Source organism: Sinohyriopsis cumingii, chromosome 12 (genome assembly GCF_028554795.1).
Source record: "Sinohyriopsis cumingii isolate HCF-2022 chromosome 12, ASM2855479v2, whole genome shotgun sequence".
NCBI classification, from domain to species: Eukaryota; Metazoa; Mollusca; class Bivalvia; order Unionida; family Unionidae; genus Sinohyriopsis; species Sinohyriopsis cumingii.
The window spans coordinates 91,103,322-91,175,410 of NC_142972.1; the positions used below are offsets into that span (position 1 = coordinate 91,103,322).

Genomic DNA, 72,089 nt, shown 5'->3' on the forward strand with positions numbered 1-72,089 from the left:
GCAAAATAAAAGACAAACTGCTGTATTTGACCATTAGCCATTATCAGTAAAGTATATGATAGATATAGAATTGAATCATTAGTCATTGTCAGTAGATTATTTGATGTATATAGTCTTGATCAATAGCCATTGTCATTCAATTGTATGATGATTATATCAATAGCCATCATCAGTAAATTATATGATGTATATATTGTTGGACAATTAGCCATTGTCGGTAAATTATAGGACGTATATAGTCTTGATCAATAGCAATTGTCAATTATATGATGATTGTATCAATATCCATTATCAGTAAATTATATAATGTATATAGTGTTAAACCATTAGCCATTGTCAGTAAATTATATGATGTATATATTGTTGGACAATTAGCCATTGTCAGTAAATTATATGATGTATATAGTCTTGATCAATAGCCATTGTCAATTATATGATGATTGTATCAATAACCATTATCAGTAAATTATATAATGCATATAGTGTTGGACAATTAACCATTATTAGTAAATTGTATAATGATTGAATTATTAGTCATTGTCAGTAAATTATATGATGTATATAGTTTTGAATCATTAACCATTGTCAGTCAATTATATGATGATTGTATTATTAGTCATTCTCAGTAAATCATATGATGCATATAGTTTTGATCAATAGCCAGTGTCATTAAATTATATGTGAAATGTATCAAGTCTTTGATAATTGGATATGTCTAATTGTATATATATATATATATATATATATATATATATATATATATATATATATATATATATATGAAGTATATTTACCATTGTAAATTAAACATTTATGTTGACAAATTATTTTAAAGCATTGTTTTTCCATTCTTTTTTATTGTGTATGTTTTTAATGAATTTCATCTGTTATTATCTTTTTTGAGGGTTCTGATGATGTTATCACATTAAGAGAGCATGGGCCCAAATACTTTCTGAATAAATATTTTAATCATTTACATAATTGTTTATCCTTTATTTCATTTGCAACCATTCGTGTTATTTTACCCGATAACGTATTATTAGCTGTACTGGTCATAAACCAGAGGTTTCAAACACGTGGGCCACATGTGGCCCGCCAAGCCGTATCCTGTGGCGTGCAAAATGATTAGCGTTACAGGGTGTCATGAAATATAAAGGTGATGTGGCCATTGGGCCATCTAAAATTCCCTCATGCGGCCCTTGGGGTGGTTTGAGTTTGAGAGCGCTGTCATAGACTATATGAGCTTAGTGGTGTCAATTTGTCCATTGTCCACCCATCCGCTGGCACGAGTCTTTGATCGCTCTTCCTCTGAAACCAGAACCACTGCCATGAAATTTGACACACGCATATATTCCTTGATTTTGTGGTTGCTAAATGAAAATCGTGTGCAATGCCCACCCAGGTAAGCACAGGTTGACTGCCATATTGCATCCTCATGAAAAGCAATTATCTCCCATGTCCTCCACATAACATATCCTATACTGTCTTAACAGTAAAATATAAGCAAATAACAAAGCAACAAAAGCAAGTCAAAATAACACTGGTCTCACTTAGACGTGCAGTATGATTGTTACAGTAGTAGTTTGGTATCCTGCTAAGGATAACGTGTTTGTGGTAAAGATAAAGTGTGAAAGCCATTAAGTTACATGAATACCACAGTAATTGTAATTGTTGTTGCATTTGTTCATTATAAGTTAATTCTTCATTTTTACTTGCGTTCTGAAATCAATCCTGGATGTAATACGATTCACGTATGGTAAGAATATCATACAACATTTCATTGACATGAATGATTTCGGATTTACTTCTTTTGTATCTAATATACATCATATAGTGTAAGATTTTCTGAATTTCTACTGACATAAATTGTCAGGAGTAAATAATCTGCCTTGAATGATTTGTATAATAAAGATTCCGTGACTTGTATAAAGTATACTGAAAATTAATTTTTTCCCCTATATCTGTAAATGGATGTATATGTATCAATAATCAGCAAATAAATGTGTTTAGGACAGAAGTAAAATCCATTACTTCGTGTCCAATTAAGTTGCGAAGTCTCTGAAACCAAGAATCAAGAACATGGATTATTACAATACATGATATCTGATGTAAAAATAGTGGGTATATTATTGATCCCAGTGCATTGCAATGCTTCGTATTTAGGTTGGCTATTATCTTTTGTAAAAAACAATAGTTCAACACATTTATTGCATAGTGGAAAGAATACAGTCTGCAACTAACAGGTTGATGACCTGAACATGGTAAAGAGAGACATTGAAAACATATAGAAACACCTTCAGATCAGTAGCAGTGATTTGAGAATGACTGGCAGCATCAGGTGATCCTGTAATGCGACAATTTGAGTTCGATCTGTCACTCGATTATACTATGAAATTTGTTATTTCAGTACAACAGAACAGCTAATTGAATTTTGCTTAATTTTGTAACTCTATTTCTGAAACTTAGTGATTGATTAACATGGCATGTTGGAATTCAATTTCTTAATGTAGTTGATTAAATGAAAATACTTTACATTCGATTCGAGCAATACCACCGTATTTGATCATAACCTACATAGAGATAACCAAAACAATAAAGGAAGGGGGAGATCACTCGTCGTCACCACCTTCTGAGTATATATATATATATATATATATATATATATATATATATATATATATATATATATATATATATAATGATTCTATCTGCATACTGTAAATAATGTTATGATATAAATAGTTCACTGATCCAGAAACCCACTGTTGCCCATGTTTGTCATGTAAACAATGTCAAAAGCAAAATTAAAACATGCAATGATGGAGTTCAGCATTGATCATATATGTCAATACTTAATCATTAACATGATTTTGTGTCTTCTGCTATTTTTTATTTTATTTTAATATAACTGTTGGATTCCACTTATGTTTGTCCACTCATGATCTTGATTTTTACATGACCTAATATTAAGGGTTTAAACATGTATATCTGTCAATCCAACCATCTCTTGCCAACTTTATAACTCAAGTGGATCAACATGTACAGTTACCTTGGATGTGAGAGAAGTCTGTCAATTTTCCATGGTTAAGTTGAATGCCCCTAAATGAAAGAAACTATTGTTCCTGTACAAATGTTTCAACTATCACTCTTGATGACTTTTAAATAAGGTGGTCATATAATGTTATTTTCAGCAAATTATATGATGTATATAGCCTTGGATCATTAATTAGTGTCATCAAATTCCATGATGTATAAAGTACTGGATCATTAATCAATGTCAGCAAATTATATGATGCATAAAGTCTTGGATCATTAATCAATGTCAGAAAATTATATGATGCATAAGGTCTTGGATCATTAATCAATGTCAGAAAATTATACGATGTATACATTCTTGAATCATTAGTCATTCTCAGCATATTAAATGATGTATAAAGTCTTGGATCATTAATGAATGTCATCAAATTGTATGAATCGATATATATTATCGTGGATGTAAGGGTGTGTCTAATTATCTATATGAAATATATTTATTTCACTGCAAATTGACAGTACATGTTGACAATTTATTTACAAACATTGTTTTTCCTTTGGTGTTGTTTTTATTTTAAAAAAAATGAATTTCAGCTACTATATTTGGATATTTCTGTTCTGACTATCTTACTGCACAGAACGTGTTTCTGCCTACATACATTCTAAATAAACATTTTAATTACCTATCTTAGTTGCTTCTACTTCATGTACACACATTGATGGACTTATCACCAGAGTACATCTTAGTTGTGCTGGTTACAGGCTATAAAACCGCCTGAGATGACATCTTGACAGTCATTTTTCCATCCGCTAGCACAAGTTTCTTATCGCTACTCCTCCGAAACTAAAAGGATTCCAATGAAAGTTGACATGCATGTATTTTATTATATTGTGGGTGCTAAATGAAAAGCATGTTCGATACCCACTCAGGCAACCACATGTTGACTTCCTTGGTGTGTCCTTGGGAGATGCACTTGGCTCCCATATCTTCAGCATAATATATAAATAATTGTTTAAGGTGCCATGAATATGACTGTCACATTATTCATGTATGTTGTATGCTGCCGATGATTTGCCGATGATCTGTTTTGTTGAATATTGAATGTGTAGCCATGCCGCTATAAAGCTGGGTACCTCGAAAACCTTTGTACCACGGTATCTTTCAACAAAATATGAAACGAACCATGTTACATAATATTGTTTTATATTAGGCTCCAAACAAACTATGTTCAGGACAGGTATCTGACACTTTTTTGTCTAATTTGCAACAGTGAAATGCTATTGTTGTTGTAGGGTTTAGCCTATCGTGTGCTGAAAAATGGTGGCCAGTGTTAATGGTGGAGGAAGAACCCGGGAAAACCCCGGAAGGAACCACCGACCCACGAGAAGCTACTGGCAAGTTTTCTCACATACCAACATTGACTGAATCCGAGACTCGAACCCACACAGACAGAGGTGAGATGGCACTGATCCGTAACGGAGAGCGCTTTAGACCACTCGGCCACTCGTGGCCCTATGAAAATCTGTAAAACGTATCTTACTCTGAGTTATAGAAAAGCAACACCATATTATATCCACGCTATTTTTAAGAATATATTTTAATTATCTTGTAATAAATGAAAATAAACTATTTTAACTAAAAATAAACCCATAGCCGGCCAAGAACCCCATTCAAATGGTCAGTACATTAGTTTAGCATGCTCTGTGTCTGTTAAGTGTTGAATAAGTTGCAATTTAAAATATGTAAATAAAGGTACACTATAGCTGAAACGGTGAAGGACATATTCCTGTCAGAGCCTATTGATACAAATAGAAGGTGTTGTCTCTGAAGCCCAGAATCCTTTAGCAAACCTAACTTTGTATTGGATGCCATCATCTGGTCAACATATTTGTCAATGATGGTGAGTAAACATTAAATGTACTTGTGCATCAAATGAATTTGTTTTTGCCGACTTGAGAAATTACAAAATGTTCAGAAGGAGAACGTATGCACCCCTACAAAATTTAGGATTATTCTTATTTTTTTAAAGGACAACATAAACTTAACACATTCGCATACACTATTAAATAAATTAATCATTATGCATGGTTTCTTTTAGCACAACGTTTCTTCTGAAATTTGGGTTTTGCCCAAATAAATGTTACATTCCATTTTGCCTTTGTCATGTCATATGTGATATGTGTTAAATAGGTGATTAAAGGGACAAACATAAACACATATTTGCAATATTCACCATTTGTGACAGATATGATAATTTTGTAAAATAAAATAAATGCTGAACTATTTTGCTGAAAACATGTTAATATCATTCAAGTCACAAACAAAAACTTCATCGGAATGTGAATAATTTTATGTTATAACTCGACCGTGCTCACTGAATGAAAAACATGTCTGTTATTACACAATGTCAGAAGGTAAAAGTAAAATGCAAATAGTAACATAAGATCAACAATTACAAAAATGTGAAAACACTTGATCATTAATGTAGCTTTTTAATCTTCTGCCAATTGATTTTGCATTCATCATAGTTCTTTTCTTGTTTGTCCACTATGTTGTTGCTTTTGAACAGTGTACATGACCTGGTAATGAGGGTTTGAACATGTATGTGTCTTGATCCACCATTTCATGACAGTTTGACTATCTGCACATTAACTCGAGGTGATAGTATCTACATTCACTTGGGGGGAGGGGTTCGTTCTGTCAATATTAAGCATAAATATGTAAATTTTTTATCTCAGTACATGACACATATAGTTTTGTTCTTTATAACCATACGCAATTATTGACATGTTGCTGTAAAAGTTTATATTTGCAAGTCTTTTAGTTGTTATTTGCCGTGAATATGTAGTAAGGTTATATAATTACCCTCATATAACTAATACTAATAATGCTATGATCATTGATTATTTTAGGACACATAAGAAAATGACAACTCAGTTTTTGTGCATTTCATTTTAATAATAAAAAACTATCTATTTCATTAAGAATAAACAATATAGATATCATTTTGTCAAGTTATGGAATATATTGTGTCTGTTGTAACTAATCAACAAGTACATTTCTGAACAACCTGAAAATTTATACTTGATTGGAAATTGAATTTCAGCAATCCTTAAATTTGTACCTTTCATAACATTTGGATATGACTGAGACAAACTTGATAATTATTCAGCATTCACAATATAATTGTCATTTCTCTTACATATTAGCAGCATGTAGCATGGACCACACCTCACATCAATCTGCTGACCCAGCAAAATATCCAAGCTAACCATGGTTTAGTTCTGTGTTGATCACTTAATCTTGATAAAGTGCAGTGTTAATCATAGTACAGTGTAGTATTAATCTATTAATCATGATATAGTGAAGTGTTAATCAATTTATTATGGTGAATTATAATGCACTGTATTGGAATGCAGCTCATTCATATGCTATATATGTGGTTACATATACTCATGTCTGAGGAAAACAAACGATGTTATGGATTGTAGGCTACGTAGTTCCTTACGTGTTATGACCATAGGTGACAACGAAGCTTCATCAGGGGCATACACAAATGGTAAATTAAAACTACTTGATATGAAATCTATTTCAGTTGATGTTGAAAGGAAGTATTGTGACCCAGCAAAACAGTCCTAAGCTCAGACCAATTATCTAGCATGAATAATTTGGAACATATACAAGATGAAATATATTTTTCTTGAAGTCTTATTTTGTGGTGAGGGTTTCAAAAATGTTTGTTGTCAGCAATTATGTGAAGATCTTCTAGAACAAAACTCTACATAAATGCTAAGGAAAGGTTGTATTAGCTCTCATGGTCATATACCAGAAACGATTATGGGATACACTTGAACTGTTGTCCAAGTTTGGCACAAGTTTATTACTACTTACTGCATAAGTCCTCCTAAACTACTTTGTGAATTGTATAAAACTTTACAGACACATTTATACCATCATTTGTTGCTTCTTAATTAAAATGGTGCTGCTTGGACATCTAATATGGCAGCTACAGACGTCTTCTTGAAAATGTTGCTATGCCACTCTGTTATGGATGATCATAAATGCAGTTTGTGCCAATATGTTGTCAATATGGTCACCACAGTAATGTCATGAAAATCATTGTATTGTTACCCCTCCCACACGGAAAGTTATGCGACAAACGACACTTTCTGATGCCTGATTATTCCTAAAAGGAAATGATAATAATATCACACCCAACATGACGGCCACAATGGCCAAATTGAAAATAATTTGTATCATTCCTTATCCTGCTTGACGTGTTATATATACTTGGCTTTTTACTTGAAGACTCATTATCATATCTGGTTGCTTCCAACATAAAGTATGGAGACGATCTGACATTAATATGTCCATCATGGAAACCATCTTGAAAATCTTGTTATTTCAACTCCACCAGAAGTGAACGTCATACTGTCATGGGGTTTGTACCAAAATATTTCTTACGATGTCAAGTTGGTTTCAAATGAAAATTGTGTCAATCGAGCATCCAATATGGCCACCACGGAGTGGTCATCTTGCAAATTATCATTGATAAACCTCTTGAATGGAGAATCTTATCAACTTGAGGTTTTAGCAACAAAGAAAACAAGTATTGTATGTTTTATAATTGGTCTTAAATTGAAAATGTAATTCCAATATGGTTGCTGAAATGGCCATCTTGAAAATCGTCTCATTACTATTCCTTAACAACTGTGCATCACGGCAGCTTAATTTGAAAATCTTGTTATCGCCGTAGAATATCATGGATGGTTTCAGTACTCGGCAGTTTAAATTAAGAAATGGACCTATTTTGAAATAATATAAATTCTGTTCATCCATTTGAGCACCAATCTCTTAAATGGGTTTCTTGCTAAATCATTGAAAAAAAATTATTTAAGCTTCTGTTATAATTTTCATTAGAATAATGAATAGAACCATGAGTTTTCTCACTCAGATGATTGATTGTATGTATGTTTATTCATTTGGGTTGTTTCAGCTGCATTATAATATAATGCATAGAATGCATCAACACCGTAACATTATTGTATTGTGTTTTGTGATTTAAGGAGAACAGTCTTAGATACAATGCGCACCCGAGCCAACCTCCTGAAATTACTCGGCATTGCATGAAATCAAGTAATTACTGTATTAATGAAAATGTTGCATGCTGAGCCCGGCTACCACAAAGCAGCAGACGCAGTGGTAGCTCTTGGGACCAATGTGCCTTTCCCCAGGGCCCTACCAGAAAATCTATATATCGGTTGCTATAGGGTTACAAATTTGGGTACACCAGTCCTGAGTTCAGATGCGACCAAAGCGTGATCCGTTTGCGGTTTGTTTCAGGTGGTTGCATGTAATGTCGCGAACGCCTTCAACAGAGACATATTACTGTTATCTTTCTGGCCAATTACACTATTGAAAACAGGAAAAAAGGACGTTTCATGCATGGGTCGAGGACGCCACACTGGCAAATGTTTTTTTTTCTTAATTTATATGGGTGGTTAGATCATCTTGGTTATGCGTTTTTTTTAACAAGAGGACCCTCCTTTATATGTTACTACTCTGCTATTCCGGAGCCCCAAATGGCCGAGTGGTCTAAAGAGCTTTCCGTTACTGATCACTGCCATCTCACCTCTGTCTGCGCCGGTTCGAATCTCGGATTCATCCAATGTGGGTATGTGAGAAAGCTTGCCAGTGGCTTCTCGTGGGTCGGTGGTTCTTCCGGTTTTTTTTCCCGGGTTCTTCCTCCACCATTAATACTGGCCGCCATGTATAGCCGATCGTGTGCTGAAACATGTCGTTAACCCCACAACAAAAACAAGAACAACAACTCTGCCTATTCCACCAGGTGAGCACCAGCATTGCGTGTCACTCACGCAGAGATACATTAATTTGGAGGAAAGCTTCGGTTGACACATGTCTCCCTCATGTCAAAGCTGTTTGATAAACATTGTATTTCCGCGGTGGTTAACTACCTAGCAGGCGCCACCTTTGGCTGTACTTGCATCATGAGGAAATAATGGTTAAAACATCAGAATATAATTGCTAGCATCCACGCCACTTCCTGGAGGATCGAGTTGAGGTAATATAGCCATAAAACTTGGATCTGCTTCAGGATGCATGCGATGCCTCGGTGTCCTTGTCCAAACAGGAAGTCTAGGACCTTAACAGTTAGATAAGTCGCAAGCTCCTTGAAACCGGCACTATTAAGACTTGTGACCCGAATATGTGTTGGTTCCGGATCTTACAATGTTTAGTTCTGTTGATGCCCGTGACAAATGCACCAGAGCCTACGTTGATATAGCGACCAAGTCCTTAATGAATACGTCGTATGATCCCCTAGCCCGACAATCGGTATCATCACGAGTGAGGGGCTGATTTATCGGCCTAGTGTAAGAGTATCCAGGTCACCAAGTATCAATTTAATTCATTGTTACTATATAACCTGGGTAATACATTCATACAGAATATAGGCTGGAAATGAATGTATGAGAAATTAAGAGGAAATGTCCGGATGATAGATGAAAATATGTGTATACGGAAAACCGATGAAAAATTATTTGTATACATAAAATAAATGGCACATACATGTATATTTGTTCTGATTCTTTGACTACTGTTCAACTGTGTGGAACTCACATGATAAATGCCTAATAAATAAGATATATATTGTTCAGAGGAAAGCTGTACGATTCACCACAAATATACAACTATATCGCCAATGGGAATCATTCGAATCCAGCCGAACCAATGCCCAACTGACTAAGCTGTACAATGTAGCAAACAATCTAGCGAACGTATCAGCGGAAAAATATCTGACCCTAACATATAGCCAAACAAGGGCAAACCACAGGAATAAGTTCCAATTAAAGTCAGCATCAACATTGCTCACATTCTTCCCACGTACAATAGGTATTTGGAATATATTAACATCAATAATTGCAGAAGCTTCTGACCTTGTTTCTCACAATCGGGAGCTTTGTAAAATCACATTCTAATGAACAAGACAGCAACAAGCTAGTCCTATGATTATCAGTGCTATGCCACTTGAGGTTCATTACCTCATCGCTGCTAGCCGGATTGGTCTGAATATGATTGGAAGGAAACGGACACTGACAATAGTTTACTTATTTCTGCATTCGCTATCATTACTCATCTGACTGTCCCGTCGCTACCGTCCTTACTTAATCTGTAATAGTCAATTGTGACTGTCAACGTATTTATTTATAGACATACAGACAAACAGACAGACAGACATACAAAGAGACAGACAAACAGACAGAATATAGATATATAGACAGGTAAACTATGTTTCATTATATGTTCTTTTCCTTGACTTGTAATTCATTAAGATATACTAAAAGAACAATACACAAAATAAAATAATCTAGGACAATATTAGATGTGAGCCAGGATCCAGACTGAAAAAAGAAAACGCAGAATTAAGCTATGTATATGGAAATAAATTTACACAAATAAAAAAGTAATAAATACAAATATTACAGATTAAAAATTACAATAAAAAACAAATATCTTACTGCTTGCTTGTTTTGTGAAGGATCCACTGCTTGTTATATTATGACTCTTGAAAAATCCTGAAAAAGTTATAAATTCTTTCAGCAATGAAATTGTAATCGATAATGATTTAGATATATCGTTTACATCGATATTTAGCTCAAGCATTCAAACACATACTGCATTTTGGTGTATATGAAAATTATAATAATCGTGTACCAGTCAAAACTGCTCATGAATATTCATGTTATCCCCATGTCTTTGTTTGTGAAAGCATAACTGCAGTACTTTCTGTCTAGCGTTTAACCGATGCAGATCATAGGAGAACTTGCATTTTTTGCAACCCTATGTGGGTTAGGTTTTATGGTGGATACGGAGAAGGCTAACCTGGAAGCAGTCATGGCCCGTCTGTCGGAGGAAAAGGCCAAGAGACTTCTCTTAGAGAGTGACGTAGAGATGCTGATGCTACAGGACCGGAAAAGGAGATGTGAAACTCGTGATAATCAAGGTACACCTTTTCCACGTCTTATCTTGCATTCAATGATCATTCAGTAATACTTTTTCATCTAGAAGTGGTATGCATACTTCCTCGACCCTGTTTCCTGCAGCGAAATAAAAGAGAGCTTTTACCAGTACATTTATAGCAATAGGATGTGCATTGAGAACTGTAGTGTTGGATGAATTCTAAAGAATATGGAATTTCGCAAAGCAAGTGAGGTTTTAAAATGTTCACAATTCACCCTATTAAATAGAGTTTCTTACTGACACAAACAAATTCCAAACAAATCATCACGTCATCAATAAAATCTAATTTTTGAAAAAAATATTATTGTGTTCTTTACATTTCTATTTATCTTAATGTTTTTATAACATTTAATATTTAACGCACACATTTACATTGATCATCTGTATATCGCTTAAAACTAAAAATTAAAAATGCAATACTGGAAGATGATAACATGACACTAATAGTTATACCTATAAATACAAGATACGAATGCATTTATTTATTGACAAAAAGAGACTGTGGACATAGGCATACATGTATTTACCAAACCATGGTGACTGTCGACAAAGGTACATCCATCATAAAAAAGGAGACTTATATTATCTTGTACAATGAAAATGAAGAAAAACATTACTAGTCCGTGGTTCAGACACTGACAGTTAGAACACTTTCACCTAATTGCAGTTATTTTGTATTCCTGGACAGGTCCTTAAACCTTGCGATAATCATAAGACGACCGCTGTATTATTGTATTTCCCTAGGTGACGTGGATTGTTATACAAGAGAGCGTAAATTGATAATATCAACGAGGTTTCTACGATATCATATTTCAAAACACGTGAAGCCATCTAATTTAAAAAATCACAAATAAATCACAAATAAACCCAACGAAACAATAAATCATGGAGACTCTAGGGATTGTAGTCCAAAGAGGACATGCAATATCCTGAGAAATGAAAATGAAACTAATTTGCAAAAAAGATATGATTGAGGGTATCAATAAAATAATGAATCAGTATTTCTCAAAGATCGTTATGTAATATAACATCTTTTCATGATACGTTTCATCATTTCAAAATTTATTTCCACTAGTTTCAGCAATGTTGTTTTTTAAAACAGACAATTACATTGGGAGCAAACACAATGTTCGTGATAACATGAATAGTATTATTTTCAGCTTTCTCTTTTGCGTGTGAGTGTTCAGGATGTAATTCTCTCCTCAATTATTACCAATATTTCTTGCATCTACTGTATTTGTAATTATGTTTTTTCTTCATTTGTAACGATTACATATTTAACACTCAGTATTACCCTCGCCAGCTCGTCCGTAAATAAGTCCATCCATAAGATTTGTAAGATCCACTGTATTAAAACTAAATAATACCTTCTGGAATTTCTACCTAGTAATGTCCTTTTGTTTGAAGTTTATATAGCTCATCATTGTCGATTTCCATATGCAGGTTATAAAAAGACATTCCAGAGACTTGTGTGCGTTTCATGCGGTAAACTCTTGAATTAATTTGAAAGTTGGTATCAAAGTTTATAGGCCAAAACCTAAACATATTGTTAGAGAAGAAATTTTCTTAGAATTTTTTTCTGTCTTCACATTACTCTTTGTTTCGTAGCAGCTAAGTCCAAAACTGAAACAGCACTAAAGGAAGGCGTCGTGGTGGACCACCATACTAAGTCCCTCAAACATGGAACTACACCAAATATGTATATCGTTATGTCAAATCAAAGGTGTCTGATGGTAATATGGCACGAACAATGAATTTATACCACTGATTTAACACTTCAAACACCATGCAGATGATATTTTTGATAACAATACACTCAAAATTTCCTTGACATTTCGTAAAAAGAAAAACAGAAAAAAATTATAAAATATATAATATACATTCTTTTATAAAATCTCTTTACAACCGTTGACAAACATCAGTCATGTCTTCATTACCTTTTTTAAAATGCAAAACCTTGACATTTAAAGTCGTGAAATGTACACAAAGAGGACTGATTGAGTGACAACTTCCTGATTGGTATATAGCAGTCTAAACTTGCCAGAAACGATTTTATATGCATAAAACTGACATATATTGTATATTTGGAACGGACAACACTTATTTATTTAAAAATATAGCTATGCGGTTAATTTGCAGGAAGGTTGTATGTGTACCAATAGATGTGTTATTTTGTGTTGAGTCAGTTGTAGTGTTGAAAATGTGGAACATATTGTATCTGACATTTTCTTTAAACATTCCTTAGACGATCATTATATAAAACACATACGACACAATCGAAGTTAATGTAATTTGACATTTTAGACTATGGCACCTAGAGGGATGGTTGATGTAAACCATGTAGAATATCGCTCTATGTCGTCATAATCAAAGTGACCATATTGGAAACAAAATGTAACTGCTCACTGCACTTGTAATTATTTGATCTAATCTGATTATTTAAAGTCCATAGCGATTCAGAATTTTCATCAACAACATAGATGCAGATTCGCTCCACAAGCAGAAAGAAATAGACGTTGGTAAAGCTGCTTTAGTATTACATTAAGAACAACAGTTAATACATTACTTACACCTTATTAATGTTATCTCTTTTAACCTCGGGAACATTATCTGATGATTTCATTTCTTTATATCGTTGGATTGACTTTATCAACTATTGTCTAACTTTTATTAAATGAATTGGTTGGGATAATGGATCACATCTAAAAATGCATTATCAAGGTTCCGTTCAGGAGAGAATAAATGTCCAGTGTTATAGGCATGACAGATAGAATCGACAAAAATAATTGTTCAGCAAAGATGTATTACTATGCTTAAGAAGCGGAGAAACAAAAGAAGAGTAATAAAGTAGTTCCATTGTTTCTTGACATTTATTACATGATTTTAGGACCCATTCAGTTAATTTGGCAACATAGAGAACATGCATTTGGTTCATGTTATGTATTATAAACCTTTACAATTTTAACAATACTATGATTTTAATGACTATTAATCAAGGTCTACCTTAGTGACATTATGTTTTGCTCCCAAATATCGAAATATTCACCACTCGTTACATCCTTTCATTTGTACCGCCACATATATATTTCATTTTCATTTTATATTTAAAATTTTCTCAGTCCCGAATATATCGTCTCCTTATCGCATATAAATAAATCCTTGCAAAATGTTTCATTTTTACTGTTTCCTTTTCGGTCTTCTACTGTATATACCAGTGGAACTCCAAGTTAACTTCTCCGATGTTAATACTCTTTTCGTGAAATTAGGATGATAGTCGTATGCAATAACAGACTTCTCTATTAGATACTATGTGTGAAATATAGGGACTTGTTGGCGAAATAATTGTCTTATCGTATTCATCCATGTTTCAAATGTGAAAATAATATTGTTATTTCTTCACATTTGAAGAATATATCCTTACCTTTTCACATGTGAAAATATAAAATGTCTCATCATGTCATTGTGTGTATCTGTAAAGGTTGTATCTGTAAGAACACAAGTGTTTGAGCTGGAACAAATAAATAGAACTACTTTGCATTACGGGCACGGAAGTCAAGCATTAATAAATAAATCTGAACAGACGCTGTGCGCGTCTCTCTGAAGTTATTTCCCTTTACAGCTTGACAACAACGACAATCCTGCATTGCTGACTTTGAATTGCATTGTTTTTAGTTAGATAGGGTCGAATGACACAAATGTAATTTACTTCTGTAGATTATAACAACCCAATCATACAGCTTTCTTCAGTCTCGTATAGTTATATGCCCATCATATGTAAGTGAGGCGAATTAACAAAAAGTAATAGGGGAGAATATGTTGTGTCGTAGGGTGAGTTTAATCTTTTAACCTTCAAAGATGGAGCAAGTGTTTTATATAACAAAAATAAGATTTTATTTTCCCCACATTAACACCTAATATATTTCACCTTGAAGTACAAAAACGCCACTCATTAAACTATCAAGTTTTTAGTACAATGCGATGGAATATATCTAGTATTAACTTTGGAAAATAACGTGTACTCTGTATATTTTATATATTAAAATCCTGACATTTTCAGTTATGTTAATTCTATGCGCTCCATAGACATATGTTGAAAGATCTCCAAATAAATTAATTCATATTTTAGATTTATTTTCTTGCTTGCTTCAATTGTCGACATGTCTTAAGGTCGATAATGTGATTATTGCATCCATCAATAAGGTTTCGTAATGTATTGAGTAAAATGCTTCAAACGTTCTAGTTTAAAAAGTCCGATTAATATTTTTGTAAATAGACGCTTCATTAATGAGTGAATGGAACAATACTCAGTACGTTCTCCCTCAAGTGATGCATTGGCTTAGCTTCATCAAACTTTGTTTTCTCTCTCTCTCTCTCTCTCTCTCTCTCTCTCTCTCTCTCTCTCTCTCTCTCTCTCCAATATTTTGGTACAGCAATGGTGTATTTCATCCCATATTGTTGCTTTTACACTGTTGAAAAGACATATATAATTGTTGAAATTTATTAACGTTTTATAATGTTTAGTAAGCTACAATATGAGCTATAACTAAATCCGCTTGATTAAGGTAAACCGTTCTATATGGAAATTTATATTTGATATATTTGTCTAATGTGTAAGTAGAGTTTAAGATTAGATAGTCTTTAGGTTCAGAATAAGTATAGGACTTAAACTTTGCCATGCTGCCTAAATGTTCCACAATATATAAATAATATTTTTTATTCAACCGAACTGTAAGGGTCGTCTAAACATATGTGTATGTCCATATATATATATATATATATATATATATATATATATATATATATATATATATATATATATATATATATATATATATATATATATATATATATAGTTCCTATAAATGATAATGAATGGCTCAAGCGTAGGTGTGTAATCAAATAACATCTCAATTTACAACAATGATTATTCTTTTCAAACTGTAAATTTTGCCACTTTATTCTCTGTAAAACATATATTGTTTTCTCATATTCCATGATGTCAGCATACATGATGTAAGTGTCTAAGGCATTTATGTATCTTGTTATAAGGAAAACTCAGCATTAGATTAACAATATCAATTATCTTTTCATTAATTTTGTCAGTATAGCTTGATATGATAATATTCAAACTGTTAATATAAAATATTTCCTATGACAACTTTAAGCTTTCAGAAAAGTAATATTAGTTTTTCATTCGTTAAACGTTATAAACATTGATTTTACGCATTGTAGTTGAACAGTTGAAATTGTACTTGATTGATTTCATGCACAACATTTGAGAATTATATATAATTGGAAATTTATTTCTCTATTAAATGTCAATCATATTTTAGCTGCTGTTTGATTAATTGTTCACTGGAATATTTGAAATCCAGAAATTCTAGGAATATTTAACACTTGTAAAACTTGGTACAAATGTTAGCATAAAGAGGAATAATTTTGCCTGTTTTTATCTTCAAGTAATAATATTGCTTCTGCATATCTTAAGGAACACATCTCCACTATGTACGCAATAGTATCGACACATGTCACCTCTCGCACGTCAGCAAAATGTAATACATATTTCGGATCAGTCGACGGAGTGACAACTGATGGAGAAGATAAAATGCTCTCACTAGTTCTAACGTTTCGGCTTGGACAGTTTTCCTTTAAAAAAATAATAAGAAACAAAAATGTTTTCCCTGAGATATTGTGAAGACGAAAAGTTCATGACAGCTCGAACCTTTTCATAATAAATGAGCAGAAAACCAAATCATTTAACGACAATTAGAACAAGCTCATACATTTTTAACGTTTTGAAGATGTCTGAAATTTAACAAATGGTCAATACAAACAAGACCGAACTCTAATATGCTGTCAGAGATTTACACAGGAGTAGCATTGGATTCTTGCATTATTTCTCTCTAGATATATCATCACTTGATTATGGGAAATATGATTACTTTCTTCCTCTTAAAATGAGACAGGAAACATCTATAAAAGTATAGTGTTTTACAAAAGTCTTAGACATCTATATTTATTTTCGCGATTTTATGATACAAATAATATTTGGGAAGAAATATTTCTCTTTCAGGCTATTTATGATACAAAACTATGACTGGTGCTATTATGAAGTCATTATAGAAAGGTTTATATCAATTTTGGGAGTTACAAAACTTTCGTTATATGTAGTTTCATTTTCTCTCACTTCTCAATGTTGCTCCATAAAACACTTCGTTGTAAAGTTAACGGCTTTGCTTTGAATGAACATGTTGATAATAACTGAAATCTGGTCAAGATATGTGTTATTCTTCTCAATTATCTCCGTGTGCATAAAATGTATAATATCATTTCGAGAGTGTGAATAAAATGATTTATACCTTCTGAGTCTTCAGTTCATTAAATTTCTTTGTTGGACTTGTAAATGTATTTTTTTTATCAATGAATTTAATTATTTCTTTAATTCATTCAATGTTCAACTGATTAAATTTGTGTTTATTGATATATTTATGTGGTGTCACAACCTACTATGTGGCATGTTATTAAGAATATAAAATAATTATTGTACCGAACGAAAGCAAAATTAAGAAAATTATTAGCTATGGTGGTTGACATAAATAATGAAAACTTTTATCTTGACGCATTTATTAAATTAGGAAAGGAATTTAAAATTTTTAAACCACTACATAAGCGGATTCGGAAACGAAAATTCATACATGTATCGCTTCCTCATGCTAAAATAATGGAATTAATTCAGGCCGAATTACATGTAAATGCAAGAATTACAATATTGAAACTTCAGAGTAACTAATCTCCATAATGTTGCTTCCTAGAACGCACGGATATATTCAATAAAAGTGCAAACAAATGGCATATACAGCAATGTATACAAATACAATTTATTTGGCCCTATACACCATGAGACCAATCGGAACATCCTAGACTGTCGAATACCTTTTACTCTCTACCATAAACTCTGTGTTAACTGTAGTGATACTTCCCAAACTGGTAAGTTTTGGTGAGTGAACTTACATTCAACTGGAACTGCGAAAAAGATCACAACAAAATTATTAATATTGAAAATAACACTTGACAATATTTCAACCAGCAACCTGCGTTTTTAATTTTTATTTTTATTTCTGCACCTGTTAATGCAAAAAAATGAAGACATTAATAATTGTCTGCTCCATAACAACAACGGATTTTTAGCTTTTGCTGTAATTATAAAAACGATCGTATTAATATTTTCAGATCTCTGTCAGGCTCATTGTTTGAACAAGACTGGCGTCGCTTTTACAGCCCAAATGTCAGCAGATCACACGCACGCCGCAAGAGAGGTAGTACGTTTTGATAAAGTCCTGGTCAACGAAGGTAACTCCTATGACCCACTGACAGGCAAATTCACAGCACCCTATCGAGGTCTTTACCTCTTCTCCGTCACTGTTATTAGTCTACCGGGGAAAACCGTACACTGTCAAGTGATGAAAGGCGATATTGAAATTGGTAGAGTGTATCAAGGTGAGATCCAGGCCAACCGGCACAAGTCAGGGTCAGTAACTGTGGTCACAGTATTAGACAAAAGCCAAGTCGTCTATGTTATGGCCTACTCTGAAATTGTCGGTGTGGAAACCATTCATGGAAACAGCTTTACAACATTCACTGGTATGCTACAAATGAAATATGACTAAGATGTGGCAATGTTAACTGACCAGAAGATCACGTTCTTGTCGTGACAGGTTTTCAATAAATCGTAATATCTTCCAGCATGTTTGTTGTATATTATTCATAAGAATTATCGGATGTATAGTCTCGTGTTGATACAAAATACTAAAACACCAAGTGCATAATTATATCAATCCCAAAATCAATCCTTTCCACACCAGGCTCAGTGAATCATACCCAGTCATTCCAAACAACGATCAGTCATGGTAACAATACAAAGCGGTCATTTGGAACAGGTGGTTTATATATATATATATATATATATATATATATATATATATATATATATATATATATATATATATATATATATATATATATATATATATATATGTGTGTGTGTGTGTGTGTGTGTGTGTGTGTGTGTGTGTGTGTGTGTGTGTGTGTGTGTGTGTGTGTGTTACAATGTTATATGTTTGACGGCATTAAGAGTTCATAAGCAGTTACGATGTTATATATGTTTGATGACATAAAGAGTTCATAAGCATAAAACATGCCCGAACAATCGTGTTGACCTAAACATATAAAAACAATGCAAATCTGTATTGTAAATGCCACAGAAGTCTAGCTACGAACGGTGGACTAAGTAACTGAAACACTATATTCAATATTAAAAGCTACATGCGAACAGTGGATTGAACTCGATATACATTAATCATTATGATTTGTACACCTGTATACGCATTTAAAACTGTAGTAGTGTCCTTTTATAATTAGGACTATCATTTTAAAGTAAATTCAAGAGCAATATCATGCAGGTTTACTGACCTTTGCTAGGAAAATACAATTATTAGCATCCCGATCGAGTAGATATTGTTTCCTGAATTTGCATCCTTTAAGTAGAATCAGAATAAAAAGTTGGCAAGCTCAATACAACGTTAGAACTAAATAAACTGATTTAAAACATTTACAAATTTATTATGATTGCAGATAAATGAAGTTATTACATTTGGATATTATTTTATAACGCATATTTCATCTCTTAAACTTTGTCGCGTTATTATTTGCTTAGTGAATGAAATAAATTGCAATATTTATTCCAATGCAGGTATGGGACAGATGTTGATTTTTAAAGCCACGCGCTATGATATAAGTTGTCGAATAAACCAGTTTACGGGCTGAATCTGTCCTTAGGATCGTATTTTGCCCACCTATGTTCAAATGATTGATAGCCAGTGTTATGATAGTCAAGTATTTATCGTGATATGCAAAGTGTCATGATATTGATATCTTATCGCGGCAAAACTGTCAGCGGCAGAGAAGGCCAACAGCCTCTAATTGGTTCACTCTCCGTTTCGCAAAATAAGCCTTCCTAGAAATCGCAAAGAAACAAAATCAAAAATAAATCGCGATTGTCTCAGTACCTGGTATGAGAGGAAACTCTAATTGACTTACCCAGCCTAAGTTTTTCTGTTCGCGAAAAAACGCAAGGAAAATACGCGATCGCGTCGGTGTCAAGTTGAGACAGTGCTCTCTCTGCTGCTATTAATTAAAAATTGTTATATTTATGATTCATCCGCAATCTTATACTGCCCGGTTAGCTCGAGAGCGACTAGAAGCAATTAAGAAATTTCTCCTTGTGAGAGATTCTGTTAGAGAAAACCTACAAGCGAGACAGCACGCACCAGTTGAATAAGCAAAAGGTACAAAACAGTTATTTAAACCTGTTACTAAAGTTACTGAACGAGTTGCAACAGCTACTGAAAGTCTTCTTTCACTTTCCAAACAAACAGATGAGCAAATTGCAAAGATACCTGCCGCTCAACCCCAACCCCAACCACAAGATGTTGACGTTGACGACCCTGCCTCGGATAAAGATGTTGGTAAAAAAGAACTTAAAAAGGAAACTAATTTTTCGGGAAAATGTACTGATGGTGGCGCACAAGAAATAAAACAATTCCAGTTAAGAAGTAAAAAGGATATAGAGGAGTTTGGTTCGTTTGCTGCTGCAAGTTATCCATTAAGACATAATTTTTTAAAACCTGAATATGTTAAAAATATAAGTCGTGATACATGGATTGATTGGGTGTATAAAATAAACAGGGGTATTAGTCGGATATCCAGACAAGACAATATTTAGGTCACTTTGTAGGTGGAGTAATATTGCATGATGGAATGCAACAGAAACAAACAGAACAAAAACAAAAGGAAAAGAAAAAGGAATAAATACAAAAGAAAAAGGAACAAAAACGACAACAACAAACTTCCTCATAACTTCCTCCTCCATTGCAACAAACGGAAACAGATGAATAATTTCGTAAACTACATGGAGAACCTACAGAACAATAATTTTACGATGAGCCTGGTGCTACTGGTAGTGGTTTGGGAAGGGGTTTTGGTTGTCCTAACAATATTCTTTCCGATATATCACGATTAGAAGTTCTCGTGGGGTAAGCGCGTGCTGGTAATAATTATCCGGAAATAATTAATTAAGCAGCTGATATTTGTCAATGAATATTTCAAGGTGGTATCGTGTATATTGGCGTCTAATGGTAAGTAAAATAAGATGATCATACACAATGGACAACATAAACCTGTAATGGGCAGAGTAGTAAACTCGCGATTACCTATTTATATAATGTATTACGGAGATGGACTTGGTGATGTTGTTCAGGGAGTGTTCAGAAGATTAGCTCAAAACGTAGCTCATGTTGCAAAACAATTATCTATGAAAGCTATTGATGTTATTCGTGATAAAGCCCCTGGTGCAATCGTCATTGTTTTTGCTGGTAAGGCATTCTCGGCAATCAAAGAAAGACTAGCACGATTAATACGACGAAAATCACAGCCAGTGAAATTACCAAGCAATGAAGTTATGCCTGCACATGTCAGTAAAATAATAAATCAAGCTGCAAATCAGCAACTGGCAGCGCTATCCGATCAAGAACTCGGTGAAGCAGGACATAATATTTCAAGTTTAATACCAGGAAGCGGAATTTCCCGAAGAAGGTGTTCACGTGTTAGACGAAAATAATTATAATAAAACATGTTTAAGCGCATGCCAGAAGCAGCATTTGACATGGACGCACCTGTCCTTAAGGACGAAAGTGTACGTAATTATCACTTTTATTCGTATAACGCACCAGTACCCAACGAACGAGGAGGAATTGAGTTATATGTCCATGATACAAGCATATACTTTATGCCCGCCGAGGCTATTATTGAGGTAGAAGGTCAAATTATAAAAACAGATGGTAATGCATATGCATCAGGGTTTGAAATTGGCTTTGTCAACAACGGCATTATGGCATTGTTTGAGAGCGCTAGTCATTCGATTGATGGAGACATCATCGAGACGATTCAGCAAAATGATGACGTTGCTACAGCAATAATAGAACTTGCAATATACTCTGACGATTATATAAGATCAGTAGGTCCTACAATGATGTTTTCGAAGGATAATTTTAATTCCCCCGTTGCCAAACAGTATACTGAAAGACGGCCAAGAAAACATACTAATGTTGCCTAAATTGCAGATGCAGAGACTGTGGTCATAAGCTCTAATCCAGATTTTAACCTAGGATTTGAAACACGCCGAACAATGTTGGAGGGGGAATAAAGAAAGTTTTCATCGCAATTGCACTGTCGCATATCTTTGGATTTCGCAGAAATGTTAGAAAAGGTATCTTTGGAGCTAGACACACAGTTGCTCTTGTGAAAAGGGATACCGACAACGACGCGCTCTGGAGACCTGCTGGTGATGCTGGTAAAGTAGTACTGTCAAAACCTTCGTTGCGGATACCGGTAATGACTCCATCGCTTGCTGAAGAACAGCGACTATTATCTTTTATGAGCACAGGTGGTAAGTCTCTGTTGTCCTGGTTGACAGCAACCACGGATAGTATACAATCTACCGTCAACGGGGATTTTACATGGCATATAGCATCACAGAAAAATGTTTCTGCACCGCGACATATATTTGTTGCTTTTCAGAATTATGATCGATTGAACTCACAAGAAGTAGTCATATGATATTTGACCGACTTGGTGTTACTGAGTATTGTTTGCGGATAAACGGACAACAAGAACCAACAGTAAGCATAAAACTGGATTTTGCTAAAAAAATCATATAGCACGTGCATAACATCGGTTAATGATGTATATGGGACGTGATCAAAACGTAGATACTGGATTACAGATCTCAGAGCATGATTTTAGAACTAAGTATCAAATTTATTACGTTTCACCGGAGCATCTTGATTTATCCAAACAGTGTGTCGTTGATATACACTTCAACACCATAACAAATAAAGGGGGTGCCGTCTACAGAGCAATCGCGGTTATACTTAGTGACAAATCAATGTTCATTGAGGGTGGAAGTGGTCAAATGAGAGTCGTTAAGGCACCAGTGGAAAATCTTTAATCTTTTAGACACACGAGTATTTTATAAAAATGTCATATCATCATGTTAGTGTCAGTCTGACTCCTGATCAGATCAAGAAGCTACAATCCGCATCAACAACAATATCGGGGACCACAATAACGCTAAAGCACAATCAAATCACAGGCGGTGAAAATAAACTATCGCTGACAGAACGACAGCTTAAACATCTTAATAAAGCCAAACAATCCAAAACTGGAGTACGACTTGAACTTTCCGATGGTGCCATCACATATACTGCTAAGACAGGCGGGATATTCCCATTTCTCGCGGCAATACCACCGCTGCTGCTCCAGCTGTTTCAAAAGCTGCTGGGTAGGTGCTGATGGAACCGCTGCTGAAATGGCATTAAAGAAAGCAACTGGGAAAGGATATAAAAAAGGAGCAGGTCTGAGACTTCCAGAAACTTATCTAGGAATAGGTCTACGACTTCCGGGAACTTATCTACGTTGAACTCACAATGGGGTTTACACCAATGTCAAATTTTGATTTAGTCTATGCGGCTAAACAATTCCAAATAAAAAATTTCAGAGTTTTTTTATGCGCGATCAATTACCACAACATCCAAATTACACTGAAACCGGTATTATTAATCTCGATGACAGCGTTGGTCCAGGAACTCAGTGGGTATCATACGTGATTGACCCTCGTGGAATTGTTTATTTTGACTCATACGGGTTAGCTCCACCACAGGAATTTATCAAATATGTGTCACCGCTTCACGCAATTGTTTGGTACTCAACGCTTCCAACACAAAAACTAACAGATCCGGCAATATGCGGTAGTGAAGAAATTGCTCTACTTGACGCTATATCAAAATCGTCATTTCCACCTCACAAGACAGTGCACGATTATACAAGTCAGCGATGGAAATCTCTGATTTATTAAAAAAACACGAAATGAACAACGGTAGATATTTACGGAAGATCTAGCAGTGATATTAGTAAAAACAAATCTGACATAGATTGATCAAAGTACGTGACCAAAGATGATCTTAATGATCTAATGAACCTGACTGGAGTTGAACGGGATGAGGTTGTTGTTTTTCAGGACCGAAATGGCAGGCTAAAAGCCAGCAACATCAAATGGAATGATATAGTTCGACGAGTAATCGGTGCGGTCACGGATAACATCCCTGTGTTTACTGACGGCGGTAGAATCAGATACTCAAGTATATCGTTTACAACTGTTAGAGATGAAATTGCAAAAAGTGCTGCTAATCGTTCAAAGAATACCAGCGGCACAATGCAGGTGAACAAAGCATGAAAGGAAATAAAATAGTAGCCGTAACAGGTCCAAAATCTGATGAAGACGTGGCGACGAAAAAATATGTGGACGTTAACTACAGCGCCGTAGATGGTACATTATCCTCGTTACGGGCCGAGTATGATGTTCACGTAAAAGAGTTTACAAATCTCCGTAGAAACGTTAGAAAAATTAATGAAATCGCAGAGGAATTCTTTGGTACTCCGCTCACCGCTAACATGAAACTTTCTGATTAAAATTCCTACAATCAGATCATCAATAACGTATATACGGAATCATCTGGGTTAGTAACATGGTCACAGCAAAATAACACTATCAAACATACTGCGGAAGTCACTGGCATATACAGACTGACTGTGTTGAGTGCTGCAAAATTTAGTATATTTACTATATATCCCTGGCGACATAACAACGACAAATTTTCCGGTGTTGTGACTGTTGGGTTAAAAAGCGGGAGCGAAGAAATGTTTTTTCAGGAAGCAGCTGATAACAAATTAACCGCAACATCTTACTGGTGGTGTCTGGAATTTGTTGCTGAAACACCTCAATTGGTTACTGCGTACAATAATATGGCACTGACAAGTCAAATGTTCAACAATATAGATACGATCAAATACGCGAATGGCAATCAGAGTTAAAAACCATCATTGACCAGTACACGCTGAAAGTAAAAAAAAAATACAAGAGGCTTGTAATCGCGCTGGATGTTGTGGTTTATTCAGTATATGCGTTAGCTGCGTCCACCGGGGTAGTATTATCAGCAATAACACCGGTAACAACTGCAGTAGTAGTAACAATATGCTTTTCATTATCAACGTCTGTTGCAGGTATTTTTAATATTATCGTGAAAAAAGATAGCCACGTGCACAAGCACAAAACGCAACGAGTACGTTGCAAAATTAAACACGGCAACAGAAGCATATTCTAAATTATTGTCGCTGATATCATCAAGCCTCGACGGCACAACACTATCAGATTTCGAATTTACCAACATCGTGAAGATATACAATGAAGTCCTTGGTAAACGCGGCGACGCAAAAAACCGACATTTGAAAGAAAATAAAAAGAATAATGACAGAACTACTTCAGCAGAAAGGCGCAAATACAACTCGGGCAAGAACAACGATGATAACGATAAGCTAAACAAACCCTGGATTTGGTAATAATTTTCCAACTGCAATTTCAGTAAAAGAAATCGCTCTTGCACAGTTGCGAATATACCACAGTTGGTCAAATATCAGATCAACATCAATCGGTATATTACAATCAAATAATTCACTGGTGTTTGCAAATAAAAATAAACCAGATGGAACCCCCGACTGGACTGTTGTTGGAATACCAACTAGTATTTATCAAATGGAACAGATCAATGAGGAATTTGAACGCAGAAATATAAAATATCATCGGAAGGGAATCAGAAATAAAAATAACAGTTCATAAACCAACGCTATCATCTGCAATCGAGATAACCTATCCCGATTACGCCGTTGATATATATCCATCATCAATCAGATCAGTGTCATGATGGCCTGAAATTCCACCTGAAGTACCACCACGTTCACCTGACCTCGTTCGGGATAAATTTAGCACGGATGTGAAACAAATATATAATGGTACCAGAGTACAGAAAGAAGCTTTCTGATGATTATTTTTTGACTGAAGATTAAGATTTGTTTATAAATTATTTGAGTTCGCGACACTGGCGACTCGTCTGGTTATCGAGAAGAATATTTTAATTTTCTTTCAAAAACAAATACAATTTCTCCTGAACTTATACGCGTATTTGGTAAATTAAAGAATTTATTTGCAAGTATTACGCAGTATTATTCTGATGACCTAAAACAACAAATTATCGAAACAATTCAGCATTTAAATAAAATTGTGGACGATATCGAGCATTTTAATCGAGAAATTCGTGACACGGTAATTAATGAAGAATATTATAAACTTTATGGAACCAGAGAGCCATCATATAATGTGATTCTTGATTATTTTAAAATAACCGAACAACAATTACCAACATTTGTATTACCAGCACTTGCAACCGATGAAATAAAGAAAACTCTCAACGATCAAATCAATGAAAACTTCCATAAAATACTCGCTGCATGGAGAAAGATAACATCACCCCAGGATAATATTCTCCTACACAACAATGACCCATCAGGGACAGGCCGTCATGTATCTCCGGAAATCGTAAATATATCCTCGGTGATCGCTATCAACCTCGTCTGTGATGCAATTGATGGAAGCTATCAGAATAACACAGAAATATCCACACAAGCACAACATCTTGTATAATTTTAAAGTACAAATCCCACCTGGGTCTCTTAGTGTGCAAGAGCCGGCCAATCCCGTCTATGTGCGATGTCTTAATCCACTGTTATCAAGAATAAATATCAGATTACCTGACCAATCCGGGAACTTGATTGGCCTAATAAATGAATCACTGAGTATCGAATTTGCATGTAAGATCTTAAAATCTCATCGTAAAAATCTACGATTATCAAGGGAACAGCACACATCACAGAGCAGGTCTTTCTGCAACTGTCGCTCAGATTCATAATAATTTTGTAATTCTGATAGAGTAAAGGGTTGTCAAAATCATGTAAATTGACTCCTTAGTTAATTCTGATAGGGTAAATGGTAGTCATAATCGTGTAAATCTAACAAACTTCAGTGAAAAACAAAAATTATAATATTTTACTGAAATCTGTAAGTGTACAAAAATATTATAGGACATTTATTTTCTGACTGATTTTGTTAATTCTGAAGGGGTAAAGAGTAGTCAAACTCATGTAAATAGACTGATTTGTTAATTCTAAAGGGGTAAAGGTAGTCAAAATCATGTAAATCGAGTGATTTGTCAATTCTGAAGGGGTAATAGGTAGTCGAAATCGTGCAAATCGTCGGATTTCACACACAAAAATACAATTACATTTTTACTGATAATAGCACCAAAATAAAATAATTATCCGTCCTTGTCCTTGGATCAACGAGGTGGACAAACATACTACTTTCACTTTCACTTTCCACGATCTACGAGTCTAACTATCATTTTCATTACTTGAAACATTTGTATCTTAGTTGCCTAACACGAGTATTAATTGTCTTCTTAGCCTCTTATTCATGAGATAATTCTGATCTAATTATTTCGATTGCACGAGAGAGAGAGAGAGAGACAAACTATTTTACTCTTTCTTCTTCTATTGTAGCCAGCGATTGACACATATCCGTCTGAATTTTCGTTACAAAAATTTACTCAGACAGTAGAGTATATGCTCCATATTCTTGTTTTCTTACAGTGTCTCAAAATCAGAAATAATTTTTTCAGGATTTAGTTCATCAGATATATTTATGCCGTCGCGCTCTAATTTTTTAATAGCAGAAGTTACATCGTTGATATTTTCATACTTCATTATTTAGTATATTATTATACCCAATATTATATATTTAAGAAAAGATATTTTACCCTTCATGTGAACACCAAGGGTTCCATCGCATCCTAGCAAGTCCAGAAGGGTGTACACTGACAACACAACCCCATATGAGCTTCTAGGTGTTCATATAACATCATACCAGGCTCAGGGGCATTAAGAAACACAACCCCCGTTGTGGGCCTCTAACAGCATCTAGCGGCTCAAGAGGGCGTGTTTTCGGAAGACGTGACAACTCATATAATTTACATCTGCAAACTCCTAAGGTGCCACCGCATCTTAGCGAGTTTACAAGAATATAATAAACCTTAATTAAGGGACGGCAAAACACATAGTATTTAGATCAGTAAACCCCTAAGGTGCCATCGCATCTTAGCGAGTTTACAAGAATACAGTAAACCTTAATCAAGGGACGGCACAAAACATCTTTTGTCTGGTGTGGAATTACCGTCTGCTTGTCATGCTGAACAACACACTGAGCTCCAGACACCCACTGGAGCAGGCAGACGATGGCGGGTCAACGCCTTATTGACCGGGGGCTGCCCGGCTTGAGGCGGGCGATAGTTGACCAGTGGGACACGATGATCCCTCCCACCGTCAAAGCTGACCCGTGACGCCCCTTCCCTACGCCAATCGGGTGGGACTTATAACCCGTAAACTGTCAGCTTCCGTGTTGTTTCCTCACTCAGTAGCGAGACTGGAGTGTCCTCTCCAGGGCGCAAGCCTGGGCGTGAAGTATGGAGATCCTGGGCTGCCCAGACGTCGGGATCCCCCTCTCGTCCTTGCTGGTGGGGTCCAAAGGAATGCTGAGCATGACATTTGGCACCAGTCTGGATGCAGGAGCTGCCGGAAGGAGGCCGTAGTCGACCCCCAGCCGCCTTAGGGGCTCCACTCCTGATTTTCTGTCTGGGTTTACTCCCGTAGCCTTTCCTTCTCCCGAAGATATCCACAAGGCAGTGGAGCCATAATCCAATGGATGGGACTTGGTTGGTTTTGAATCAGAGTTTCCTTCTCCTAGATGAACTGCCTGACAAGGCTAACGAGCTTCATCTGCCCGGGTTTGGGGTCAGAGTTTCCCTTCTCTTAGAATGGTTGCCTGCCAAGGTTAATGAGCCCAGTCTGCCCACCCAGTTATACCGCCGGGTACTCGGTCGCGCCACACAGCAGGCTCTGTTAAAACAGGGGGCACCTCGTGAAAGTGCTGCTATGGACACAATAGTGTAGGAGAGGCCATATGCAAGTAACCTCCTGCCCCGCAGAGCGAGACAGTGTTCCTGCGGCGATCACTACACCTGGAAAGGAGAGGCTATGAGAGACACTTCACTTTCCTTTGGCAAGCGGGACGTCAGGCCCAGGCCACGCACCCCCCACAAAACATACTATTTACATTATTTACACTATTTATAGTAAGGACAGCACGGTACGTGTATTTACACGATTTATGGCAAGGACGAAACAAATATATGTATTTACACTATTTACAGTAGGACGGCACATACATATACAGGGTTATTTTCTACGCTCAACAGATTTTGCACACCCTCCCTCCAAATCTATCCCGGGAGGTGCAAAATAGCACCGCCACGTGGTGACATTGCGGAAAGGTGTTTTTTCTGTTGAGTTTCGAAAACCCCATAAACAATACGGACCCTATAGTATATAAGCTGACTGTTACTTGGAAACTCACGCGATGGGTGTGGTTTATTTGCTGTATTTTTTCTTAAATATAATCGCAGAAGAAATACGGATGAACCAGAAAACCAGACTGATTCAGAAAAACATATATATCGTCATGAAAAATAATACTATTTATCCTAATAATTAATTACATATGTCCGTGTAGACAGTCCTTGATAAAATCTACGGGAAGTAATTGGAGGTAGACCGTAGTATTTTACTTCCGTGTTAACCATGTTCTATCCTAATGATCATAATGGGTCCATCTGGATCTGGTAAAACACAACTGCTACATAATTTGATAATGACATGGTTAAAATGGGATAAGTTTTATTTGGTAGCTTCGTCTATTTATGACCAGTGGTGCTATGACGTAATTGAGGATTTTAATGAAAATGCAAAGTTGTTGGATGAGCGGGATGATGATGTTGTTGAGTGTATTACTGATATCGTTGAAGCGCCATCGGTAGACGATCTTGATGGATTTATTAATAATTTAGTGGTGTACGATGATGTAGTGTTGGATAGACAGACAAACCCTACTAGAATATTTTCCAGAGGTAGGCGTAAAAACACAGACGTGATTTATGTTACTAAGCGGTATACACAAATACCAAAAGTAATCAGGGATGACTGTAATATTCTTGTTGTGTTTAACGGAGTTGATACTCACACGTTGCAAGATATTCATCGGACCTGATGCGACGCTGACATAGATATAACTAAATATAGAAATTTATTTAGTCAGGCTCAGTTATCCCCGCATTGTTTCCAAACAATAAATTTACATGATCCTAGAACACGTTGTCGAATTGGTCTGGATAAAATTGTTGGATAATAGCAGCAGAAAGGACGCTGTCTCAACTTGACACCGACGCGATCGTGTATTTTCCTTGCGATTTTTCGCGATCAGAAAAACTTAGGCTGGGTAAGTCAATTAGACCTTCGTCTCATGCCAGGTACTGAGACAATCGCGATTTTTTGTCTTGTTTTTTGTTGCGATTTCCAGGAACGCTTATTTTGCGAAACGTAGAGGGAACCAATTACAGGCTGTTCGCCCTCTCGGCTGCTCTGTCGATACATAGCTTTTCGTCGGTCATCGGCTCAGCCATATTGTTAAAACCAGGAGTAAGTGTTCAAAAACCCTATGTTCACACAATGATGGCGAAGACTCATTTCCAACCGTTTGACATTCATTTAGTATTACTATGCTTTGTTTTTCTTGTTTTGGCTTTTTCCTGAAGTAGTCGTGATTATGTATGTATCGCTACATGTTTCACTACAGTAGCAACTGAACTGTTGTGTTATAATTACCTTTAAACGATATGTTTCTTTATCTTCACAATCTTCTCTTAATTAATTACCACATACACAGATGCAGGCACACATACAAATACATTCACAAATATTGTACAAAAATACAAATTGGCATAAAAATCCTAAGGTGTTATCAAATTTTCATATTGTTTTTTTTTTAAATATAATTTCTTTCATCTTCGCTACAAAATTGAAAGGCACGAAAATTAGTCACATCTTAATAACAAAACACGTACCAAACTTGACAATAGGTGAACACTTTCTTTCATTTATCAATTATCTTGTTCACTTTGGAAATGTATATTTCCAACCTCTCGTATGATGAAAATATAATTTATAAGGATTGATTTATGTAAAACATATTTTACAAGCGAAATTAAAAAGTTATTAAAATCATCAAGGTTTATATTTCCTTAAGAAAGATATTTTCTAAGCTTTCAATCATAACCTTGGTTTCCAAACGTGTTTAGTAACTGAACAGTCATATGATACGTGCTCGCGTCATTATATTCCATCCCTGCAAAAAGATGTATTTATCATTATCACTTAAATTAATCTTTTTTTTTCAAACACTGGTTTTGTAGCATAGGCTATATGAATATATATGAAATGAAAGCTTATCAGTTTTGTAAATTTTGTACACAGCTTAGCCAAGTTGTCTAAACCAAGTTTCAGATTTACCTTTTAAATTTTGTATCTGAGTTATTTTGAGGTCTTTAAAAAAAATGCAGGGTTTCCACTTACGCTAAGGAATGACCTTTTGTTAAAAACTACAAAAAATATGTCCACGTTCAAAACAATAATCTACTTTTGCTGTTTCATCATCATTAACGTCGTCGTCATCATCATTGTTACTATCGTGATGTGCTTAAAGATGTGTGTTTAGAACAGCAAACATTTTATTTGGTTTACTAAACACTTGTTCGTCTGTACTGACAATAAAAACAGTTTGCCCAAGCCTGTGTGACAGCATCAATATGTATGTTGCAAGGTGTTACTTTTTCAATTAATTTAAGCCATTAAAAAACCTCCTGAATATAGTTCATCAAAAACGCTGTTTCTAGCTTAGGAAAGTCACTATCGTACAGAATTTAGTAGAGCTAAGAATTCCTAGACGGATAATGTCTATTAGTTCAAGTTATAAAAATTATTCGCAGTTTATGTAATTATACATTAATAATAATGTGGGGAAGGAGTCAACAAGTTGTTCTGCAAAATAGAGGAACGCAAAAAAAAATGTGCAGGTTCAACGTATACAAAATAATACATTAAAGATCTCGCAAATTAATGAATACAAATGTTTGAACGTTTGAAATATTGTCTGGAAATGTCTTCTTAACATCATTACACAAACTTTTTACTGTGAGAATACTATTTATTCAGTTTACAATAATACAAAATAATTTACAAATTTCCTGGTCATCTACATTATATTTTCCTTTCCCAGTTACAACATACTATTATGATTCGGATTCGTATTTCCCCCTTATCGCGAATCATTTGCACAAAGAGCACGAGTATATGGCTTGAATTACAATACTATCATTCTAGATTATATGATGATGTGTTTGGTAGTGTCTTGAAACATTTAGTAAAGTATTTAACATATGAATATGATATCGTAAATTATTTCATGGAATAGAATAAATGCGGTATATGTTCAGTTCAATAATGCAGATTGAATTATGTGTGTACAATATTGGGTTCATTTTCTTCACATTAACAGTACTGGATTCCCATTAGAATATATACTTCATTTGTTGTTGTTGTGGGGTTTAACATCAGTGTTCAACGCAGGATAGGCAATACATAGCGGCCAGTATAAATGGCAGAGAAAGAACCATAGAAAATCCCGGGAAGAACCACAGACCCACGAGAAGCTACTAACATTCTCACGTAGCCACGTTAGCCCAGCCCGAGACTCTAACACACACAGACAGATGTGCGATGGCAGTGATCCGGAATGATGCTAGATTTATTTTGAACGTTATTTCTCTATATTTAGTGCAAAAAAACATAGAAATTTGGTTTATGAATTATTAAATCTATCAGGTTCCTTGTATCCAAAATTTAGTGTCTTTACGAATTTTTAAAAACAAATAATGATGTCTAGTTTGTAATTTTAAAAACATTTGTTTGATGAGCATCTTGACTTGATTCAGTATTTTCCTTCAGATTGTAACAAATTACTTCTTATTTCACGTCCGTTAGGGGCGCTGAAGGACCTTATTCGACAGTTTTGCAATTCATCGTTCATGCGTCCACTAAGAAATATTAGGCAGGATATGAGCAAAGGACTAGCTTACATGTAGTACGTACAACACCTCCTGGAGCAGGTGAAATAACTGGAGCTATATTCAGGCAGGATATATATGCATAGAGAGTCACTCATTTGAAAATGGACAAAAAGCTGGTGGTATCAATGTAACAGAAGCAGCAAAGGAGGTGAATGAGGAGGAAAGAGGATGGACTGAGTAATGAAGACCTACGATAAGCAGTGACAAGAACAGTAACAGCAGCAGCGGCAATGACACGAAGAGCCGGAGCCCCTCATCAACAGTAAATGACGACTTGGAAAGTGAGGATAAACAGTTTAACCCCTGGAGCGAGGCAATATTGGATCATAGGTTTCACGCTTGCGGCGCCTGATCTAGGAGAATCACTTCTTCGGGATATCAAACTAAAACTTACATCCCGCTCTATCCTTATGAATTGCGTGATGATATATTATTAGTATATCTGTGCGTATGCGTGATTTTTGTTTATTCTTCTTACACCCCACGACAAGACATATGTGTTGGTCAGTATGGGTGAATGCTGACCAGTCGAATGAGGCAATGGTTTGTACTTATGGGAGCCGGTCAGTAGATATCGTTGTTGTTCAGTCAGACACGCCGTTCATCAATATAGATGGTTGCTGTCAGATGCTATTGGTGCTGATCGGCTGATGTATGGATACTGGTCAGTAGTTATCATGCTGGTCAGTTTGTGACGATGTTGATGAGTAATGCCCCAATGTGCCACTTATTGCTAATTTCCATAATGCCACATATGCTTCCAAAAAGATTTCTATGGAGTAATGCTGCTATTTTTTCATTTTGCCCACATTGCACATGTTGCATTAGGTATTTACTTCTAAGCACCTGATTATGAATCAATCCCATATTGAGTAAAAGTCAAATTTCTCATCAATTGGTAGCAAAAAAATTAAAATCGATTAGCTGATAAGAACAATGTCCTCATCTCGTTGGAATTAAATCAAATGTCTTTAATTTTTAATTTTGTTTTATTTTTTGTTTTAAAAAATGTGAAATATATCTATTTAAAAGCGCGCTTGGAGCCGAACATATCGGCTGCGTAGCATTATTTAAACTCATTTGCTGTAACACCGTTGTAGTGGTCTCGCCCTATAGCGTCGATGTCACGGTTGTCCAATCTGGAAAACAGCACAAAATATCCCGTGTTGCACCTGATGCATTTAGGTCGTAGTAGTACTATTCCGTCAGGTATATACTGTTGCAGTACTTGTTTTGCAACAACAATAAATACTTGCAAAATCAGTTCATGACATAGTGGTCGATTTTAAGGTCTTCAAAGACGATACTTTTGTGCAGATCCGAATCAGGTTTCTCCACTGGTTCGATCTTTTCCAGCTCGACGATAGTATATTTATAGTCGTCGCCAGTGTTGCATGCAATACAGGAACGTGTTTTTCCAAGAACTTGTTAAACTCGGAAAGAGTTTTGTATTTTCCTTGACACTGTTTCAGCCTAAATAACCACGCGATCGTAAATGAGGATGTTGTTCATCCGCAGATTCATCAGCAAGTAAGTTTTGCCACACATATAATGGCAATCCGGCAGCAAAGATGATGGTGGTGTTTTTTCGTCCTCGTCTTGGTATCAATATTAATTATGGTCATTTGTTATATTAATCATGTGCTACACTTCATTTTCCACGCTCATCCGGTCAGGCGGCTCTGATACCTCCCAGGTGGAACTGGATAATCGTGCCGGTACGTCCACGCAGGGTGATATCAACATGAGTGGACACAAAATCATGAATCTCGAGGACGTGAGTTATCCTCCGCCGGATGCCAACGTAAAATGGTCGTCGCTCGTGACTCGACTGGTACAGACTAACTTATCGCTCACAAGAGGAGATTTGACCGGCAACCTTTACATAGGAGGTAAACTATTATACGTTCTACCAGCTCCTACAACACAGGCTTTGGTATATACTCAGGCCGTCTATTCAGCGGATCTTGAGGTGGTACTCGCAACAAAATACTAGAAAACAGAAGGATCGGTATCAGGGAACGTGCACATCACGGTCACTTTTGGCGTGGGCACAGAAGTCAATTCTAATTTAACGACGGTACCACGGAGCTCTAGCACGGGCACGTAAAATATGAAACGTGTGGGAGTATACTCAGGGCTCAATCATGTAGTGACTATGGTGAATTATTTTGCTACCTTTTGGAAGTTCTTCGGAGCCGAACGGTACCAAAAACCAACATTGAAGAGTTGAGTCAATAATAGCACTTGTCAGGCACTGATGACAGTCACCAACTCTAGAAGCACATTGTTGAGACCACTGACTGGACTTCCTAACACGTGTTCTGTCACGGATAAAACCCAGGAGATCTCGTATTCGCAGCTAAACTCTGTCGGAGGCACTAAGTTGTCGAGCATCGGCGGAACCCTAACTGGAACTCTCACCGCAGTGGCGGGAGCTAAACACGTTGTGACGGATTATCTGCCTGTTGCCTGTGACAAACAAATAGGAAACCACGAAAATGTAAGTGGACAATCGCCCCGTCAGCAACAATACAGGGCATATTCCATCACTCACAGGAAATAACGGAAACCGACGTCATGTTGTCATCTCGGTATCGTCGGAATTTTCATCTTCTTTCAGGGCTTCATTAGCCCATGCCCATCACATGGAACACAAATCTAAACGAATGGGTGACTGCTTAAGTCACGTGGTGGTTGCGATATAGAAATTCCAGATACACCGACGCACTTCTGGATCAGAAATTAAACGGCATCAAGTCCGACACAACGGTGGACTTTCCTGCCAGGGTACTGCAACCATTTCCGCAAACACGGCAGGTACACCAAGTATTCCATGTTTAAATTTATGGCCTCAGGCCAGAACCTCCAAGACCCGGTCTCAGTTTTTTCCCCATTATAACCTTGGACGAGTTGATTCTAACATTATATGCATTTGTCACCTTTCTTGTTCCATGAAACGTACAGGCAGGTCGTTTCGAACGTCGAAGACCACCTGAACATGCTTATGCAGATCACGGGACATTATGCAGAGATTAAATGAGTGCAGAATATGTGTAAATCCTCGATCAGAGAAGCGAACGAGGAATGAAAGCACGACGCGGTCAAACAGTCTCGCCTTTTCTGCTGATTTCAAAATTAGCTAATCAGCATAGCATCAATGTACGTTACTATCAGTCACATTTCATCTAGATTAACGAGTTTCGTCGCCTGTGTATATCATAGAACACTAAGCAAGATAAAAGGACGCAATTTTGCAACAAGTGTTCGCAATGTTTCCCACATCCAGAAAAGCTGGAGGAGCACTTGGCTTCGGGTTGCTAATAAGAAGTACAAGCTGTTCAGATGCCCTAGAAGGAGTTGAGTAGTTTCCAGCTGGAAAAAATTAAACATTATATTTGCTCAGACTTTTCATGTCGCACTGGATACTGGAAAACGTGGAAGCGCCTCGTGCTGATCCCGGTCGATCTTTCAAAAAGGTGGAGCATCAGCACATGCCATGCGAGACCAGTTACAAAAGCTGTTCTGCCTCCGATGATAGTTTGTCGTCACCGTTTCGCAAATGTCGTGGTTAAGATTCCGGGCAGCTCCTGTCCGAGTATAAGAATTTCACCGACATCAGGAAAAAAATCATCGCCGCAGTGACAGGAGAAGTCGGCGGGTCGTTGTCACATTAGCGAAGATTATTTCCAACCGCAAGATAAGAAAATAAGGGAGGATTGTTGCATCACTGTGGAATATCGTGGCGCCGCTCACATCAAGCACGTCCACAGTCTCAAGACTTCAGCCTATGTCCTGCCTGTCATCACCTAGATTAATTGTTTAATCCGAATTGTTGAAAAGTTTCATCAACAGTGATAAGAAGAAACATTTACCTCGCTAGCGATATTTCGGTAAAAGTACAGATATGTTTAGGCAAAAGATAACAAACAAAAAAACTCGAAAATATATTAGAAATATTACAAATGTTATATCATAAATCAGAACTACAACATACCAGGATCAAAACAAACAACAAAAGTAGTTTAACTATATGCCACCATACTAAACTAATGCAGTTTGATTTGGCAGACTCTTAGTCAAAAACTTGAATAGTGATATTGTCTAGGGGATTAGTACATCGCCACCTTAGTGCAACTCTCATCATTGTCGCAATATATACTTTTTCTTTTTCAGGTGTTAAAATACGCTCAATATTTCTATTAAATTTTAAAATTTGTGAAATAGGTTTCTGCAATGTTTGCTATTGTATATATAAATTATTAGCAGGACTATCTGTGATAAACATGCATATTTTTCAATGATGTTTGTCTCAGAATTTGTGCTGACTGATGTTATATATAGAAAATGCTCAAATAAGGTGATGCTCAGTTATGTGTACTAACGTTATTACTTAAACAACAGGTCCATGAAACAGGTCTATGATCAGGTAACAACCCAGCAGCTACACTTAAAGTCTGGACAATAGCTATGCCCTTAAAGTTATAAAAGAAATGACAATGAAACCGACAGTCATTCTGAGACAGAAATACCTGATGAAGATTATTATCTAGTACAAACATGAAGAGATACTTATTAAAGCTTCACAATATCTTGAATGTACAAGTCATCTGTTACTCAGCAGGATATATTATCACACATGAAGAACAATGTGAAGCAGACATATGCTAAGTTCAAACCTGATCGTGCCCGGGACTTGTAAACGAATGACCTTCTCTATACAGACGATGAGGACTTTGACCTGGATATGTTGATTGTTCTTCCAAAAAACAGTTTCTACCGGACAAGATTAGGTTATTGTTCCTGGCGGACAAAAAACAAACTGGACAATGGAGAATACCATCTAGGAAATCAGTTTCCCAAATATATGGTATAGAGCACTAGGCATCTAAAGGAGGAACTGAGTAATGATCATGATACCGCACAACGGAAAAACAAGGAGTGACTCAGAGGTTTGTGATTTTTACCAGACTGATAAATATTACCGCATGTACCTTTGCAATAAGTTGTGTGGAACAATAAGGGTAAATTATTCTATAGAGTAAAAAAGAAAGTGTCTGCTACTAACCAGTACGCCAAGAAAATCCTACAAGATAAGATTTGAGTCTCACATTGACAATGTTTTATAATGTCAGTTTTTGGCTCCCAGTCAGATTTAGATGACATACATACAGATAAAATATGTCCCTCTCTCTTCCGTAATTCTTATACAAAATCGCTGTTAAGAACGAAAAACTTCCTTAAAAACAGCCGTTTAAGCGCCTTTTGTTCCTTGAATAATAATCTCTGTTTTAACAAAAAAACTGGATAAAGTGATACATCAACAAGTATGCAACTGCATCATTGTGGCAAAACTTACAAACTGAACATTAGAACGAATCTCCACAGATCGGACTGGCAAACCAAAAAATTGGAAAGGAGACCATTAACAGAACTGGTCACTCCTCCCGGCCATACCTTCAACGACTTAAACCTGTCTGGGATCCTCTATGGGATCACCAATAGCTCAAAACGAATAAACGCAATGGGAAATAATAATAATAATAATAATAATAATAATAATAATAATAATAATAATAATAATAATAACAATAATAATGAGGACTTTGTATAGCGCCTAATCGTTAGAAGCTATATGCGCTTTACAACATTAGACAACACCTATAAGATTAAAGACATATACTAATATTATTACAAAAGCAAATACCATGAAATTAGAAAAACATTTAAAAATATTTTTACAAAACTTTGCTGAGAATATTACAGGTAGAAAACATTATTAGGTCTTTATGTTTGTTCCTGCAGTTGAAGTAATTGAGTTTTGAGAGCCCTATTGAATGTGATCACTGTGTCTTTGTGTCTAACTTCAGTGAACAATCCATTCCACGTTGCTGGGCCCTAGTATGCAAAAGAGCATTGTCCATATGACTTTGTTTTGATAGTGGGAATAATGAGCATACGATTCTAAGAAGAGGAGCGTAATCATCTTGTTAGTGTGTACACATGCGTGAGATAGGATAGGTATGTTGGACTAGAGTCGGACAGTGAAACGTAGCACAGAGAACAAATTTTGTGTTTGATTCTGGATCGAATGGATAGCCAGTGTAGGGTACAGAGCAGCGGGGAGGTTTGCTCTGATCGTGGTACTCTAAGTATGATCCAAGCAGCTGTGTTTTGAACTTTTCGAAGTTTCTCGAGTAGATATTGAGATGAACCAGACATAATTGGGTTACAATAGTCCAATCTTGAAAGTACTAATGAACACACAAGTGTTTTAGTGGCATCAACTGAAAGATATTTGCGAACTGAGCTGATGCGTTCCAGCTCAAGATATGTAGCGTTCCATATGTTCATGACATGTTTGTGCAATGTGAGAATACTGTCCAGAGTAACACCTATGTGTCGTACTGATTGTGTGAATTTAATGTTGGCGTTCCTGATATCTATTGTTTGAGGTAAAGGATGTGAATTCGAAAGTCTTTGTGTTGTGATCAGAATGGCCTCAGTTTTATCATCATTCATCTGCAGCTTGTTACATGTCATCCATGATTTCACATTAGAAATGCACCTCTCTACACCTTGGATGGTAGCATCAACTTCAGTTGGGTGGCTATATTTTGTATATTTGGGTGTCATCAGCGTACAAATGGTGAGACACTGGATGATGATCTATGACACTTGAAAGCGACTGAGTGTTCAGAATGAAGAGAACAGGTCCAAAAACAGAGCCCTGTGGAACATCACAACATAGATCAACTGAGCTGGAGTGTATTCCATTGGCAGATAGAATTTGTGTCCTGTTGACCATGTAGGACTTGAACCACAATACGGCTGCATCATGAATGCCAAATACATGCTGGAAACGGTGAAGAAATATATCGTGGTCTTTTGTGTCAAATGCTGTAGACAAATCAAGGAGGATGAAGACTGTAATCTTTCCGCTATCCAACGCATAGAGAATGTCATTAACTACTTTTAGCAGAGTAGTTTCAGTCATGTGGCAAAGGTTGTACATTGCTAAAAAGACTGTTTGAATTTAGATGAGATACAATGTGGGATAGAACAATCTTTTCTAAGATTTTTTATATGAATGGGATATTAGAAACTGGGCGGTAGTTCTTTAAATCGTTATAGTCTAGTGTTGATTTCTTGAACAGAGGCTTTAGAATGGCAGTTTTGAAAAATGATGGGAATTCCCCGAATGAGAGAGAGGTATTAATAACATTAGTTAGTGAAGGCAATACTGGATCTAAGCACTCAGGCAGCAGTGATGTTGGAATTGGATCAAGTTCAAATGACTTTGGTGCACTCTTCATCAAGATTGTACGTACGAAATCCATAGAGACAGGTTCAAATTTTGCTAATGGCTTCCGCTCAAATTCTATATACCAACTGTATGGTGACGACGAGTCAATTGAAATTGTGGTGTCAAGCTTATCTCTAATGGTTTGCACTTTGTCACGGAAGAAATTTGCAAACATGTCCGGAAGGTCGACGGGAGAGAAGGTAGTTGGAAGTGGTGTTGATTTGTTCCTTGATATTAACTTGTTAGTAATCTCGAAGAGCTCTTTGCAGCTGGAACTTTCCATGATCTTAGTAGTGTAGTGGGCTGATTTCGCTGCATGGACTATACTTGTGACATTCTTCTTAGCGACTTCATAGATTTGCTTATGAATGGTGAGTCTGGTGGAATGCCAGAGCCTCTCCGCTTTGCGTCGGTCTCTTTTAGCAGTGCGAAGCTGGTCCCTAACACTGCTATACCATGGAGAACACTTTTGAATTGATAATCTGCACGTCGTAGCTGGGCCTTGTTTGTCAAGCAATGAACGCAGACAGTTATCGAGTTGTTCTGAGGTAGGAGGTACGCACGTTGTTGGGTTGGCGTGGATGTCGTGCATTAGTTTGGTTCTATTTATCATACGGAGGTTTCTCTTTGTAGCAGATAAAGGTGGAGGGTGAGAGACTGATACGTCAAGATGGTGATCTGATGCAAAATAATTCACCATAGTCAATTGAATGTTGTGGTGTAGTTAAGACGTTTAAATACTAAACGAGTGCTGGATTCACCGACTGCATACGATCAAACCTACCTAGTTAAATCAGGAAGAATTGAAACGGGCATTTGTTAATACACAGGTAACAAAGGACTTACAGGTTACCACGATCGCATTTTCTTACCATGTATTTGCTTTCTGAACCAAACACTCTTCAATGATCAACCTGTGTCTTTTATTTAATTGTATTTATGTATATCTAACAGAATGCAAACTTTGTAGAGCGCTCACATTTTGTGTTTTTCCATGTTGTGGTTTGTGTAATTATCTGTTGTCATTTTGTGCCCCTGAAAAAAGAATTGGTAGATTTCGAAAGCGCTAGGGCTGGTTTGTATTGTGTCATCTTTCTCACTCCGTCATATGATGGACAACATAGATATTGCCCAGACCGAGTAAGTATTAACATTAACTGAAAAATTAATGGATTGAATAACAGAACTCTGAGCAGAGATGTAAAATAGAATAACACGAGTCACGTAAGTAAAATCTGATAATTCAAACGAAATGTAATCTAACATGACATGTGAATGATTCGCTTTCTCTCAAAAAAAGAGTTACACAATTATGCGAATATCAATTGCCGTACAATTACTGATGAAACAAATTTCACCATATGATCGAATGACTGATCGACTCAGATTGCCGCCATGATAGTATCAAATGGTACTTTAAGTTATCTCCCAATCGCTTCTCCCCCTTTATCATTTATGGCCATCAACATTCAGGCATTCATATCATTCCTCTATGTAGTCATCATGGAACTATCATGTTTGCCCTTCAAATAAAATATAACCTAAATACTGTCAGGAATTTCGTTCCTCTTCTCCTGAGATGAACAAATATCTACACTGTTTTGTTCAGATATCGTCTTTCAAGCTTTTACAAAACTAGCCGAGATTTTAAGACTAAAACACGAAACACAACTATATTATCATACATGGATATACTGTTATCTGCTACCATATTCCTCACTGAGAACCATGACATAAAATACAATTTTGTTAACCTGGAAAAATAATTATGGAAATTGGAGATGGTCAGCGATGGAGCTCTGGGTGGTTTGGCATGGAATTCTCATGTATAGTATATACACGGCTGATTTCGCATTGAGTTACTTTATTGCTTTCTACTTTTTTCCTTCTATCTTCTGTTTTCCTTATTGCATGTTATATATATGATTGCCATTTATGTTCCGTACTTTCAGCCGCGTCGGGGAGGGGATATGAGGTTGCAGGACAGCAGACAACAAGTTTAATTATCTGAAGTATTCTCTTCCTTATACCAGACCCTGCATGCTTTCAACAAAGTTATATGGGGGGGGGGGGGGATTGTAAATCTACGAGTAACGACAGCCTTGCACGTACTTTTAATGTGCATACGGTCTTTGGTTTGATAAATGCGTCGTTATAACTTGAGCTGCTGCACTACAATCAGTACTCTTTTCATGGGGCTTTGTATGATTAGAATCATTAGATTGTCGTCTTTGAAGTATTAGTGAAAATATTGTTTTATGGGTCACGCGCAACCCATAGGTAATTTCAAACGTTACTATAGCAATGCTAAGCAGGTTAGTTTCCTTTAAGGTTTATATTTTTATCATCTCGATCATTTGTTCAAAACAATATAAAACACTACGAATTTCCCAAAGGTTAAATTACAAATAAATACAATAAATGTATGGATATAAAAATCACTAAAAGGTCCAGTCTGAAGGATAACAAATCCGAGGTAAGACATCGCTAAAAATAAATCATCGGATTATAAGGGCGTCATTTTTGACGTATCCTAATAAGCAACAATCTGGTAAATATGACGATGATTATTATCATCCTAATAATCATCATTGTGGTTGTTGTCACCAACGTCATCGCTAGCTTCTAGATCTTTCTTTTAAAGCTTTCCTTCTGTCGGAGTTCAATTTATTACTCTACCCCTTGTCGTTATTATTAGGTGAGAACAAGCTCACACATCTACCATTTTCAGTTTTAATTGATAAACTAAGACCCATATTTTTAATGCATCTGTCCATATATCAAATCATAAATGAATTCGACACGCATTCACTAATTCAGCTTGTGTTCCTTCCTTCATTGCTTCTCTAATTATTCATCAGTCTTTCTTTTCTTCTAACGTTTGCTAGTATTATTAAAAGGCCAATGCATATTTTTTAAGGAATTTAACGGTTTGTCACACGACTTTAGTCTTGTTGATTAGTTGAATATATCAGTTACTTATACAAAATGCATAATGTAATGGTCAAATTAGTTAGTAACTACGTGATTAAATGAATTATTCATGGACTTGAAAATTCAAATAATTATGTTGGATTATGTGAAACGTTCAGGCACTTCAGTGATATTCTGCCTTCACGGGGCTAACTTGAGATGGAACCTTTTGGATTTGGAACTGTGATTCTTTAGAGCGGCTAAACAAAAACACACATAATATATTTGGAAAGTGAAATTGATAGAACAATTTAGGATATTCTAGGAATTCGTATCATCATTGATTTGATTTTATATTTTACTTTTATTTTATATTTTAGGGAAATAAAGTTTTAGTTGTGGAAAATTCATCGATTGTTGGGTTTTACCTTCTCCTTTTATTTAAATTCAAGCCCATGTACGTAACATTACATACTGTAATAAACTGCACATAGGGAGTGATGTGTGCATGCTTGTATACGGTAAACACCATCATACAAACCGCCCAATTCGGTCTCGATTTTCATTAAATCAGTGCATTACCAGTGAACTGAACAAATGAGTTAACATTACTATTTTAAATGATCTTCTGCTTTGTTTACTTCGTCGATTAATATTTAGCTGGTATTGTCAAATGTTTAGAGTTAGTGAAAATCGGGAGCATCATGCCGGCGGATGGCATCCTTGATAATTTGAGCAATGACTATTTCTATTTAACAGGTTGAGGTTGTACGATACATACTCAATGTGTTTATAGCCGATGATGTTTCATTTGTATACATCATCGCATTTATGAGGTTTTTTTTTCTTCTTTATTTCATTGGTACATACACATGTTGACTGCCCTGTCATGCGGTCTACCTCGGTAATATTGTACGAGTGCATAACACAGTTTTCGAGCCATTGCTATGAGCGATAGCATAACACCGTATGTGACGCGAAATACAAAACTGATTTTTGTTTTCTTTTCTTGCAATACAGTCGCAGTGTATCCATGTGTAAAATATCAAGCTGGTAATTTCTATAAATAATCATTGTATAAATTGGCTAAATATACACATGCAATACTAGCCCATGCTTGTTTGATTATTCCAAAAACGTGTGGGTGTTCTGGGTTTTGATAGAACTATGAGTTTTTGAGGCTCTGTTGATTGTGGGTTTTGTAGGCGTTGTGGGTTTTGTAGATTTTGTTGGATTTGTTGGTTTTGTTGGCTCTATTGGTTGTGAGTTTTGTGGATTTTGTTGGCGTTTTGGGTTTTGGGTTTCTTTTAGAACTGTGGGTTTTGTGGGCGTTGTGGGTTGTGTAGGTTTTGTTGGATTTTTGGGTTTTGTCATGAGTATGTAAGGCTTTGTGGGCTGCTTGTAAGGATTGAGTCAGCTAGCAACCATCAAACTAGGTACATCACAGTTATTGTGAGTTTTTTTAGTTTGTTTTATTTTCTCTTGTTTAGTTTGTTACAGAGTTATGTAACTTTAGGCAATATTTTGGACAGTAACTTTTTTTGTTAAACTTTATTTAAGTACAAATCAAAATTATGTAAGGAAATTTTTAAAAAAATAATTTTAATCCCTTTCTATCTTTCAAATTATATGCATTCTAGTCATTTTTAATTTATATTTACAAACAAACTAGATAGTTTTGTATCATTTGTTATTTGAAACTCAGTTAGATGGTCAAGTGAATGTTGTCCTCACAGACCAATACTTTTATTTATTTATTTATTTATTTATTTTCTTTATTTAATTATTTTTATTCAGCTAACGATATGCAGATCACTTTCTCTACATTACAAATATATAATTCCTTTTCTTCAATTATAGGTCCAACAAAGGTCTTAGGGAAATATAATGTCTAAGTCATTTTGAGTGTATTCCTCACCGACTTGACATTCTAAATTCAATTCAACAATAATTGATTAATCAAGCTACCTATGAAAACATAATTTATTTATGTTTCTATTTTACAATTTACTAGCTGTCTAAGTCTTTGTGAGTGTTTTCATCACCGATTTGACAGCCAATTTACTTTCATATGTAAGTCTATCAATTCACATTAAAAGATGTATTATGCTATAGATGAAGTGTAAAGTCAAGCAAGTGTTTTCCTTGCAGTATTTTACATTTCACAATATAATCAAGTCATATTGTCTCTTCTGTAGTAAACTTTATTGCAACTAAATCCACATATGGTAACTCTTATTAAGTTTCAATCATCAAAATAAGTAATAATATAATTTACTAATAGTACAGTGATAATGTGTACCCTGACCTTGTGTGAAAATATCATATATCATAGTGTACCGCAAGACAATCATAGTATAGTGTTAACGCGTACCCGGACCATGTGTGAAATTAGTGTATATCTTACTGTACCTCAAGTCAATCATAGCATTTTGGCTTAGTACAAAATCAGGAAGACTGTCATGGTTATGAACTGAATTTATTCAATGTTTCTCAATAAATGAATCATCTTGTGTTATGGTTGAACATAAATCAAGAGTTCGAGTTTACTCCATTCCCCCCCCCCCCCTTAGTCAGCTGATAAGAAACATACTCATCCCTGGTGCCGTACTCCAAGGTAGTATTATCGGGACCTAGCTCGGCCGTTACAATACATTGCATACATACATAAATACACACATACATACATACATACATACATACATGCATACATACATACTTATATACATACGTACTGTCACATCGCTATGGTCACGAACATTAATAACAGAAATGAAGCAAAATGAAAAAGTTCTGTAAATCTTTACAAACACTTAATTTTCAAAAGAATAAATGAAAACGTGAGAGGAACTTACAGTATTATGAAATGAATCCACGCTAGTCCTGATAAAGATCGATTAAAGTCCTAAGTACATGAAAAGTTCCTCATTAATTTCAAAGATTGGAATATATGGATCACCCATGAACCGTTACGTTGTTAAGAGTTCCTATGAATAATTTATAATATTCCAGAATAATATTATGGTCTGTTTTCACTGAATAGTACAAACAAATGTGTCTTCCTCTCACATAATATCTAAGCACAACAAATACGTATGCAGACATGCAAAAGGAACATAATGAGTGCGAATTACTCCAAAAATCGAAATGAAACAATGCTTAGTTTTTTCCTTATATGCAGCGTATATTGCTGATCCCAGATAACGTCATAGTCTATTGAATTTACGTCCATGTAAGCATATTCACGTGACCTAACTCAACCAATGAGAAGCAACGAAATTATACTCAAAACGTCGTTATCCCATCAGGCCATATAGCACAATTAATTGTACTATATGTTCTCTACATTTGTTTCTCAGTACTGACCTTTCCATTGTGTGGCAATCAACACAAATCATATGTTAATCTAAAATACCTTCAAAGATGACTTTACGGTGAAGTTCTTGTGAAAGGTTGACCTGTTCTTTTTTGAGATCCTGGACTGTCAACAGAGCAGCATGTAAACATAACACAGATTTCACTTCCGGATCATCACCAAGGCCATATTACTCACTGTGCACTGTCGCAGAAATATACACGGACAATCACACCCTGAGCTCATAGTCTCAAGAATAAACAATTACCTTTAAATCCCTACCAAACATGCATAAACTCTTCTATCACCACCAAAATGAGAGAGGAAAAAATGTTCTAAAAATAGACTAGAATTACATTCGTGGGTACTGAACAGGAATACTAATTGTGACCTGATTCCATCAGCCACTGAGAAACTTCGCTATAGGCGCCATTTTAAGTCTTATTAGTAAGATTATTATTACTAAGCGTCAATACACACGTAAACATCTATTTGTAGATCCTGTGCAATGGTATACTCAAGTCACGTAGCTTAACTAAAGGTATTGTGTACATATTACAACTATGAATCAGAACTATAAAAGTTAGATAAAATCATATAACATGATTTACAAAAATACATACATACATACATACAAATTAAAACGCAATTGTTTAAGCAAAACACGACGCCGTCATATAATTACAACAACTTATTATATATTTCATAATATACACTAGGCTCTCTCTGTCTCTCTGTCTCACTCTCTTTCCTCTCTGCATCTCTGACTTCCTCTCCCTCTTTGAAGCCTCTCTGCTTTTATGCATGTTATTTAGACGCATATTTCCATTTTTGCTCTTTTCTTTTTCTTCTTCAACTTCTTCTGGGTTTTCTTTTGCTTCTTCTTCTTCTTCTTCTTTGCCAGGCTCAGCAGATGTTAAAATGTGCCAAGACTGTTGGCCCTCTAGCATAAATCTATGTAATCGAGGATAAGGGGGCCATACAAATGCCTATACAAATGACGGCAAACATTTATTTTGATCAGACTATATACATACATATATATATATATATATATATATATATATATATATATATATATATATATATATATATATATATATATATATATATATATATATATGTAGCCATCAAGCTGACACGGAAGGGACATTTTATAAATTTGTTTAGTGAAATGCCAGATAACAAAAGGTTGTAAGTGGGGATGGTCCGTGGTGCGACTACACCCTTATGGATGATCCACCAAGATTTCCCACTGGTGTTTTCGGGTTAGAAAATACACTGCACAACCCTAATTCTCGTAGACAGATTCACACTACTAAGGCCCTTCTTCTATGCTGGTATTACAAGAAATTCGGTATGTTAACATTGAATAATTTTTGTATTCTGTTATATATTTTTTCTTTTACTCAGTAAATGTTAATTTGTAGACTTTCACTAATTACATGTAAAGTTGTTATTTGCTAATTGTATTAACTGGATACATAAAGGTATTATACTTATGTCTATTTGTATAGTTAAAAGTTGTCTTGTGAACCATTTTACATTTCTTCTCATGACGATTTACATCTATAGATTTTGCGAGTCAGTTTTAATTTTTTTAAACCATAAAATTATTAATACACAATACTGATAACAGTATTGTATTTAATACTCAGGCGGCACTATGCAGGTGACTGTTTCCCTGTAACATAAGGTATACATCGCTGCCAGTATAACTGGTAGGGAAAAGGACGGGCAACTCCCCGGGAAAAACCACCAGCAACTGGCACATTTTTATCTCATACCACTTTGACCGAGTAGATACTCTGACCCACAGCAACATACTGAGATAAATGTGATCAGTAAAGGCAAAGAATTTAGACCAGTCCGCCTCTTTATTTATTAACATTACTGTCAGTGCTAATTGAATTATGTGTTCATATCCATATGGAGAGAGAGAGAGATGGGGGAAGCAACAGCTGTTAATTCGTGTGCCATTGTAAAGCCACTTTGTTCCTATTCAACATGTCCAAATTAAACGCTCGTCGTAGCCTTGACCTTAACGCAAAACAAATTAAGTAACACGAAATATCAATTCATTTTTCATTATATCTACGTTACTGACCTTAATGAGAAACAAAATTAGTATGAAATTATGTAAATTCAATTTCATTAAATACAAGTTATCGAACTTAATGATTAATACATTATATCAATCCCTGTTCATTAATCTAAGTCCATACAGACCATATAAGAACGAAGTTGTATCACTCCAGGTTCATTATATAGAAGTCATTGACCTTAATGGAAAGCCACGTCTCTTTTTATTAATGCGTACAAATATCAATTGGACTGATGCAAGGCAAATCGCAAAGAAACGCATAGCTGTATGAAATTACTCCTTGCAGAATTTGATTGAGTATATATAGGTGTATGAAATTATGCCCGGGAGAGTTTGATTTATGTTGTAAAATTATGTCAGACAGTGTTTGATTGATTATAACTAGGTTTATAAAATTATGCCCGGTAAAGTTTTGTTGATTATATCTAGGAGTATGAAATTATGCCGGGCAAAGCTTGGTTGATAATTCTTCATTCGCATTGTTTTGTTTCTTTTTTTTTATTCACTCTATTTTTGTTAATTCATCTTGTCACGGAATGGTGTGGGAGGGCACCATGTGATATCTTTCTTCTTCAACTTCTGTTTTTTTTTTTTCTTTCTTCTTCTTATTGCGTACGTCAGGCAACGTACTTCCTTGATGTTTATGATATTGGGCATCACACCCACGTCATGTTGAGGAAGTCGAGCAATCCATTTAATTGATGTTGCGTTTGTCCTGCAACGCATATGCTAGCTATTGAGGATGTCACGCGACGCATTCACTTCATGTTGAGGATCTCGAACAACATATTCGCTTCACATCGAGCAAGTCGGGAAATATCTTCATGTGATCTTGAAATGTCAGGGTATGCATTAGCTTGACTTTGAAGATGTCGTACAGCGCACGCACTTGATTTTAGGGAAAACGGGCAAAACAGTCACTTGATCATGGGAATGTAGGGCAATGCACTAATATGATGTTGGCGATGTCGGTCAACGCATTCACTGGATGTTAAGGAACTCTGGCGACACACACACACGCACACACACACACACACACACACACACACTGTATATTGAGGATGTCAGACAAAGCACTTATTTGATGTTGAGAATGTCGGACAAATCAAAACATTAAATTAATGTAGAGAATAACTCACTCATTTGACCTTAGTGTGAAGTAAGATAAAATTGTACTGCAAGCATATTTGCTCCCTGCATCATGATGAAATCTCAATACAGACAGCAGTTATTAATTTGTTTTGCCTTTAAAACCACTTCGTTCCTATTCCACATGACCAATTTTATCGTCCGTCGGAGCCTTGAGGTAAATGAAAAGCGAACTAAGTAAAAAATATACATCAATTCCTATTCATTAAATAAAAGTTACTGACTTTAATGAAAACCAAAATTAGTACTAAACAGAGTCAATCCAGTTTCATTCAATGCACAATACCGTTCAGACTTATGCAAGGTAAATTGCAGTAATGCTTATATATGTTACGTTACGCCCGGCAAAGTTTGACTGATCATATCTAGGTGTATGAAATTCAGCCCCGCAGAGTTTCATTTATTATATCTAGGTGTCTTAAATTATGCCGGACAAAGTTTTGATGCATTATATTCGGGGTATGAAATTACGCCCGGCTAAGATTGATTGATTATACTTAGGTGTGTTATATTATGCCAGGCAGAGTATAATTGATTATCTCCAAATTTATGAAATTATGCCCGCCATAGTTTGATTGATTATATCCAAGTGTGTAAAATTATGCCCGACAGAGCTGGCTTAATTAAACTTAGGTGCATGAAAGTATGCCCGCCTGAGTTTCTTTGATTATACCTAGGAGTACCAAATTAAGCCCGGAAACGTTTGATTGACTATACCTATTTTATGAAAGTATTCCCGGCATTGTTTGATTGACTATACATATTTATATGAAAGTATGCCCGGCATTGTTTGATTGACTATACATATTTCTATAAAAGTATGCCCGGCATTGTTTGATTGACTATACCTATTTATATGAAAGTATGCCCGGCAGATTCTGATTCATTATGCCTAATTGTATGCAATTATGCCCGGCAAAATTTGTTTGATAATACTTCGTATTTTTATCCTTTTTTATATTAGTTTTCTTAGATTCTCTGTCTTTCGTTCTTTCTTTTTTCGTTACGTTATCCCGTCACTGAATGATGACATGACCTTACCTTCAATCAAGAGAACCGGGAAGATAAATCATAAACCTTTGGAAGACTCAACGTGTTTGTGCAAAAGAAAGAAATAAAGGAATAATTAACTATACCTTCATTCGTTTGTATTTCTACATTTAAGAATGTTACAAAACGATACACAAAGAAAACTAAACTTCTGAGGTATCGCCGGCATGTGTTGTAAACTTATTTTTATGACCCAAAAACGTTTTTCTAAAACCACTGGCGTCCTCTTTCTAATTGACAAAGATATATTTAAATTGTTTTTTTCTGATATTAATTTTATGTTTGTCAGAGTTCGTGTTAGTTTCCTTTTTATCTAGAATAAACAAACCACCTGCTATTATCACATTAAGGGTTTCTATTATTTTAATCGGTAGGGGGTACAAACAAACGGGACTGTATTATCAGACTATACTTAATTCGTAATGCACCCCTTTAGGGATATGCAACTAAGGAATGCTATGTCCTTTGGGGACAACTGTTGAGATAATATTTATATGATCACAAAGTTTAGTTACTTGGGAGAACAATGAATAATTGAACATTCTATTGTAAGGAAGTTCAACATAACTCCGGCTGTATTGTACCTTGAGAAGAACTCATCGTATTAGTTTACGGAGTTTACGATCTAAACAGGAGACAACCTATTTCCTGCTTGATATTATCTAAAACGACATTATCTTGAGTGTATGGATCGTTATTCAAAAACACCCGCATTGTTTTCTGCACCACCACTTTCTCTCTCTCTCTCTCTCTCTCTCTCTCTCTCATTATTTTTTTCGAAATCATCGACAAATACCACTAATAAATAATTAAACATAAAATAAAGGTGACTGTTCTGATTATGTTGTATTACATGTTTGACTGATTGGTTAACAGATAGATATATAACAAAGAGCCATTGTAGCAGTAGCAGTAGTAGTAGTAGTAGTACAAATCCGATTTAAACATTCAGGTTTAGTTAATAGGAACGATGGTTAAAAATGGATGTTAGAAAGAGAACAATTAATAATTACCCTATGGTAATACAATACTAGCTGCTAGCTTTAAATCTGGACATTTACTTATACTTCTGTATATTTCTTGGTGTAGTTATAAGTAGACTTGTAGAACATTAAACATTCCTTCTCCTGACGATATACCTCTATACATTACGCCAGTCATTTTTTTTATAAAGAAATACTTTTTATCCATAAAAAAGTTACTAAACAATATGAATATCATTACTTTGGCTTTTCTGTAATTAGCCTTCCTCGCGACGATCTACGCAGGTGATTGTTGCCATATGACAAAAGTTCAGCGGACACAGCTTGTAACTGTCTGTTTTGTTGTTCTTGTTGTGGGTTTAACGATAATGTGGCCTGTGTAAATAGAGGAGAAATGAACCGGGAACTCTCCGCGAAGATTCCGCCGACACAAGGAAAGCTATTGACAAGCTGTCTGACATACCAGCTTGGCCGGATCCGCGACACGAAGAGACATCAATAGACTGATTGATATGGCTGTGATCGTTAAAGGCGAACGTATTACACCACTCAGCCACCCTTGGTCCTCTCTTCAATTTATAACAAATGTATTAACGCGGCTTCATTTAAAATGCAAGGTATTTCACCAGATAGTGTTAGTGACTTATACCATTCTAGAATATATTTATTAAAATCACTAAACCAAATGCAGATAATAAATAATAAAACCCACAGGAGACACGTAAGGGGACAACTTTTAAAACTGCGAATTACACATTAATCCGAATTGATATTCAAACTCCGTTGGTACCGCTATTTTATACATTTAGCAAAAGTGAATATTATGTGCCTTAAGAACTCTGGCACACGCTCAATGATCTGATTTGAATTTATATGTTTGTGCTCTCCATCAATTTTTTAGTTGTTTTTATACACCCTGATACGTTCAAGCTAATGCCGGTCTCATGCCAGCAATATAGGTTATGATTAAAATGATCGAACCTGAATCCAGACAAATCACAATTAAAAATTAGACTTTTATTTAATTAATTACGATATTTACTTGCATAGTTAAATATTAGGAAAAGAAAGCTTAAATTGCCATATATGACGTGCATCTGAAGCCATTGAAATTTCTATCCCAACGATGTATTATATAATAATGGAATATTATAAGCTCTGTATAGAACATTGGTTTTTACTGCCGCAATAACAACTTTATAGTGATTACAGAGTGCACATCCGCATGTAGCTGAATTGTTATTCATTTTCACTTATACAGCAAGTATTAGGAGTTAGCTTGTTTGAGTCTTCCAAAGATGATTAAAATTTGGCAAGATGAGCTTCACCAACGAAAGATAAGTATGAGCTTATTGATTGACATGTTAGATGCAAGTCAATCTGATTAAGGTAAGGCGTGTTAGATACAAGTCAATCTGATCAATGTCAGAGATGTTAGGTACAAGTCAATCCGACCAAGGTAAGGCATGTTAGGTACAAGTCAATCTGATAAATGTCAGAGATGTTAGGTACAATTCAATCTGATAAATGTCAGAGATGTTAGGTACAAGTCAATCGGATCAATGTAAGGCATGTTAGGTACAAGTCAATCTGATCAATGTCAGACATGTTAGGTACAAGTCAATCGGATCAAGGTAAGGCATGTTAGGTACAAGTCAATCGGATCAATGTCAGACATGTTAGGTACAAGTCAATCGGATCAATGTCAGACATGTTAGGTACAAGTCAATCGGATCAATGTCAGACTCGATTTACTTAACCAACAGATCTTTAGTCTGGGAATAGTCATCGACATGTTAGGAGGTGTCAGTCTCATTAAAATTGGGCCTGATGGGTGTCACTAACAGAACCTTAGAGTGGGCTTCGTGGCTGTCATGTTAGTGAAATGTCGCTTTGATTAAAACTAGGGACGACGGGTGTCACTAACGATTAACAAATGGCGATATGGCTCAACGATTTATAAGTCAATACAAATATTTTTCAGCATCAGGATCAAGTTGACATAAAATATTTCAAGCTTTTATTTCATGTAGAGTTAATAAGTTTTATAACCTTAACGATCGTTTTTGTATGTTGTTTTCTTTTAGTTTGCTTGTCTCTTTGTTTTAGTTCCTCTGAAAAAGGTTAATGTAGAGTGGAAAGCACTCAGGCTAATTAGAAACAAGTTTTGCGCTGCTCGTTGTATATATATATATATATATATATATATATATATATATTACGAAGTGTTTTGCTTCGTAAACTCTAAGTCAATCCGTTTCAATTCCGAGAGAGAGAGAGAGAGAGAGAGAGAGAGAGAGAGAGAAGAAAGGAAGGAAGTTCAAGTCATTTGATGTAGTGTCACTCGATGACGAAGACGTGACTACATTCTTGGGGAATTGAAGGTACTCGGGATCGAGCTGCAAAGATAAAGCCTGTTTGAGCTTCTGGCCAGCAAAACGTTATTGAAATACTCAACATATAAACTTACATTTCAATATCAAACTACAACAAGCTCAATTTTCGGATATAAGAAATACATATAAAACTACGATATTCTTTCACTTACTAACATCATACTTGTATAATATCTGCCGTTTAGAATGTAATACAGATGATTACTGAATTTATTCTAAAATGTCAGCATATTAAGCTCTATTATTTAAAGAGTATTTTATTTCTAAATTAACTTTTACTGAGTATGAAGTTGGTAGCGAACGTTGTTTTTACTATAATCAATAATATAATTATAAGTAAATATGAGTTCTTCAAACAGTTAAACTTTCTAATGCATTATGTTAAATAATAGTAAAGAAATATTAAAATGATCTAATGTTTAAAGATACTGATGTTAGGTTAACATCTTAACACTAAAAATTCTTATAACACTAAAAGTCTTATGCTATGAAAAATTGTACATAGATGGTTATCTTACCTGCAAAGATAAAGCCTGTTTGAGCTTCTGGCCAGCAAAACTGGTGTCGGCCCGTGGCTGGGGCTTTTATACCAGTTTCTTAAGACAACGCCAAATATGGCGCGCTCCTAGCTCCTTGCGAAGGCCAGAATCTCAAAGTGTGGCTTCGTAGTCTCTTACAGATTATTGTCTAGGTCTATGTACATTATTACGTAGGTACTTCTGCAAGATCAGCACATGTGCCCTCTATAGGAATCTTTGGAATCTGTCTAGTTCACTATTTACGTAACCTAATGAATGTACTCTTTTTGTGCTGAGTATGAGATACAAGTAATGTGCGTATAAGACGGTTCGTACTTGACCATAATAGCGTAATCATTGTTGAATAGTAGTATATAATTGTAACACGAATAAATGGATTCAATCTCAATATATTTTAGTAGAAACTTGCTTCCAATATGATTTATCAATTTACTTCTGATACAATTTAATCAAAACTTACTCTTAATACAATTTAGAGGAATTTTCAATCGTGTTACTTGTACTGAAAAAATTCTGTCCTTATATATATATATATATATATATATATATATATATATATATATATATATATATATATATATATATATGTATGTATATATATATATATATATATATATATATATATATATATATATATATATATATATATATATATATATATATATATAGATTTATATATTTATATATATCAGGGGGATTTGGAATAGAGAGGGTAGGGAGAGAAAGTGTTAGACAAATTTAGGGCGGAGAGAGAGTTTGGATAGTGAACGTCTGGATAGTGAGTGGGAATGTGAGAGTGATTTGTGTGATTTGGATTGTAACGTAGCGAGTAAGAGAGTGATATATGTATATATGGAGAGAGCGAGATTAGGTAGAGAGAGTAAGAATGGAAAGAGCTGGGGTATGGAGATTGAGTAATATATGTATATAGAGAGATTGCAGAAAGAGGGAGAGCAGAAACAGCTATAGTTGTGAGAGAGGAAGGGAAAGTTGAGAGGGAGAGTAGGGATACAAAGAGAGAGACGGTTAGGAGGGAGAATAAGTAAATAAAGAGAGAGAGAGAAAGAGAAAAGGAACGAAAGCGAGAGAAGGAGAGTTGAGGTATGGAAAAAGTAAGAGTCTGGAGAGTGAGGGAGTAGGACGGAGATGTATATTCATGGAGAGAGAGAGAGAGATTGGGGATATAGAGCGGGGAGAGAGAACGAGAGTAGGGAGAAAGAGAGAGTTTGGGAAGAGTTAGTATGGTTATCGAGAGAGAGAGGGAGAGAGAGAGAGAGAGAGGCGAGGGAGAGTTGGGATCATGAGCAAGTAAGATAAGTTCATAGCGAGACACAAAGGTAGAGTAGGGATAGATAGATTGTAAGAGAGAAGAAAGACATAGTTCGGATGGAGTAAGGGTGAGCTGGAGCGAAGAGGGAGAGCGAGAGATAGAGAGAGTAGGATAACAGGGAGAGATTAAATGAGTAGGGATAGAGAGGGTGAGAATAGGAGAGTGGAGAGAGCAAGCAAGAGAGAGATAATAAGGAGAGGTAGAGAATCGTATTAAGAGACAAAGATGTAGATTATTATTATTAGCATTATTATTAGTATTGGCAGTAGATGTAATATCGTAATTGGTAAAGCACTAGCTGAGGTACAGCACAGATATTAATGAAAAGCCCTAAGAAGAAAAAAAAAAGAAAACATAATTGACGAAAAGAAGAAAACAAGAAAAAGTTATTATTTGGATGAATGGCTATATCAAACAGGATGTTGTTTACCGTACTATGTTACATCAAATACATGAATCCTGGCCAAAGTATCTAACTGCTCAACACGTTGTCCCTAGCGACACATGACAAACAAGCAACTGTTCAACATATTTTACCAATCGACGCATAAAAGGTATCCAACGCGTTGTACCTAGAGGCGCGTCACAACGTGTAAAGCAAGCTACTGAAAATAGTGGCAATTATTACAGCGACAAAGTGATATGACAACTAGTCTAGTGTTGCTAAAGTGCACATTGGTTTATGTACCTTTTCTTTATAACACGTGCAAAGTTTGATATTAATACAAGGTGATTAGTGTATATTATTTCATAATTTTAATTGCTACGTTATGTTTTTTTTCCTTTAACAGTTTTGATTGCATGGAATGCTTCTATGTAATTATCTGCAGTAATTGCAATCTTATCCAAATATCCGCTAATCAATATAAATTACTTTATCTGAACTATCAACTTAAAACATTTATTTAATTACAAAACCAGTTAACATGATGCCCCAGTGCTAGACATCACTATAAACGGCCACACTGGAGACATCGTAGCGATATGACTGATTATTTTTTTAAAGCTAAGTTAAAACTTCTAATCACACACAAACACACACACCTGCATTTCCAGTCAATGGATGAATCAATGGATGTATAAACTAAACTGCTGCAATATTATTATACCATTAACGCCAGTCGCGCACCATAGTTAGTTTACAGTCACCTTTTTTCAAACGGAACCATGCATTCTGCTGAATTTACAGTCACGTTCACTCAGACGATGATTGTGCAACTTAAAACCTCCCAGGAACGTCTTTCAGACTCTGATCATGCACCATACTGAGAACTATTTATAAACAAGTTTAATTACTCGTCCTAGGACGGGAGTCGTTAAACAAAGTTTCAACATAAAAATAAAAATTTTAAAATAAACATTTGGAACTCTAGTTTAAAGAAAATTTCAGCAAACACATAAAAAAGTATTTATTTTGTTTAAACTGCGAAGCCGCGAGTTTCGAACTCACGACCTCCTAATTGGCAGCCGAGATGTAGACACAGAAAAAAGGCAAACGCCAAAGTCGCTGTTTACATATAAGACAAATGAATTGAAAAGTTAGAAATTTGAATACAGCTAAAACATTGCACATAATATAGTTCTTGGTTGATGTTTGAAAATACATAGTTCTATTTATGTATTAAATGTTTTTGAAGCTGACCCGAATAGTATAAATTTCCTTTGACTACATATTATTAAATTTCTAATTCGTGTATATCGAGTCACATGCGTAGCCATGCTTCAGGGCAGTTAACAAGAAACTAAACTATAATGCACAATATCTTGTGCCTAGTCAACATCTTAAAATATATGCATTGAAGATCAGCCAGCACACTATAATTCCGCGTATTACCAGCTGCTTGTCTGAAGTGGGGTATTCGTTCCATGATATCGGTCAACCTGCGAACTGTATGACAGTATGCGGCATTCAGTGGTTATCATGTCAGATTCGTGAGCAGAAGAGTGTTGATCATATCAGTGGCGTGTCCTGAAGCAAACCCCTGTATTATGCTTTCTTATGGTCGATGAAAATTTAAAAGGTTGCTGCACCTTACAACACTAAAACTAAAACCAAGTTAAACATTGTAAACGTCAGACCGGAGCAATGTATTGCAAGTGTCTAACAACTATGTTAGTGTCCGATCGGAACAATTTGCTGGTAGTGCCTTGCTAATGTGTTGCATTTGTTTGTGTTGACGTGTTATGTTAATGTTTTGATAGTATCAGATATGGGCAATATATTATGTTATGTAAATATATAATTTTTGACTACCCTTGGTACATTGTTTTTTGATATGAAATATTCTAATTTGTATTCATGGCTCTAAATTATGCGAAATATATTTAGTTAATTTTGCCTACATGGCATGAGTCTGTTAAGAGTGTTCTATAAATAGATGATTACGTGTGTTTTACATTACTAACAATAATCTTAATAATAAGATTTAAATAGCGTCTTTGGCTTATGTTCTCGTTCGCTGAAACGATTTCGAAGTTTCCAGAAGGATTTAGTAACTTCCCATTAACATATCAAATCAGTAGTGTTGTTTGTCACGTGGTGTCTCTTACAAAATACAACGCAATATATGCTGTTTACGAGAAAAGAACTCAGTCAGTTGTATTCCGTTTTTGGAGTCATTCTCACTTATTGTTTTTCTGTAATAAGTCTGCAGACGTGATTTACAGTATACGTATATATTTTTTTAGAGGAGAAACATTCGTTATGACTCTTCAGCTAAATTTGAAAATGCTTATTATATAGACAGTTTGAAGTTATTCTAGGAATTCTGGACAACTCCATCTCGACAACGTTACAGTTCCTGAAGGGGTGGAACATTTCTTTTTTTTTCTTAACTTTTTTGGAAATTTTTACTAATTTAGGACTTAGTTTGCATTCACTCCTTAATATTGTAAGATCCTTTCACATTTTTCTTTATAACCTTAATAGTTAAATTGTTTGGTAAGTTTTGCAAAAATGTGTTGGTTTTGCTTTTTACTGTTACTTGGTTGTTTGAACACAGAGTCGTTATGGGAAATTAAGGGCCCGTCCGGAAAAGGAATTTCAGAGAAATTTCAATTGTTTTGAAATTTAAATGGATTTTATTTCAAACGTTTCTTACCCCCATATATTTTGATTTTATATAGTGAAACCAACAAGCCTTCATAATGTCAAGTAAAGTGAAAAAAAGTATGCTAAATCCCAGCCAGGAGAGTTATGAGACCTTGAAAAGGACGAATTGCTTAAATTTGCCAGACAATATGATCTTTCAGATGCAAAATCATCTTTGTTAAAACAAGAAATAAAAAATATCTTGTTTCAATATTTTGTGAAAAAGTAATTTGGACAACAGTTATTTGGGTGTGATTAGTAAGTCTGAATCTGGCTCTAACCTTATGGAACAGAAATGAAAATATAAGCATGAAATACAGTTAAGAAAGCATGAGCTTGAAAAAGGGGAATAAAAGAGATAGACACAAACAAAACAAAAAGAAATGGAAATGGAAAAAATGTTGCAAAAAAAAGATCTGCATATGCAGCAAAAAAAAGAAGAAAAAAGAGACAACAGCCGGAAAAATGAAACGAGAGACAGCCGCTAAAAAGAATAAACAGATAGTCAGCTCAGATTGCAAAAATAAGCTATATATATATATATATATATATATATATATATATATATATATATATATATATATATATATATTTGTGTGTGTGTGTGTGTGTGTGAGAGAGAGTACATCACGCAAACAAGACATTGCAAAATTAGAGACGCTTTCTTGGCCGAGACGGGTGAAGTGGAAGATTCCATAATATGGTGGCCATCTTCATATTGAATATATATGAATTTACGGTTTTGCATACGTTAAATTTAAGATTAGTATGAAGTACAGACAGATTTAGAATGTGTGTGTAGATATATATATATATATATATATATATATAGAGAGAGAGAGAGAGAGAGAGAGAGAGAGAGAGAGAGAGAGTGGTGTGAGGCAGATATATAGATATTTAGATAATAGATGGATGGATGGATGGACGGACGGACGGACGGACGGACGGATAGATAGATAGATAGATAGATCCACTGAATAAAGACTGATGCGTTTAAGACAAAAAATATCAGTGTACACGACTCTTGACTCTTGTGTCCATCGACGGGAATGACCACTGGATACTGCAACGCTACTGACACAACAACATATGAAGACAGATCGTAAAAGCATACCGAACGTTATGATTTTAAGCACAGTTATCCACCACTGACCCAGCAAGATTTTGAGAAATGACTAAGCACAAAGAATTACATTATATTTAGTTACCATCATATGATCTTATAAAATATTAAAAATGAATGTATCTAATTTGAATCTGTTTAGAGAATTGAATATTAGCCGCTTTGAGAGGAGTATAATGCGTACGTTTACACATGTTACTTTACAATTTATAACAGCTTTTGACCATGTTTCGTCCGAGAAGTGCATGTTAATGAACTGATCGAGATTATGCATAATACACATCGGAATGTGAAATGCAAGGAGGGTATCTTATGTATCGATCAATATATAGTTATGATGATCAAGATAAATAATCGATACATATTTCGATTGTGTAATGAGAAATCTATAATACTATCATCAAGTTAGAGGGTTTTTAATTCGTACTCTACAGAGATTAAAACCTAGGTCTGGGGGTTAACGGCACTCATCGCCATGGCCTTGCCTAGATTCGAATCTCCGTAAGTACAAATTAAAAATTTCTCTAACCTGTATGACTGTATTATTTGGATTAAATATTAATTCTGCGCACTATTATCAAACATTCTTCTAAATAATCCAATCATAGCACTTTCCGTTCTGTCTGGTATATATTTATAATTCTCTTTAATTAATTATACATACCTGAATTTCTTTCATAGGAGTCAAGAATAACAGTGTATGTAGATAATAATTAATTACTATGTCGGCATGCGAGTGTGTCTGCTATACAAGAGTGCATATAACACCGATTGAGTAGCATCATTTTTTGATGATGTGTGCTTAGTGGCGAGGGAATATGGGCTCGTGTGTAAAGGCAAGGCGATTGATGCCATTTACTCGTGGACCTGGGTTCGAATATTAGTAGAGTAAGACTAAACGTTATTTAGCCCCTATGATAGCATTATTTATGTTGTGTGTGTGTGTGTGTGTGTGTGTGTGTTCCGATAATCTGCATGGGATCAATTTTAAAAGTCTTCTTTGATCTAGAATATAAACAATTCCATCCCGTTTTCACCGTTCAAAAGTTCTTAGACAACGTTTGTAAGATAGACAAACAAGATTATTATTGCAGAATCGTAACGATTTGATTATTAAACGCATGAATTGTGTATTACGATGATATTTTACCTCGGTCTTTCCAACCTCTCATATTACCTGACCCACCCTATGTAAATAAAATGTTCCAATGTACAATCAGGATGTTTATGTCTCTTCATTCAGCCAGCCAATTTAGTTTTGCAGCCACCACTTTCATCCACTCAAGTTTATAAATTCTTCTATGTTTGCTTAAGAAAGGTTGCACTTTAGTTTTAAATTTAAATTTTCCTCACACTTTTGTACACTTGGATTTATTTTACTACCTATTTGGTCGTAAGTTTTGACGACACGTCTATGTTTTGTATAAAGTATTTTGTATTTCTGGCTTCATCTCGCGAGATTTATGGCAGCAAGAAAGTCCTCTTATGGCTTATGGCAGGACCAAACGTAGACCTGGTAACACTATTAATAGCACATCAAGCTTCAGTCTGTCATTTTGGACAATGTCAAGGAAGATCTTCTCGATCAGCTAAGCAAAGCAGGTTGAGAAAAATGGGAATGGTGTGTTATGACTGTTGCTCTTGTGAGAAAAGCATAAACTAATTGTTTTAATATTATGAGAATCAAACGTTAAACAAAACACGCTTTTGCTACATTTTATTTTTAATTATTGATACATTATGGAGTCAGAATCGTTCAGTATTACCCGATACTTAACTCGCGCGACAATACACATATAGCATGCACGTGCATAAAGGAACTGCTTTATATTGTAAATAAACAACGGACGCAGACGCCAGCATTATCAATTAGTACACAAATCATGTACACTCGCCTCAGAGGCTCTTTATGCTGTGGTTGTTTAAAAAAAAATTTCTGAATGAACTAAAACAGATGTTTCGTGGACTGCCACATACCAGTTGCTTTGGCACATTCCGCGTTGATACAATGTCAAGGATTTAAGCTAGCTACATTATATAACAGACGCAAGATAAGGTCCTTACAAATATATGCAAGCAACAAATCATATGCTCTCTTCTTTAGCTATTGATAAGAATGGCAAACTAAAACATACTTACAGTTTTGCATCCTGAATTTCCTCAAAATGTGTTTTCTTAATTCTGCAAATCCGAATTACATAAGTCATGGCATAGGTTTTCAATCTGGATTACACATTTCGAAATTGTGCTATAATTTCGATAAGTGCAATTGCATCCTCCTTACTGCACTCGGAATGAAATAAGCATTAAATTTCATGGCGTCTTTTTGATCATTGCAATGGAAAGACTTCATACTGTTCCCACATTATGATTCTAAGCATTCAATGACAGAAACATAAACACATCTGCAGATTCCAACACGCTTCTCCCTAGCTTATTATATCTCATGTATTTCATGTGGAATCTCACATACAAATCCAGTCCATAATCACGAAATTTCCTAGAATCGAGAAAGGTACCAAAATCTATTCATTCCAGATCAAATGGAAAAGTTGTTGCAATGCACATTCATTTACAATATGACTCCAAATTTCAATTTTAACTAGACACGCCATTTTATTTCAAAAGTTATGTCGAGCGCGCAAGTAAGTTCAAATTTATCTGGGCGCAGTTATATGCTCAGTAATAATGCTGATTTGTAATGATGAATATGCGCTTGTGTACTTAGTTTGGAATGCGGCATACATTCATGTACGTTGTTTCTTGTAGTGTATTGTGTTTTATAATTAAGCCTCAGGTAGGATTTTAAAAAATGAGTATATAATAAAAACGTTACTGCATTTGTATGGGAAAATATGGACTCGTTTTGTCGGAAGGATATGCTTAACTCCCAAGGTCGTGCAGTATTCCATCCCAAAACTCGTTTATATTTTCCCATACAAATGCAGTAACCTATAAAATACTAAATACATGCAGTCTCTCATTAAAGATCATGTCATACTATTTTCAATAAATGCATCTATCATAGAGGCCATATATCATACTTTATTCAAGACATGCAGTATATTATCAGTGATCATACATAGTCTGTAATAAAGATCATATTACCTATCATTGAAAGGACCAAACTAAGTAACAAAGAATATTTTTAAGACACAGTGTATGTCAGTGACTATTCTGATACGCTACCAGCCATACAATTTGTATAAGACATATTGATTGATTGATTATTTGATTGATTTTTTAACGGCGCATCAGCACTCTTAGGCTATTTAGCGCCAAACAAAGTGTTATTTGTATAATCTTTTAAAACTTATAAAAGGTCCTATATCGACCAGCGATATAAAATAACAAATGGTTGAAATTAAAAACGGTAAGATGGTAACGGTGCAAAATAAAGCTTCCCGATCAACGGGAGATGTACATGTTCTATGTTAATGAAAAAGGATGAAAATATATTAAAATGGGACGGCACATATATTGCATAAAACTGCACAAGGTGATAGCATAAAAGTCAGAGTTTTGAGTAAATATTTACGGCTTTCAGGAACTCTATAATACGAGTGATGTTTATAGTATCAAAAAGTTCTTTCATGTCATGCACAATGTAATAATTATCCCGCGTAGGTTGCAGGTCAAAGCACTCTATCAAGAATTGCTTGATAGTGAATGGTTCATTGCAAGAAACGCACTCTGGTGGGTCTTCACCTTTTAGTATGTGGGTGTGGGTGATATAAGTATGACCAATTCGGATTCTTGCAATGACTACCTCCTCCCTACGCATGGTTCTGTAGGAAGGAGTCCATTCTCCTAGAGTTGGCTTGATTGCATGAAGTTTGTCATTCACGGCATCATTCCATGATGCCTGCCACTTCTGGCGAAAGAACTTACTGATAGAAGGTTTAAAATCAGTATACGGTATTTTAAAATCAGATGGTTCTAGAGTAAGGGCCATTTTAGCAGCGCGATCAGCTTTTACGTTACCTTTAATACCAATATGACTTGGTAACCAACAGTATATTATATTGTGGGAGACACTCAGCTCGGTATTTTTGACGAGTATGTTTTTCAATAATGGATTATCCAGTTTTCTATCGTGTAGTGACTGGAGTACTGATATCGAGTAGAAGATGATAATGTTTAAAATATGTTTCTTTTCTATATGTTGCAGAGCAAGGTCTATTGCTCTGATTTCGGCTGTAAAAATTGATGCTCCATTTGGTAAGCGAACTTGCGTTGTGTGATTTCCACAAACAAAGGATGCAGCAGCCTTTTCCTCATCCTTTGATCCATTAGTGTAAATTCTGGTGTAGTTTTTAAATTCGGTGAGGAGTTCATGGTAAGAGTTGTGGAAGGCAGAAGGGTTTGTTTCGGTTTGTTTCCATCGTGTAGCGTAAAACGTACTTTTGGTTGTATGATTAGCCAGGGTGGTGTTTCGGAGATAGACATTTTCTGAATTTTAGAAAGATCTATATTTGTAGTGTCAAGGCTGGATGCTATTCTAATGCCAAAGGAAGGTATGGCGTTTGGTTTGTTTTCGTAAAATGTTTTGTATTTGGGTTGAAAAACAGCGAAAAAGCAAGATTCAGAGTATTTGATTTTAATTTGAGAGCATGCTGTGCGGAAAGCATTTCTCTACGATGCGATAATGGTGGTTCGTTCGCTTCAGCTAGAAGGCTTTCACACGGGGATGTTTTAAATGCTCCCAGAGCCAGTCTTATTCCTTGATAATGAATTGGATCAAGCATTTTAAGATATGACTTTCGGGCTGAACCATAAACAACGCAACCATAGTCTAGTTTGGAGCGAATAAACGTTCTATATAAATTCAGGATGATTTTTCTACTTTAAGTAGGTTAAGTGCTTTTAAGCATCTGGCTTTTAAGTTCTTTATGTGTGGAATAAAGGTCAGTTTTCTGTCAAAGACTATACCATAAAATCTTGTTTCCTCAACAACTGGAATAGGTGTTCCATCCAGCGTGAGTTTAGGTTCTTCGTGGTGTCGTCGTAATTGACAGAAATGCATGCATACCGTTTTTGATTTCGAGAATTTGAAGCCGTTCGTACTAGCCCAATTTTGAATCTTGTTGATATTTTGCTGTAGTGTCTTTCAATTGTATGCATGTGCTTTGACCGATAACATATGAGAAAATCATCAACATATAGTGAACAATCCACACCAGGAGTCAAATACATGGTGATGTTATTAATTTTGATATTGAAAAGTGTCACAGATAAAATACTGCCCTGGGGCACACCCATCTCTTGCTAGTGCAGATCTGAGTGGGTAGAGCCCACTCGTACTTTGAATTCTCTGTCTGAGAGAAAGTTTGATATGAAATAGGGCAGACGGCCTTTTAGACCTAGCTCGTGCAGATCATTTAGTATACCGTACTTCCATGTTGTGTCATAGGCCTTTTCTAAATCAAAGAAAACCGCTACTAAATTTTCTTTCTTAATAAATGCATCGCGAATAAATGTTTACAGTCTGACCAGATGATCATTGGTGCTCCGGCCATATCGAAAGCCACTTTGGAAAGGAGATATTAAATTGTTTGTTTCCAAGTACCATACAAGCCGAGAATTGATCATTCGTTCCATTGTTTTGCACACGCAGCTTGTGAGTGCAATTGATCAATAGCTGTTGGGGTCGTCGCTATCTTTACCGGGTTTGGGGAGTGGTATTACAGTTGCTTCTTTCCAGATTTTTGGTACATTACTAGTAATCCATAAATCATTGAAGAGTTTCAAAAGAGATGTTAATGATGTTCTGGAAGGTGTTTCAAAAACAGGTAATGTATTTCGTCAGGCCCAGCGGATATATCATGGTTCTTATCTAAAGCCTCCCTAAGCTCCGATAGTGAGAACAATTGATTATAACTTTCCGAGTTGTTGGATGTGAATTTTAAATGTGACTTTTCTTTTTGAGTTTTAAGTTTTCGGAAGGCTTCTGAATAATTAGATGATGATGAATTTTTGGAGAAACTGTCAACAAGAGTATTTGCAATGTCACGTTTTGAACTAGTTGTTATTGTTCAGTGTCAGATGTCGGAGAGGGTTTTGTTTTCTCTTTCCGTTTATTTTGCGTATAGTGCCCAAACTTTCTTAACAGAGGAACGAGAGTTTAAAGAAGAATCATATTTCTTCCATGATGCTCTTTTACTTTCTTTGATTGTGCGGCGAGCTTTGGCCCGGACAATGCGATATATATTTAAGTTTTCGGGCGTCGGATGATTATTAAATTTTTTTAATGCTTCTCGGCGTAGTATAATGGTTTCCTTACATTCCTAAGTGACCCAAGGTTTTGGGGTTCTTTTACAATGCGTCGAGGACTTGGGAACGGATTCTTCTGCAATCTCTATTAAAATAGATATAAAATGCTGAATGGGGTCGTTAACATTGAAAACTGTATACTCATTCAGCCTAGTTTTACAGAGTGTTTCAAACTTGGCCCAGTCGGCCTTATTTAAATTCCATTGTGGACTTACTTCTTGAATTGTAGAGTTAAGATTTACAAGGGAGATTGGGAAGTGATCGCTGCTGTGAAGTTCATCAGCGACCTTCCATTCATAGTCCAAAAGCAACGAAGGAGAACAAATTGTCAAATCGATGAATGTGTATGTACCCGTGCCTGGGTGTAAATATGTTGCTGTTTTGGTGTTATATAGACACAGATCGTGTCTAGAAATAAAGTCTTCAACTTTGTGACCTCTGTCACTTATATGATTTGATCCCCATAAAATGTTATGGGCATTAAAATCCCCGAGTAAAATAAATGGCGCGGGAAGCTGTTGAAGAAGGGTGTCTAATTCGTTTGGAACTAGGTTAGTCTTTGGTGGTAAGCAAATAGAGCAAAATGTAATCACTCGATGAAGAGTAACGCTTACAGCAATGGCTTGTAAATTTGTGTTTAAAGGGATGACGCTATGAGGGGCTCTGTTGTTCACAATAACAGAGACTCCTCCTGAGGCCCTCTCAACATTTTGAGAGTAGTTGTTAAACAGGGAGTAGTTTTTAAGTGTGATGTTATCTGTATTTTTCAAAAATGTTTCCTGAAGACATAGTACTGCACGATCATGTTCGTTTAAAAGCAGAAGAATATCATGGTAGTTGGCTTTAAGTCCTCTACAGTTCCATTGTGTGATGGTGTTCTTCATTATAAGTTTATACTGAGTATTCTGGACCTAGGTTAGACCTTTCACGGAGGCAATCTGGTTATTTCTCTGGAGGAAGTACAGGGGTGAATTTTTTCTTGTTTGGTCTGGAGCTACCTTGAGGACATGGAGCAGATTCTTCTGCATCCATGTCCTCTAAGTCTCCAAACCTATTGTGCAGCTTGATGGGGTCATCAGATCCCTTTTGCTATCTATTTGGTTGTGACTTTTTCTTGCTATTTAGTGATCTTGGTGGTGGAGTATTGTTGAATGTCGTTTGTGTCGATGTTGAGTTTTTCTAGGGTTTGTAGTGCGGAATGTTCGAGTCGGAATGAGATTCAGGTGGGTTCGTTTGAGTTTGGGCGTCTTTCGTTGCTTTATGGCTGCTTTTCACTACAGTTGAGAAGGATGGGCCGGGGAGTGATCTAGCTTGAACAAGCTTCCTGGCCTCTGGATAGGGGATGTTGGATGTGTATTTAACCCTCTGGATTTCCTTCTCTTATTTCCATGTGTCGCATTCCTTTGAACTAGCATGATGTTCCTTGCCGCAGATGACACAATGCGGAGTTGCTTTGCTCTCTGATTCCCGATGGGAGGGGATTTGGTATGTATATCTCAACCTAAAATTGTAGGAAGCCAACTTTGACCACTCTAGGTACTGTTGGCTTATTGAAGGTGAGTATAATAGTGTTGGTGTCCTGCAGACTGTTGTTTCGTTTGATACGAATTCTGCGGACTGCAGTGACACCTTCATTTTTCATGCCCTCGACGATTTCCTTGTCGCTGACTCCAGCAAGGTCACGGCAACGAATGACGCCTTTTGATGTATTAAGTGTAGAGCGGGCGAAGCAGGTTACTGGAATATCGTGAAAGGTCTTAATTTTTAGGATATTTTCAGTATGTGCTTTTCGCTCACACTCTACAAGTAGGCCGCCTGATTTTAGTTTTTTGACACTTTTCGGCTTGCCGACTGATCCAAGTATAGTCTTTTCGACTATAAATGGCGATAGTGCAGCAAGTTGTTTAGCCTCGTCTTTCGATTAGATGACCATGAAGCGAGGAAAGGATTCCACACTACATGGCTCATCATCCGACTCTGATCCAGTTTTGGTACGTTTATGGCTTTTTTGGAATTATCCATGATGGCTTGAATACAAAGTCAACACCCGTGCTCCCCACCCACCAAGGAGCCCAACAAGGGGACACTTTTCAAGTGCCAGGGATACACAGATGCCATACTCAGTTGATAAAATTACCTTTGATTGACCATGAAGTCGCTAATTTCTAAGGTCGGTAAAATTACCCCCCGATTGACCCTTTAAGCCACCGCCTTCTAGGAAGTCTTCTAAGACTTGGAAAAGGGAAAGATAAAGGAATAGAATATAGGGCAACGGTGGTATCAAGAGAGATACAAGGAGACAGATAAAGAAGGTGAGAGAGTAAATAAAGACTTCCTAGGGCTCGGCGTGACCAGTCGATTTGTCGGAACCGGGCCCGTCCCGACCACCCGTCTAAGAGAAGTAGAGGCCAAAGTAGTGTATTGCATGGAAAGCCTCTGCTCAACTACCAGGATCCTTTCCTCCCCAGACACGGGACGCAACCCACGGCAAACAGGTTGCCTCTACTTTGTCGCCTTTTACAACACGTAGCGAGGCACGTCGGGCCAATTCTACAACCCCAGACCCGCAAGGGGGGGGGGGGGGATAACAGTTAAATTTAGATTAATAATTTCATAGGATGCACGCAATATTGTATATTTAGTGAATGTTTAATGTGTAAAAATTGAAACAATAGGGAAACAGAAAGAAATGTTTTCGATTCAAGAATAGAGGATTATTTCCCCATCAAACGACTGCTAAGACAAAACACATATCCAAAGATTTTGTGCAAGCTGTCGCTGGAGCCCATGGTGTTCAATGATGAAAAGCACCATCTCACGTCTGTCTGTGGTTTGAGTTGGTGCGTCTTTCAAGGGCTTTCCAGGGTGTAGTCTCTTTGATTGCGTTAATTGTTAGCATAAGAAATTGATGTACCATAATTTGCCTGATATCATACTTTTACACCGATTCACAGCAGTTACAACTTGTATTAATTCAACGCACGAGTCACATATACAGAGCATACAAAGTGGACATCGTTTCTTACATTACATGGTCACCTGATTCGAATATACTGAACTCATCATGTGGTGATATCATGTATGCGAACAAGTCAAGTTGCTAACAAAGTTCACTAGTTCGCCATCGACGTGGCAGGAATTTAACCACATATAGAAGGTAAATAAAGTAACGAAGATTCGCAGTTAGAAAACTTGCTGCTGCTTCAACTACAATAAGATACTTCACACTTGTCACAAATGCAAGTTCTCTTCCTACGGGCAGCTTTCATTGACAGGTTTGGTAATATCTCTTATTTTAATTACTGGAAAATAGTTGTGTGTGTGTGGGTGGGTGGGTGGGTGAGAGAGAGAGAGAGAGAGAGAGAGAGAGAGAGAGAGAGAGAAAGAGAGAGAGAGAGAGAGAGAGGGAGAGAGAGAACCAGTGTTTCTCAAAATCTACAAATGCTGATGAGTAGGTAGACCTTTCTGAGTGTGTACGATAAGTTCACTGGGTCAAAGCAAGTTGGAACATTTCCAGCAAACAGTGTATGTATGGGATTACCTTAATCCAGGTTACACAAGCCTAAGCCCTGTCTTTGAACATTTGTTATTTTTTCTTGTTTGATGGAGAGCATGATAACTTCATTAGTGGACTCAATGTTGATGTTCCTACCTATATAAAATCTTAGTTGTTGTTGTAAACTGCAGATTGCTATTCTGAAAAGTGATATTAACGCCAGGAAAAGCTGTCATTGTATAGGAAAGTTCAATGTTCCATTTGGTACCGTTTTAAACATATTGTTCACAAACCAGTTAAAAACAGGAACTTTAAGTCCCGAAGTAGGTAAAATTTCTAAGGTGAAAAAGTAAGATGGAGCAAATGATGAATCCCTAGACTTTGAATCTTTGACAATTATGTGATATAAATTTAACTGGAATTAATTTGTTTGATCACTAATTAATTTGCTTTGTGCATACATTGAAATGTTAGAGATGCAAATCGAGCAAGAGGCACACCTCTTTCTAACTATCTAAAACATATGGCATGTATAATAGCAGTCAAGTATCTACAAAAATGGTTGCTTACAATGGGAAATGACTAATAGCAAGCTATGTGATTTTCAAATATATTTAGATTTATTATAATCCTTGTACATTATGTATAGATTGTAAGATTTTGCATAATATTTTATAGGGTTGTCAAAATATGATACAAGTTTTGAACTGTTTAATGTGAAAAAATGATATGAAAAAAAGAAACTAAATTAATACTTACGCGTAAGATTAGATTGACATGTTTCACATAATATGGCAAAGAAAAACAAAACGTTTTCCAAACACCTCTGTAGAAGCCGCAGCAGGAGGTTGGGTGGCCCAGAGGTCTAAAGCGGTCGCCGTTATCGATCACTGACATCTCACCTCATTCTACTTTGGTCATTCGTTTTTCCTGCAAAAGTTATACAGTTAACCAGATATAGCCTATCATATGCTGAAAATGGCTTTAAACCCAAAGCAACAACAACAACAGCAACACATGGTAAACACAGATCATTAGATAGTGATTCTCCTTAGCACATCATCTGCTGGTCATAAACCGATAGAAGGGAAAGAGTAAAAACATTTGCAGTATAGGTTTAAGAACTTATATCAATTTTGAAATTCCACCGACTGTGTGACAAACTTATTTATTTTATTAAGCTCAATGCTTTTCTTTCTATTGTTTTTACTTTTTTATTAATTTTTCTTTACTAAACACTGTACTGGATCACTAAGGTAGTTTCTGCCACATCTAAATATGTATTTATCAAGGAAAAATGATATGGCATATAACAGTTTTTCCACATTCCATGAATCCCAAGAGACAATGTTAGAGCGATAGATATATTAATTGTACTCATTGTATTGTCATATTATTTATATTATTGTACCACCCATTATATCCATGTAACGGAATAGCTTTAGTTTTAATTCAATGAGTGATTCTACTAGCATTTGTTTCCTCCACGGCTATTGTTAAACCTCTTGCAGCCAATTGTCTGTTATGGATATTGTTAGACCTATTTCAGCTTTGTTTCATTTATGGCTGTCGTTAGACCTGTTCCAGACATTTCTTCTTTATGAATATTATCTGATCTATCACACTCACGTTTCCGTTATGGCTATTGTTAGGCCTATTGTAGCGTTAGGATGGAAGAAGGTACATATCTAACGTATATCCATAATGTAAAAACGCTAGATCTAGAATGAACCTGTTACTTATTTTCTAACTGAATAAGTGTGTTTGTGTAGATCTTTATATCCTTGTGTGCATCTCCCTCTCTCTGTAAATATGAAATTGCAAAATGTCA

The 72,089-nt window shown here is 35.8% G+C and overlaps 1 protein-coding gene across 1 annotated transcript; it reads left to right on the forward strand.

The window, feature by feature from the left end:
* The first annotated feature begins 10,831 nt into the window (after positions 1 to 10,831).
* Positions 10,832 to 18,814, forward strand: LOC149786969 (complement C1q-like protein 2). The gene is made up of 2 exons (XM_089977520.1): positions 10,832 to 11,057; positions 18,305 to 18,814. Exons 1-2 carry the CDS (start codon positions 10,859 to 10,861, stop codon positions 18,739 to 18,741), a joined length of 636 nt encoding a protein of 211 aa, XP_089833646.1. The 5' UTR covers positions 10,832 to 10,858; the 3' UTR covers positions 18,742 to 18,814.
* Positions 18,815 to 72,089: the final 53,275 nt, after the last annotated feature.

What these genes read in the sequence shown, in the direction of transcription:
- LOC149786969 (XM_089977520.1), top strand. Translation starts at nt 10,859, where the DNA reads ATGCAGATCATAGGAGAACTTGCATTTTTTGCAACCCTATGTGGGTTA. An exon ending in TGAAACTCGTGATAATCAAG is followed by an intron (nt 11,058 to 18,304) that starts GTACACCTTTTC and finishes TAATATTTTCAG; the next exon opens with ATCTCTGTCAGGCTCATTGT.